Source organism: Vigna unguiculata, chromosome 4 (assembly GCF_037176805.1).
Source record: "Vigna unguiculata cultivar grain cowpea cultivar isolate G323 ecotype 2 chromosome 4, ASM3717680v1, whole genome shotgun sequence".
Lineage (NCBI taxonomy): Eukaryota > Viridiplantae > Streptophyta > Magnoliopsida > Fabales > Fabaceae > Vigna > Vigna unguiculata.
In genome coordinates, this window is record NC_140795.1 from 9,309,653 (window position 1) to 9,381,741 (window position 72,089).

The window sequence follows — 72,089 nt, forward strand, 5'->3', positions numbered from 1 at the left end:
CCCGAGCCTAACTTGCACTATTTCAAAAAGATTTAAACAATCCACAAGATTACACTTTCAAAATAAGCAAAAATACAAACCAAAAATCTTGAATCCCACAAGAATCCCAACAAGCATAACAAGATCACAGTTGCAGACCTGGAAAACCACTAAGTAACACCTAGAAACTTGAGAAAGATCAAATGATCCCTTGCCAACCAAACCTCTTTCTCCAAGTTTCTAAAACAAGCAAAATTGCTCCAAGAAATATCAAAGATCAAAGATCAATCACCAATGGTTGCACTTTTGTATGATTCAGATATATATATATATATATATATATATATATATATATATATATATATATATATATATATATATATATATATATATATATATATCGAGAGAGAGAGAGAGAGAGAGAGAGTTTTTCCCATAATTTAGAGTGATTTTGTGCTCAAAATGGCAAGTCTTTTGTCTCTCTCTAAAAAAATAGAACTTACAATCAATCTATTAGCATATTCAACAAGTTGATTTTTCCATTCAATCTATTGATTTCACTTAACTTAAGTTAAATCAGCTGATTAAAAAATAATTCAACTAATTGAATATGTAACACATAAAGCTACTACAGTAAACCATTTAACCTCTTAAAAACCAATTCAATAGGTTAAAAGACACCAACCAAACCCTAGACATCTATGCAATGCGAAATGGTCTACACTATGAGCATCAATCTTCAAGTTTTGTGTTCTTCATGTGAAACTCAAATTTAGCACACACTCCAAGTTTGATCAACACGTGAATCTTCAAGTCTTCAAATCTTCATCAATTTACCATAGCTTCATCACGTCCCAATGCAATGACTTCATGTATCTTCATCAAATCTTTAAGCATCAAATCATCAAACCATTTGTGCTAACAATTATGGCAATTAGATGATACAGATGTAGGCTAATTACCCAATTGAAGATAAAAAATGCACAAAGTGGGGTATTTTTTGTGTTGCAATAATGTATTTTGTGTGCATGTGTAAATTTTGAAGGATCATGTGACGTCCCTTCCCAAATAACTAATAATCTTATTTTTCTTTAATTATTATTTAAGAGATAACTATATTATACTAAAAATATAAACTTAAAGAGAAGTTCATGCGTATGTCCTTCATTGTCTAACATAATTAATGTAATCGTTATTATTTTATCATAAAACATAGGTGTAGCATTAAGAACATAATTAGATATATGCCTATATATTACAATGTTACACCAAACAATTTATAACAATCTTATATATTTTACAATATTTTCCACGTCCTATGTTTTACATCTTAGATTTTTCTAATACTAGGAGGAGAAGGTATTTTATTTATTTGCCATCCCTTCTTTATCTAACAACACTTTTACAAATCCTCAAGCATAGTTGGCGACATTTTACAAGAGACCATTATTGGTCATTCTAAAAAGAGTAGGGCATCTTAGATAGTCATAAGTGTTGAGAAACATGTCCCTTGAAAGGTTACAAAATTATTAACAACATTAGACTGCCAGCTCGTTCATGGAAAAGCAGCAATAATTCATGTTGTAAAAGAGTTTAGAACATTTGGTGCTTCCATCTTTATTGTGAGATTTTCAAATTTTATTTTTCATACACAAACAACAAAGCAAGGAAATGAGATGAATATCATGTAAAATTACAAGATATCTAAATAAAATAAAATAAAAATAAAAACTCTTTCAAATCCATGAACTTGATTTTTATCATACTTTATAAAGACTTGAATTAATTTTTTAGTGACTAGTTAGGATAAATGAGTTCCATCATGGCCAACAAGGTAATCCAAGAACATTTCATCTTGAGTAAAACTTACTCATTTAAATCCTCAAAGTCACACCTGCAACTACAATAATGAAATCTTTATTGATCATAAGTTTTATCGTTTTACAATAATTATTATTACATTTATTTGTTATAAATAATTAATGTTTAACACAAAATCATATAATTGTTAAATAAATAAATAGGACAAGTAACAGGAGATAAATATAAATAAATAAGCAAGATCAATACGTAACTAGGCGTAAATATAAATTAAATAAATAAGAACTGAAAATAAATTGTAAATTAAATAAATGGACCAATACATAACTAGAGGTAAATATAAATTAGAATGAGATTAGGGACACCTCACTTAATATAAATATATAAATAAAAATAATTATGAACTAATAATAAATAATAAAATAAAAAGATAAAATAATAGATGTCTCATTCTCTTAACTTCGTTACTCTGGAAGATATATCGAAATTATATTGAAAGCTTCAACATACTCTACTTTTTTTTCTCTATTTCACATTCGTTACACTTACCGCCTATCTTTATTTACTTTTTGCTTCACCTCCCCCACCTTTATTTATAATAGCCATTGTAATCATTAAATTTAGTTTAATTTTAACTAGATTCCTTTACCTTGTGTTTGAATAAAGCATTTCAACAATTCTAAGAAATTGAAATACATTGCATTTGAAATTCTTGCAATTGAATTCCCTTCATTTTATAAATAATTTGTTTGGATAAAATAATTGAAATACCTTACATTTCAATCTCTTGTTTGGATAAAATAATTGAATTTCTCATATAAGATAAAATTTCATTTTAATAATATTTATTTAATATATAATTTTTGAAATTAAATTTAACAAATATAATTGTAACCTTAAAATATTTAAATTCGGCCAAATTTTGATCGAGCTGACTTGACCAAATTCAGCCAAATTTTAGTTGATGTAAACTCAGTCCAATTCGGCCAAATTTAGGTCGGAGCCAACTCAGTCACATTTTGCCAAATTTTGGCCAGTGCAGACTACACCAAATTTTTACAAATTTCAATCGAAGTCAACTCGGCCAAATTTGGATGAATTTCAAAATTTGGACGGCTCGTTTGGGTTGTCGGGATCGTCTGGTTCATCAGGCCCCCAACCCATTTGGGTCATCGGGCCTTCCCAACTTGCCTTGGTTGTCGGGCCCGCCCGACCTGTTTGCGTTGTCGGGCCTATCCAGCCCGTGTGGGTCATCAAGCTTGCCGACCTGTTTGGGTCGTCAGGCCTGCCTGGCTCGTTTTGGTAGTTGGGCCCGCCCAGCCTGTCTGTGTCGTCAGGTCTGCTTAGTCTATCTGGATTGTATGGTCGGCCTAGTCCCTATGGATCGTCAAACCGGCCTGGTCTGTCTAGGTCATTTGGGTCGTCTAGGAATTCCATAAATTAAACAATGAGGAATTCCACAAATTGCGGAATTTCAATTTCCTTCCTTTTTGAGTTGATTTTAAATTCTACTATTTTAGTGATTTGAAATATCTTCTTAAAATTCATCAATTTTAATTTTCTTTTAATTTCCTCATCCAAACAAGTTATTTTACTCCAAAGAAATTCAAATTCTCCAAATAAATGAATTACTCTCTTAAATTGCTTCATCCAAACACACCATTAAACATTGTTCTAATTACATTGATTATAGACTTCTCATTCTAAATATTTTTTATGATTGTCCAAGGGGATAAGGTATGTAATTTAACATGTATAACCATACGTAGCCATTACTTATTATATTATAATAACATTTTAATGGATTGTTTCGTAAGTTCTTCCTTTTTTTATATATTTATATAAGGTAATATATAAGGTTTTCCCTCATGGCCCTATTCTTATTTACCTATGATCCAAAATATTCTGGTTTGTTGTTTTGGTTGTTTTAAAAGTCTTCCAAAAATCTACACTTGTGAATAAACGTAGGAAAATTAGAAATTTCTAGTATTCTTTTTGTTTTCCTCATTCAGGCCTAAGTTCATTTTCAAACTTTATACACTTCATCCTCTCCTTTGGGTAATAAAATAAAATAGATTATTTCCTAATTCTTAAATCTTGGAAGCATATTCTCCTACTGCCATACTTCCTTGTTTCAATTGCATACACTTTATTTCTTTTGCTCTCCTCACACATATCATTAGGAAAATATTTTTCTAAAAAAATTATTTTAAATATTTCCCAAGTACTAATTATTATCCCTCCTTCAAGTAATCTCCCGGTACTATTCCACCAACATTTATCTTCTCCAACCAACATAAACAAAACAAAATTTACCTTTTGGTTGTCAACACAATTCATAACTTGAAATATTTTTTTTCCATTTCCTTAATCCATAATTCAATTTTTTTTGGGTCATATCCTCTGAAAGATTGTGGAGGTTTGTTTCTCCTAAATTCAGCCAAACCTTGTGACCTAGGGGTTCCTTCGAGCCTTTGATTCCTTAATAGAGACATAGTTATGTCTCGATAGCTTGTACTACTTCAATTCATTATTCCTCTTATTGTTTGCCATCGGCAATTGTATGATTTAGTACTTGTAAAAATAAAATCTTTTGATGAACATATTCCATAGGTCTATCATGAAATGTTGCTTTGATAGATGATACATCTGCAATAAACACAAATCTCGCACTATGGAGGGACACTCCAGTCAATATCATCATAAGGCTTGGGCCAAACTATAAAATGTCAAAATTGTCTAAAGGGAGGAAAGGGTGACAAGATTAGTACTAAAGATAGCATCTCTGAAAAGATCAATACAAAAAGCATTATATGAGCAACCTTTGCATCCAAGGACACAATGTCAAGATTTTGGGATAAAAATGTTAGCACAAGTGACCTTAGTGCATGGATTTGATGAAGCTAGTACATGAGATCATGTGTGATTAATGAAGTCTTAATGAAGAGTTGAAGATTGGACTTAATTCATAGACTAGATGACATCATATAAGTGTTATTTTGTCTTGTGTTTGTCCTTTTCAATATGTTAAAAAGGGTTTTAACATGTTAAAAGGTTTGTTGCATATAGTTTTGGTATGAATGTACTCAATCAGTTGAAATGTTATACAATCGACTAATTTCACTTAAGTCAAGTAAAATCAACAAATTATATTGACAAATCATCTTGTTGAATTCACTTATGATCAAGCTATATTAGCTGGTTTTTCAGAGAATGGAGAAACTACTATGATTTTTTAGCATGAAAACAGTGAAACCAATTTGGAAAACCCTCTCTGGATTACACAGTGCGCAGATCGTGGGTGAAGATCTTTGAATCTTGGAGCAAGTTTTACATGGCTTTGAAGCTTGAATGACACATTTAGGTTGGCTAGGGAGAGCCACTACCAAGGTTTGGTTGTTCCTTTGCTTCTGACTATTTCCTAGTGTGATTTCAGGTCTGCAAGTGAGATGTTGTTATGCAGGGGTTGAGATTCTTGTAAGATTCAAGAATCTTGGTGTTTTTATTATATTTAAAAGTGTAATCTTTGAGGGATTGTGTAATTATTTTGATATAATGTATTATCAAGCTCAGGTTGTTCTGATAAAGTGGATGTAGCTCATAATTGAGAAAACCATTATAAAAAAGCAATGTATGATTATATCCTTCTTATCTTGTTCTTCATTTAAATCTCAAGAAAATCTATTTAATCGATCTTTATAAGGATTTCATGTGTTTCAATGTAATCTGGTGGTGCAACAAAGTTTGATATATTAATTGGAATCAATCTTATATGATAGAGCATGTTATTTGAGTGAGTTTGGTGATTTGCGCTTTTCTATAGAATTTTCCATAATATCAATTAGTTGATTTTATTTTTTAATCTATTGAATCATATTGTATGAACAAATTAATCTATTATTTTGTTTTTCAATTGACTAAAATGTGTGCTCTTGACGGTTGTCTCGACCATGGGTGCTACAACGACGACCTTGGCCCAGAGGAGAGAATATGACAATGAACATTGGTGCTTCACTTGGGTAGCTCTCACATGGGTGAAAGATGGAGAAAAAGAAACCCTAAACTAGATTGAACGCTTTAACAACCCTATGTTTGTGTTGTGTGTTTACATATAAAAATAAATAAAAAAACACTTTCTATATCGATTATAACTAGTACCGATATAGAAACTTTTTTCTTTATAATAAAAACATCATCATGTCCACTTTCTATATCGATTATAATTGGTTATAACTAGAACTATTATAAAAAAATTGTTTTTCTTTTACAAAAATATTACCGTACTCACTTTCTATTCCGATTATAATAACAACCGTTATAAAAAGTGTTAACTTGTTTATAATTTTGTCACCAAATCACTTATTGTATAGGTTAGATTTCAACCAATATAAAAACCCGCTATAAAAATCAATTTTTGCAATAGAGTTGTAAAACCATCTTTGTTGCATATTTCTATACATTTTGTATTAATACATGTTTATTTTTATGATAAAAATTCATAATTTAAATCACAAACTTATGACTTTTTATTTAAAAAAGCTACAAAATCGTGGATGAGATTTATTAAACAACTAACAAACTTATACAGTTATGATGTTTTTTCATAAATTTAATCAAAAGATAAAAGAAGTGTTATTATGAATACTTGAGAAAGAGACGTAAAATAAAATCAAATTATCTTAAAAACAACATTAAAAGAAAATATTACCAATTTTAATTATTCCATCTTTTAAGAAATAAATAATTTCTTAAAGTCACTTTTTCTTAAACAATTTGATATCTAAATATGTAAATACAAAAGATACAAGTATAACGTATAACATTTATGATGTTCCATAAATACTAATTAACCGCAATGAATAGTCTTATTAAATGATTATATAAACTATTTACTAATACCACATCCATGCATTTAATGTTCCACAGTTCACGAATATAAAAACAGAGAATCACAGATCATACACACAACTTTAAAGCACTTTACACACATTATATATATACAGAAGAAGAAAACCCTTGAAGGACCCTATCCTATTTCCCTCTTCTTCTGTCCCTTTCTCTTTCTCTTTCTCTTCTTTCTCTCATTCTTCATCATGAAGTTCCAAGACACTGAGAACACCACCATCACCCCAAAGCACATGATCCCAAAACTCACCTTGCTAGCAATCATGGTGATCCTAACACTTGCCATAACCCCTTTATGGTACCCTTTTTGCAGTTACCATTCATCATCACTCTTGAAGATGAAACAGAACAACAAAAACCACATTGACGATGATGATGATGATGATCAGAAGCTTCCCTCAACCTATCTGGAGAAGTGTGACATTTTCACAGGGGAGTGGGTGCCAAACCCTAGGGCACCCTACTACACAAACAAGACTTGTTGGGCCATTCATGAACACCAGAACTGCATGAAGTATGGAAGACCAGATTCTGAGTTCATGAAGTGGAGATGGAAGCCAAATGAGTGTGAACTTCCCATTTTCAACCCTTTTCAGTTTCTTGAAATTGTTAAGGGCAAATCCATGGCCTTTGTTGGTGACTCTGTGGGAAGGAATCAGATGCAGTCCATGATTTGTCTCCTTTCTAGGGTAAGTACAAATACTACCATCACCCTCTTCTTCTATCATTATCTACCTGCAAATTTTTTTAAATTCTGCTTCCACGATTATTTTTATATATATAAATATTACAAAAATACAATTATAACATGCACACAAATTATCACCAGGTTTCATGTTATCCTGTTAAAAGATAATTTATTCATAATTTATGGTATATTTTAGCATTTCAATGTTTTGAATGTTGAATTATTTGCAAGGATTAAAATCATTAATATATTGTTATATTAGTTGAGATTATATTTCCATTGATGTGATGTGATGGTTCAGCATTATTATATGCTAACTATTTGTATTTGTTTGTATAGGTAATAGCTTATTAAAACCATAAAAATCTTGTAAATTATAAAAAGGAAATTGTGTTTTGTTTTGTTTTTTTATTTTATGTAGTGAGTATAATATATATAAACTTTATCTGATAAAAAATATCTTGTGTAAGAGTGAGTGTGTCACATTTCTTCACGTCCCATTATTATTTATCATAAGTGTTGTTGTTTTCCCATTTGCTTTTTGTCTATTTAATTTTTTATTTATTTATTTATTTATTTTGAGGGTATTGCTTTGGAGTTACGTAATTAGGTATAGGATTACGTTACAAGCTTAAACCTTTTTCTTTAACCAAAGTTTAAAGCCAAAAATGCCTTCATTCAATTAAACTCTTCTTCTCCTTTTTGTGCCTATTGGATTTTCATTCTAGTGAAAAGCACTCATTATTCTTCTATGTGAAGTATCAAAAAGGTTCATGTCCCAATAATTTTATTTTTATCTTTTTAGTATTAATTAAATATGTTGACTCCTAGAACATTATTCTAATACCTATTTAATAATGAAAAGGTTATGTTAATTTTGAATATTATTGTTTATAAAGGGTAATTAATTAAGAGACAGAAAATGATGATGCATGCCAAAAGGAATCGAATCTTTTGGTCTGAAAACTCTGCTCACATGAAACAGAGTGTAGTGTAGTCAGTGTTTCTTCATTATATGAGTTCTTGCTTTTGTCTACTTTTCAGTTCCCACAGATTTTATTTTTTATTTCTTTACCATTTTTTATTTTTTATTTTTATATTTTGATGCACACTTTACAATAAGATGTACACTTTCCCAAAACACTCGTGAACTGACAGAATTATTTATTACTTTCTTCGTTTCAAAATAACAATTTTTTATTTTAAAATAATAGGCTTTTAGTTTTTTTAAACCTTTAACATTACTCTTCAATTAAAAATATTGGATACAGTGCTAGTAGTATATTAAAAGACTCAAGAACAGTGTATTTAACTGATAAAATATTCGTTTTTAATTTCTTACTAAATTATTCTTCTTTTATGGAAATGCATCACATGTATAATTCTTTTCCTAAAATAAATAATCTCTTTTCAACCTTCCATTTATAAAGAAAGGAACTATATCATACATTTTCAAAATAAGAGATCACTAACAAAAGATTGTTAATTGTTTAGAAGAAAAGACTAAATATTTTCTTATTGAAAAAATAAAATAAGACACATGCAAAAATATTTTAAAAATACACATTGTATTTGCTTATAAACTTACTTTTTTCATTTTATTCGATTTCAATTTTTTTTTGTGTTATTTTAATATATTTTTTATATACATTGTATTTTAAAGACAAACATAATAAAATAAACAGCAACAAAAACTCAGTAAAAAAATTCAGATAAGTCAAATTTTATTTTATTGACCTCCAATATGAGATGACATTATTAATCAATATAATCAAGATTTAATTAATTCACCTAATCCATCCCATAAGTCTACAACAAATAATAATAATAATTGAATTTTAGCAAAGCTAATTGAGTTAGTATAAATGGTTGAAACGTCACAATTAGAAGATGTAACATAAAGAAAGAAAAAACAAAATTCCACTGCATTAGTGCAGATTAATGTAGCTTTCATAATCCTCTGCTACCTATTTTTTCTCTTTTGGTATGTTCCACAAGTTTTGTCTAAAACATTGATTTTATAATTGTGAAAGTTCAACAAGTTACATAACTCTCATAAACATAAAATTTCTCAATTGAGAAGAGATTTTTCTATAAACAATGTTTTTTCTATTTTAAACAAGTATATATTAAAATAATACTCTACTAATGCTGCTATATAATTTCTTAACAAAAGTCTTGTTAATTTTACTAAGAATACTTATAATTAAGGACTTTGGATTCTTAATTAGAGATTTTGATTAAATATTCTTAGAAATATTATTGTCATAAATATCACTATACCTGCCAGCAAGCTGTGTCATAAATTGTCTTTGACCTGTTAACCAATTTTGAATGGGACATATATATTATATTAAGGTTTGGATTAGACAATAGTCGGTGAGATTGTAAAAATTTAAAATCATGATTTTCTATAATAAAAATGATTGTTACATTGTTATTATTATTAGTGTGTTTTGAAATATTAACTAAAATATCATGAAAAAGAAAAATTATAATTATATATTGTTTAATAATCACTAAAAACGATCAACATTTAAAGTTAATTTTCTATGTATTCCATTTTAAATGACATATATTTGCAAAAAGAAAATTATTTATTCATTTCTCATTTTTAAAATTCAAAATAAAACAGCAACATTAATTCACACATGTAATAGTGATTTATTCTCTATGATAAAGTGGTTTGGAGTTTGGGGTTTGATTTGATAATATCAGTTTTTACATGAAAATTAGAAGAGGGATATTTATTAGTATTATGGTTAAGAAATAAAAAAATTAACTTAAAAATAATGTTATTAATTATATCCTTACGGTTGACTTGAGAAAAATAGAAATCTTTATAATTATTTTATTAAAATTAAAACAAATTATTGCCTTTTTTTTATACACACAAGAAAAAATATTAAAAGAGTAGGTGTTCTGTATGCTTTACCAATAAAAAGGGTTATAATTTGGGTCCAATATTATCTATTAGTATTATTTATTCTTCTTATTTCTCACTTTAGAAAATTTAAATAAAATTTTTGTTAAATTTATAATATTATTAATCATAAAAAAGAAAACACAAGGCAACCTAAAAGTGAAGTAGTTGTTGACTAATCTACCAAAGGAAGATGCATATTGTTGTTTGAAAAATCCAACTAACAAACTCCTTTGGGCTTAAGTTGTTGTTTGTTTGTGAAAATTGAATAATTGCTTTTGGAATCCAAGATGACAAACATATACTATGGGCCCTTTAATTATTTAAGTGGATAACTATGCTAAGAAATTTAGAGTCATAATTCACAAAAAAATAAAAAACATAATATTATTATTATTTGTGATTATTACCTAATTGTCTGTTGCAATAAATTGGTATATTTATATTATATAGACAATAAAAAGGAATTATTCCGTTATTGTTTTAGTTCTATTTCCTCCTAAATTATTTTAAGTTAAAATACTTTTTTTTTTAATTTTCGTCAAATTTTGTTAAATAAGTTCTAATTTTATTTTTATATTCAAATAAATTCAAATTTTCATCAATTTTATTCAGTTGAATTTTTTTTGTTAATACTGTTTAAATCATTAACGACCATGAACAGTGATTGTCACATGTCATTTCGTGATTTTATTTTTTATTTTTAAATGTCCACGTGTTAACCCAGTAGCGTACCACGTATCAAAATCAATGTTTTATATTCAATTTGGTCTCAATATTTGTTATTTTTGTTCAATTTAGTCCCAACTTTTATAAACATTAACCAATTTTGTCCGCCTCCAAATTGAAAGCAAATTTAATTTTTATATTAAAATTTACATTTTTTATTAAATATTTTTATATGTAATATATTAAAATTCATATCATTATAACTTTGATATAAAAATTAAATTTTGTCACATCTTCGATAGGGACAAAATTGGTCCATTTAAAACAAAATTGGGATTAAATTGAAAAAAAAAATAACAAATATAAAGATCAAATTGAATAAAGAATATTGAATTTGACACGTAGCACGTTGCTTATTGACATGTGGACATTTTAAAAAAATTGAAAAAATTAAAAAAATCACCGACACGTGACACGTGATCGTCACTGTTCATGGTCATTAATGATTTAAACAGTGTTAGCAAAAAAGACTTAATCGAACAAAACTGATGAAAATTGAGATTTATTTGAACACAAAAACAAAATTAGAACTTATTTGACAAAACTTGACGAAACAAATGGAGAGAAAAAAAGTATTTTAACGTTATTTTATTTTAGAATGTTGAGGAAACATATATTACTCTTTCTTTTTCTTTTTCAATTTTATGCTTTTTCATTCTACCCTTCTCGATAGTTTGTTTGTAAGAAAGGGCGTTTTAGGAACTAGTTACTAAAGTGTATAACAGAAAGATTAATTAGATCTTATCATTAATTTCTTAAATTTTACGAAAATATTAACTTTAATTTTTGTGCCTGCAATAGAAAACGTCAATTAATTTAAAATAGGAGTAAATAAAGGGATATTATGATATAGATTAAGTTCTCCTTTATTTATTTATTTAATCTCATTATTTATTATAATTATTACTACTTTATTTTCTTCTTTTCAATCAAACAAAAATGTGGTAGGCCTTCAGCATTTTTCCTATATATTAATTATTATTATTATTATTAGCTGTCAAATTGTCTTTTCATTATGAAATGAATATATATAATTATCTATGGGCTGGATTATTCGATTATGTTATACGCATGCACCTTACTGGGACATAATATTTTGGCTCCAATTGCAATGATTATGAATGTGATGTTACTTTCTAATTTTTGGGCTAAGTTTAGAAAATCAAGTTTCAGTACATAGTACATTCTACATACATTACATATAAATAGACATGGTCATTCCATTTTTAGAAATTTCCGGTAAAAATTATTCATATCTTTGTTATACTCAAATGGAATATTATCACATGATTAACCAATTCATGAAAAATAGTTAAAGTAAAATATATATATATATATATATATATATATATATATATATAAAAGGGTTTACATTTTCCTAGTAGATAATCTAGTTGAAAGATTAATGAAATAAATTCTTGGAGGAGCTCAACTAATATAGTAACTAAAAACTAATAAATATATAAATTCATCCCTGTATGAAACACACCTAACATATTACATGTGTTGTTTAAATTAGTTTGGGTTGAACCTTTTCAAACGCAGAGAAATATAAGGGTTGTAAAAAGATAACTAAATTAATACTTGATTGGAGACATGAATATTATATGGCAACATCTTTTCTGTGAGATCAAACAATAATAATTACATTGTCTAAATTATATGATGATAAACCCATTTAAATTTACGAGTAGACTTTATGTCTAACTCAATCTTATAAAATCAATTTACAAGGTAAAATTTGCACCGCATTTATATATTATGAAATTGTCTTATCTCTAGTCGATGTGAGACTTTTAATAAAATCTATTGTATTATATTTATTTTCGGTTCACAACAAACTTTGTTTTTTAATTATTTTCTAATATTTAAATTATAATATTTACGATCGTTAAATTTAAGTTTTCTGGACGCTTACTCAGGTAGAATGGCCAATAGATGTATCATACACAAGTGATGAGTACTTCAAGAGATGGAAGTACCCTAGTTACAACTTCACCATGGCCACATTTTGGACACCCCATCTAGTAAGATCCAGTGTGGGTGACCCAAATGGTCCAAGCAACACTGGTCTTTTCAACCTCTACCTTGATGAGCATGATGAGAAGTGGACCACAGAGGTTGAGGGATTTGACTACATCATTCTTGATGGAGGGCACTGGTTCTACAGACCAATGGTGTTCTATGAGAGAAAAAAGGTTGTTGGGTGCCATTTTTGTCTGTTGGAAAACGTCCCTGACTTGACCATGTTCTATGGGTACAGAAGGGCTTTCAGGACTGCCTTTAAGGCCATCAATAGTTTGGAAGAGTTTAAGGGCACAGTTTTTCTTAGGACATTTGCACCATCTCATTTTGAGAATGGGATATGGAATCAAGGTGGGAACTGTGTGAGGACCAAGCCATTTAGGAGTAATGAGAGTGTTTTAGAGGGCACAAATTTGGAGCTTTATATGATCCAATTGGAGGAGTTTAAGAAAGCTGAAAAAGAAGGGAGAAAGAAGGGTTTGAGATTGAAGTTAATTGACACAACACAGGTAATGTTACTGAGACCAGATGGACATCCTAGTAGATATGGACATTGGCCTAATGAGAATGTAACATTGTACAATGATTGTGTTCATTGGTGCTTGCCAGGACCCATAGACACATGGAGTGATTTCTTGCTACAAATGTTGAAGATGGAGGGAATGAGATCAGCAATAAGCTAGATCTATAACCATATTTACCTCTCTTCTTTTCTCTTTTTCTTGTAACCTATCATTGCCAATATCTTCTTTATTTTGTAATTTTTTGAAGATAAAATTTGTTATGCCAAATACAATACACTTTTTCAAATCTACATAAAGATATACATTATCAAGGGTTATCATTGTTTTTTTTTTTCATAAATATTATAAATGTTAATTAGTGGATTTTTTCTCTCCACATTTAAAAGGTTTATTCAATGATTTTTTTTCTTCCATTCAATTTCTATTTTATCAAAATGAATTGATAACTTTTATTAAATTGGTGTAAACATCCTTCGGAAGGTGACTGCATATTAAGGATTTAGGGTTTATGATTTTGGATTTTGACTCTTATCCTTTACTCTTTGACATGTTTTAGTGTAAGTCATTCATTAATGTATCACTATCTTTTTCTTTCAAACAATCAATAGTTCACACTAAGTCATGTTAAAGAGTAAAAGATCGGAATCAAAAACTGAGAGTCAAAGTATAATTTTCCTATAAACTATTATATACTTTTTTTTTATTTTTTAATTTAGTGTTTGGGGCCTACACCTCACAAACAAATTAGACAATACATAATTATTATGCTTTGTACTGAAAGGTGGTTATTTTAGATAATTAATGTGGTTGTGAATCCCATACAAATCTCTTAGGGTGGTCCCAAATTGTTATGCTTGGCTTTCACTAACAACCTCTTGTGGTTTTTGGAAGTTTGTGAAGGTTATTAAAAATTGTTTAGAATCATTTGTGTGTAGTCCAAAATATAGTTGTGGGCTGGGTCTGATTTGTTGGACATGTGAACCAAACATTATTGATGAATATGCTCAAACCTTTTGTAAACACTATATAGGATATTAACACAACTTGGTTTTCAAAAATATTAACAAATATTCTCTTTTTCCATTATAATTATTAACAAATATCCTCTCACCTTTATTTTTGTGCATTATTTGCTAGTTTTAATGTTCTTGTGACCTCGAATGCACATGTATAAACATGTTGAAGTATAAACTTTGAGAAAACAAAATATCAGCTTTAGTTTGTCGTCTATAAATGTTAAAAATAAATACATTATTGAATTCAATATAAGAAAATAAAAGGCATACACAATTATAATATGTTCAAAAGAAATATTTCTTAAATGTTAATTAATGTGATTAATATTTAAGTTTTATTTTTTCACAAACGATCCAGATTTGACGTGTTCTGCGTGATATCAAATTGAAATTGGAATGATATTTATGGTTCTTAGTGATAATTATGTGATTCTAATTTGTAAGTCTTCGATGTTCACTTAAATAATTCAATGTATTACTATTCACTATTTACTTATCCCTATTTTCAACGTCACAAAGTAAAAGTCTTAAGTAGTAATTACTAAATAACTTAATTTTGAGTGAGTATTTAGTTGTTTATGTGAATAAAAAGAGAGATTGAAAAATTAATATATGAAAAAAGGACATCTATTGTACGTACAAGGCCAAGATCATCCCTACAACTTAAGGGTAGAGCACATCTCGATATAAATGAAAGGACAAATATGTTATGCTATTACTGCGGTACGAATCTACTTATATAAAAGGACGAGTCACATAGCATATTAAGCAAAACCTAAAACGACTTAGTCTTGCATAATTCAAGACTAACATGTTGAGCCCATCCATATAGTACAAATAGTATTGTTCACAAAATAAGAAACATATCTCATTTATTACAATAACCTATATTTGTTGCACTAACTAACTTGAAGGTCGAAGTATCTTTGTAGATACTCTCACTGCTGAGGACTCTACACTCCTATCGGAAGAGAACATATTGATAAGAACAACTAAAGAAGTTTGAAGCTGCAAGGAAAGATTGAAAAGTGGAACCAAATGTGGATCTAGGACATCTCAATCTCAATAAAAGATTCGTGCATGATGATACATTTAGTCCTTAACGGAACTCTTATAATGAAATGATGGGAATTAATGAGATAGAATCATAATTTTTTTTTTAATTAAGATAATTCTAGGTCTCAGTCTGGCATCTTGTTCACATTGAACAAGATGGACATAATACTTTTATTTATTTTCCTATTAAGCATAACAAAGAAAAAATTAATGCAAAGAAAACAATCAAATAAAAACAAAAAATGGAATTTTTCTTGGGATCATTTGCACTTTATGATGTGGAGTTTTAGGGCTTTTGTACAGTTATGCTGCATACATGCCCAAGGGCCGAAAAGCAGTTCAAAAGGTCCAAAAACTTTTCCATTTGTGTTTTCACATCTTTTGTTTTCAATCCCTTTAATTTTGTAATAAAATCAAGAAAATTATTAAATTAAGTGTAAACTAATTAACACAATATACATAATAGGGATACAAAATTCAACAAATTTCTCCTTGGTAAAGACAACGGACCAAGCTTTAATTAAAGTATCAATTAATCATTATTTATTGTGGATATGAACATGTCACCAATACTTATAGCAACCATATATTTAAAGTAGCTAAAATTTCTCAAAGTGTCTGCATCACAGTTATTTACATGAATCACTTAAAAAATAAGATGCATTACGTAATACAAAATTCTCTTGGAGGTAATTTGCATTGTTTAACTATTTTTAATCAATAAAAAGTAATTTTTAGGTTAAAATCACAAAAAAAGAGAGAATAAAGTTAAATACCCACTTTAAAAATCTTACTATTGATTTTTGATTTTTTATGAAGAGCTTTAAAATTTATGGAATTTGTGAATTTAAGATAAGCAACTTATTTTAACAAATCAAGTATATAGTCTTTCTTTTAGTTGGTTTTTATTTTTAAAATTATAATTTTAGTTTATTAAGTGACATGCGATTAGGTTTTAGTTCTTACATGTTTGATTTATTATTCTTATATAGTATATTGACTTCTCCTACTTGATTTATGAAGGAAGTTTTCATTCATGTTGATGACATAATTGGACCTTAAACCATGACCCCTAATCTTAAACTATGATATTTTATTACACCCCCACAAAGAATGAGGGTGAAATGGGAAAAATAATATTGAAAGAGCATAAAGCAAATAAGTTCAAATGAGTAATGACTACACCAAACTTTTTGATGAAGCATGAATTGCATATTATTATAGGTCTCAACTAACAACATCCTCAAAATGAAGTCCACGTGGAAACCCTAATGCCAAGAAACTATTGTATCTATGAAGATGATGATGGATAAGGGTTGAACACTAAATTTACACCTCACAATTGCATTTATGGAGTTTAGCCATTTCATCTTTGTTGCCTTGTCCATTTCTCAAACTCCCAAACATGACAACTAGCACTTTATTGTGTCAATTATGCCATTATCAATGAATCAATCATAGCCTCTCTTTTTTCCTATTCTTTTTCCTTTCCCACACTTAGGTACAAGTTTACCCTTCATTAGTTGCTATAATTAGTTTGAATTCAAATATAAACCTACCTTGTTAGAAAAAAAATTATGAACAAAAATTAAGTTATACTATAAGTCTATAAATGAGTTTTAAGCCTAATTCAATCCTGTAAAATCAGCTTATAAGGTGAGGATTGTACTTACTTATATATTGTGAATTGGTCTTATCTTTAGTCGATATAGAACTTCTGACCTGAATTGAGAATAAACTTTTTTATTAGAAAATAATTTCTGTAAATTAGTTAACATATAAATTAATTTTATTTCATAGTAAATTTATTTATTTTATTTAATTTTTCTAGAAGTGATTTCTTAAAAGTTAATAACGACTTTAAAGAGTCTTTTTATTGACAGGATTTTTGTGCTCATTTGACTAAAAGAAGTTAATCTAAATTAAATTTTGTAAATGGGAATAAAACAAGATAACAGTGTTAGTTTAAGCTTATTTGGCTAATAAATGACATGACATCGCATAGAGAATGTGCGTTACAAATTGATTCTTTGGGGACACCGAGGTTGATTTATGATTACCTCTACCACTGTTAGTTTATGCTTATTCAGCTTCACTTTTTTTTTTTTTTTAAGTTAACTTAATTTGATCCCTCTTATATATTTTATTGCAGTTCTTATGATTGATATCATTTTGAAAAGTAGTTATTATAAAATGTAATAAAACTATTATACAATGAGAATATAAATGGGTTAAATATGTTTATTGTCCATCAAGTTTCAGTAAATTTTGTAATTAATCTTTTTTCGAAATTTTATACCAATTTAGTTATTCATCTTTTAGAAATATGTAGATTTGGTTCTTCTTACCAAATTTTGTTAGATTTATTTGATATTTTAAACGCATTTTATGATAATATTTGAGTTAATATTGAAGCGAAAATGTGTCAAACGGTATAAACAATTCAAATACTATCATGAAATGTACTTGAAATAATATATAAACTTAACAAAATTTGGTTAAAATGACTAAATTCACGCATTTTAAAAAATAAAAGACTAAATTGGTCAAATTTTTTAGAAAGGAACTAATTCTAAATTTCACTAAAACTTGAGGGACAAAAATATATTTAATTAAATATAAATTAACTATTTTTTTAATTATATTAATACATAGTCTATTTTAAAAATATATATCATACCTTTACATCTTCGGTTAACAAAGGGTATGACCTAATTTGCAAACATTATCAAGGATTAAAATATGCTCTTCTTTTCATGTAGAGATTAAATAAAAAAAAAGTTAGAATTTAACTTTGACATGTATGACAATATAAGTAACGAGAATAAGACAAAAACAATACTACTAAATTTATACCGTTATTTTTTCACATGAAAAATATCAACTCATTAGAATATATAAGTTTAAATAGAATTTTTAGTATTTTTTTTTATATATTTAACTATAAATTTAACATGTGTATATATGTTATTATTTTTAACACATCATTAATAAAGTTAAGAAAATAAATGAAATTGCTAAATTTTTATAACGTTAATTCTACAATTCCCTATTATTTTGTAAAGTTGGTAAAAAGAAGTAAATAAAACATCAAATACAGTATATACAAATCATGATTGATGTATAATGTGGGTCCCTCCATGTCCTTATTGATGGTCTTTTGATTTGTTAGTTTAGTGAAATGACCACCCAAGTTCATTTTACCAAAGAAAAAAATAGTAAGAGAATGATGCTACTTTTGCATCTTCTTTTTTCATTTTACGGATTAAACTAGCTAATTAGGACACTTTAACCCATGATTTTGTGCTCTTGGCTCAACAATTTTTATTTTATTTTATGTATTTTTTGAGTCAAAGAGAGGTAATGCATCTTCATCAACGAAAGATGATTGTACTCTTAGCTAATTGTTTATAAGAATGTATTAAGGGAAAAATGTAGTTCATTATCGATTAAATATTTTCAAAATATTGAAATTTTTAAAACTTTCTCAAAATTTATAACTTGCTAGCTATTTCGGTCTCGTTATTGAAAAAAGAAAATGTGACGTGTCTTTGTTGTTAATAACCTACTATAATTATTTGTATTCTAAACTTAAAAATTTGTGATTTTAGTCCTTAAAAGTATTTTCAAAATTTTAATTAAAACCCTCACTAAAATAAAGTGAGTAACCATGTTTAAGCGTTGAAATCCACTGAGTGGGTAAACTTAGGTATTGCAATGATCATAAAGAGATAAGTTTAGAGATTAAAGTGACATTAGAAAATTAAATTTAGGCATTAAAATAATCATATGGTTATGTCTAAATATCAAGATGACACTAAGACATTATATTTATCTATAACAATATATAAAGATATTCTCTCTCTTGTGTCTGCACTTAAAAATTCTAATTTTACCCTTTAAAATATAATTATTAATTAAATTTTTGAAAATTGACCGTTATTTTTACAATATTTTTATAAAATCGTCTATTTCTGCTTTTTCTCTTTTTTTCTATTTATCAACAGTTATTCTCTCATCTTTTCTAATATATTTCACTTTATTTTTAATATATATAATTTTATTTTATATATTTACTTAATAACATTACAATATCATAACTTACTAATATAATATCATACATATTTAAAAAATACTATACAAGTGCGATAACGTCTGTGTTTTAACGTCTGTGTTTATACTAGCTATTTATTAAGAAAGTTAGAATTCATGAATGTGACAACTTATATTTCAAACGTTTTTTTTTTTTAATTTAAAACTTTATAAGTATTTGAGTGAAGTTCATTACATTTTAGAAAATATTAAAAGTGACTAATTAACCAATGAATTAACGGATTCAAGATGCAATGAATATATTCAAACTATGATCATATTGGTCTTGTATTGAAGTATTTAGGTTAATCTTTTAGCAACTTGTGGAAAAAAAAGTGGCGATAACATATAAGGTGGCGTGTTATGAAAACTGAATCAAATAAGATGTGAGATGTGTCAAAGAAACATAACGTGAAGTGTGAAAATGGGAAAAAATGAATCTACAACTACAATCAATAACTTCACTGCCAAGTGAAGCCAAGGGGGAGAAATTCAGAGATGAACAACAATCATTTCAAGAGAAATCACCACCACATTATGATTCAAATCAAAAGTGTTCAAGTAACCTATGATTGCTATGACAAGTTCAAAAAGTCATGAGAAATTTTTCCAAAACGTTTATCGTAAGTTTCTGATGGGTCTATCACAAGAGAGATTTATTAAGGAGATTCAATAAGATCCAAACCAATTTAGATAAGAAATTAATATTATTTTTAATTGAAACCTTTAAAAGAATAAGTTTATGAGGTGTTTTTTTTTTCTAAAATATTCGTGAAACACGGATTCATTCTTAACCTGAAACATTAACGTAATATATTGATGAGTTTTTTTCTCGATAAAGTATTTAACTTTTTCATAATTTACTTAATGTAAGATTTAGATGTTAGTATTATGGTGCTTGATTTAGTCTCACATCGCTTAGAATAGTAAGATGTGGTTATCTATTTTACTATATAAGAGACTCTATGTAAAGCTTTAAGATACACCAGAAATACAAATACTTCCTAGTGTAGTCGTGAACGTAGGCATACACATTGTACGCCGAACCACGTTAAATTCTCTGTATTTTTCTCTCCTTTATTCTTTCCTTCATTGCCTTGTTAAGTTTGATGCAGATAGAGGGCTACTTGTATCAAAAGAAGTTGTATCTACCCTTAACAGGGCAGAAGCCAACCGACATGGAGCAGGCAGAATGAGATTTGTTAGATCGGCAGACACTCGGTGTGATCCGATTGACATTAGTCAAGAATGTTGCGTTCAACATCATGAACGAGAACACAACCGTAGATTTGATGAAGGCATTGTCAAATATGTATGAGAAACCATCTGCAGCTAATAAAGTGTATTTGATTTGCAGGCTAGTCAACCTAAAAATGGGTGAAGGTAACTCAATTACTAATCATATTAGTGAATTCAATACAATTATTACGCAATTGACATCAGTGCAGATAACATTTGATGATGAGGTGAAAACATTAATTTTATTATCATCTCTTCCGGAAAGTTGGAGTGCAACTGTTACTGCAGTTAGTAATTCTGCAAGTAATAGTAAGTTGAAGCTTGATAACATCCGTGACTTGATCTTAAGCGAAGATGTTCGTAGAAAAAGTTCAGGGGAATCTTCCAGTTCTGGTTCAGCATTGAGTACTGAAACTAGAGGAAGAAGTAGCCAGAAAGGTCGTCAGAAAAGGGGTCATTTTACAAATCAATGTAAGGCTCCAAGGAAGAACAACAACAACTAAGTTGAGGCTTTGCATTGCCTCAACTGACCTTCGAGAAAATTGATGATGAAGGCACTACACTAGGTGATAATGTAAATCAAACCCCAAGTGGGAGAATTGTTAGTATTATGGTGCTTGATTTAGTCTCACATAACTTAGAATAGTGAGATGTAGTTCTCTATTTTACTATATAAGAGACTCTATGTAAAGCTTTAAGATACACCAGAAATGCAAATACTTCCTAGTGTAGTTATGGACGTAGGCATACACATTATACGCCGAACCACGTTAAATTCTCTGTATTTTTCTCTCCTTTATTCTTTCCTTTATTGCCTTGTTCCTAACATTAGACTAATATTTATTTACAATTGTTTTGAATATATAAGTTTAAAAATTGATTAGCAATGTCTCTAGGAAGATTTTTGCTTTTATCTTGTCATTAAAATGTTTTAATTCCTATAGTCCGTAAAACAATGTTTTAGTCACTATATTTAAACATTTCTTATCAAAATGTTGTCAAATTACTACATAAGAAAAAGCAAATAAGGGTTGAGTGTTTTAATAATATGAATACAAACTTAAAATATGCTATAATCTAATCAACTTATAATTTTTAGTTACATGTAGAAAAAAAACTATATGTAAGAAAAAATTTTAGTCATGTTTAAAAGAGACTTAAACATATATTTTTTAAATACAGGGTATCAAAATTGAAAGATCGAAAAAGAAACTAAAATAATATTGAAAAATAAAGGTATTGATGATAAAATTAAGAAAGAGATTATTACACATAATCAAGAAGAGAAAATCGAAGTAGAAGAAAAATAAAAATAAGATCATCATAGGAAGAAAAAGTAAAAAATATCAACAATTCAAGAAGTACATCGAGAAAATGTATTCACTATATAGAATCGAGAATATGAACTACACAAGATGGAAAAGAAAGTTCACATATGATAACTACTTCAAAACATGGATTTAGTAGGCATAAGTGATCCAACATGGGCAATTTTAAAATAATATCACAATTTATGTAATTTTCTTTTATTTTGTTTTGGTTTAACCGTTAGAGAAAATGTATAAATAGACTATTAATGTAGAAAAAAATGGTGACAAACTGTGGTTACAATATAAACTCCTAAGAACGCCACATACAGAAAAAATGACAATTCAATGATGATTGTTGTAATTTTAGTCATCACTTTCCTATATTTTCTTTACTAGTTTATGTTTTGTTGTTTATAATTTAGTTTTTCACAATTTACATTCTTGTACTTTACTTTTGAGTTTGACCACTTCAATCCATCTTTATCTTTTTCATTCTTTTTCGATGATTTCCATCCACTATTCCATCTTTATATTAAAACACAAAAAATATGATTATTTGAAATAAATACATAAATTCTTGATTGAAATTCATATTAAAAGAGAAATCAGCGAATTAAATATATTTGTGAACTTCATCCATAACATAAGCTGTTTAAATATAACTTTTGTATTAATTGTAAAATCTTATATCAAGACACTTAAAGTTAAATCGGAAAACTTTACTAACTTGATTGATAGAAAGCGCATGTCGAATTTATTTGGTTCATTCAAAATAAATTGAACAATTATCAAACCAAAATCTTCAAGAAACAGGATAAAAATATCAATTTTAATTTTTAGAAAAAAGACATTAAGTTAAAAGAATAAAATCATATTTAAATTAAGATATTAAAATAATAATGTTTTAGTCATTTTATTGTAAAAATAAATTTCCACCACCTTCTTTTCGATTTAAAAGGAAATAAAAAAAATTTGGTAGCACTTAATTTCTTAAGATTCCTTCCTCTTAAAACAATAACAAAGAATACGTTTTTAATCTTTGATATTTTAGAGTGAGTTTCCAACTATATTTTATAAGTAGAGCCTTTAAAAAAATTGAACTCTAATTTTTTTTATCTGCATAATTGTTAAGTTCATACTGGTTATTTGTTTGAAACGTTAAACACATTGACTTTTTTTTTATTGTATATGAGTTGACCTATGTAGTCACATGGTTTATCTTATTATTTACATCAAAATGGCTTATAAGTATAGAAAAAATAGTAATAAAGTTGATGCAGGTCTTAATATATAAATACTACATTGAAAAGTAAGTGATTTCTATTATTATTTTCGTATCGACAATATGTAAAATATAAAATCTATTTAATTAATACCAATAATACAATGTGGGTTTACTTTTTTTCACTATATTCTTTCTCGTTTACTTTTTATGCTGAGTTTGCAAGATAACTTATTATAAATAACTAAAAGTACAACTTGAATAACTTAAAAAAATAAAACAAATAGTAATCTCCTTTACCCTCTTTTCTATATATAATAACGCTTTCTTCAAGTGATTAGTTGCTTATGGGTGTATCAAAGTTAACTTTTTTTCCTCTCAAATCAATAATCTATTCTCTTTATTTATCTCTTTTCCTTTTTTTTATTCACCATTCAAAGCACGAGATTCTTTTCTAATTTAGACGAAAACTATAGAAAGCCAAATCCAAGAGAGAAGAAAAGAATAAGATAAAAGTTTATTACAACTATTAATCTAACTATGACCATTGGTTTAATATAACTCAAATTAATTAAAATGCTAAATCATTAACTATTATGCTTCGTATTAGCGAAACAATTGGTAATTTGTATAAAGTAATTTCTAAATTTTCAAATAAAAATATTTGATACTATTTAAAATTTGATTGCGAAAATGTTTTACTTTAATTAGTTTGTCATATCAAGTATTTGTTGACATAACTAAATGATGATTTCTCAAAAAGCTAAAAAGATGAATTAAAGTGTTAATAGAAAAGTATAAAAAAAATTAAAGTTAAGCCCTATTATTTGTCGGTAATGCATATTTTACTAGTGATATAGTAATCAAATGTTAAAAACTGATTTTATTTTTTCTCAAGTGTTAATTATTATTATTATTATATATTATTATTGAATTCAATTATTTGGAGGCTATAATTCAAGTTTCCCTCTGATTTGTTATGATAAAATAATTATATAGAAACTGATATCTTAACCACTTAATTAGCTTTGGACAATGTTTAGGGTTATCATGAATGTCGAACCCTAGAAGAACCCCACCAAGACAAAAAGTTAGTTCAAATGGTATTCCCACAAATGATTGTCATATAGAATAGAGAGATTTTTCAATAAGTAACTTTCATTTAAACACTCGTGAAATTAATTTTAATAAAAGAGTTTATTTTTGACCAATATAATAAGTTACTAAGCATAATTAAGCATATAGGAATTTGTTGATGCCCAAAACCATCACAAGAAACATAAAAAAAAAGTGTTTTTTTTTAATTGATGACAAGAAACAAAACAAACAAACAAAAATATGTTTCAAAAAACAAAAGCATATTTAATTTCTCACATCAATTATATTAAACATCATTATTGGTAGAAGTTTTGAAATGTTGGTGCAACTTTCTAAATTGAATATAAATCCAACTCTTTGATGTATATCCTTGTCATCACCATAGTTAAATGTCTGATGTATAGGGCTTAAAGATAGTTCAATAATTAATGATGGTAATTTAAAATATGAAGAAAAATGGGTACAAATAATATATTATGAATTGAAAAATGATCTAACATATTGGGCATTTTGGATGTTATAGTGCCAACAATCACTTGTAAAAGATGAGGATTTGCTAAAAGTCATTGCTTTGTTGGCTTTTATATGTTTCACTCTCACACACTTCTATTTTATTCCTTACCAACCACTTTCTTCCAAAATATGCCAACTTCAGGTATACATTCTGCAAAACCCACCGTTTCTCTAATTTTTTTTTTCTTATATCAATTCAAAAACATTGGACCACACACCTCATCATGATATTATCTTTTTGGGTAGTTTTATATTCCACTTCCTAAATGGTAATTTTACTTTTTTATATTTATATTTATTTTAAAAAATCTATAATTTTGGATCTGATATCAGATTATTGGTTAAATGAGATCTGAGTATGTATATATATATATAAGAAATTGACATCACTTCTGATCCAAAATATTAAGGTAATAGATAAAATAAATATGTAAAATTGATACGATGACATAGATTAAAATGAGAGCAAGTTAGAATTTAGTATTATGTTTGTTTTTATGGCGAAAAAATAGGACAGAAACAGCTGTTGGAAAATCAATAATCTGTCGGCAATATTCCTGTCTCTTGAGCCACACCACTTTGTTCCAAACTCTACACATAAAGCTCTCATGAGCCTTTGGTGCGTCAACAATGTGTTGTAAGTGTCATCGATGATGAACACTAAGTGGAATAAAAATAACAATTGAATCATCATATTTTGAATTCCTCTTGTAGTTTTTGAAACAATAAAAGGGTTCAAAATAGAATAATATACTTAACAAAATGAAAATACAAAAAAAGAACACAAATCACAAATTATTCCTTCATGCCACTGTTTTTTTATAGAAATTACACTCCAGCACTATCTCTTCCTAGCTAGAGGACATACTCAAAGTGATTATTAGGACATAGTTTTTTAGAATTTAATATTTAGATGATACAATTATATTATTTCAAGTATAATTAGTGTATGATTTTGGTGAAATTTCTAATTTCGTTAAGGATTTAAATCTAAGTATTAATCTCACACGGAAGAGGAAAAAGTTGCACAATAAATTAGAGAAAAATATCTACAAATTTGTTGTTTTAAAGTTTTGGGTTGAATATAAATTCACTAATGCACTTCTGTCAAATGTTTCTCTAATCAATTCTTCAAAAAATCTCAACAGAGTTCATGATTTTTCTCGATGATTACTCATATAAACATGATTTAAAATATAGAGTTTTCTTGACAATGATTTAAGGTAAGATAGTTGTAATATTTATAAATTAAAATACTTTCACTAGCCAGGAATCTATCAATACTGAAGAAAGTCACATATAAAAGAAAAATTATTAAAAATTCCAGTGAATTCAGGTTTTAAATTTAATATAAATAAATAAAAAACATCTTTTACCTTGACTGTTCAAAAGTTATTGGTACCATACCTCCATTGCAGTTTGACTTTGTTATTTTACTTTATTATATGAAATAATTAGAAAAACCGTTAACAGATATATATGAATAAAAAAAAAATTGGTAAACTTGTTATACATGTTACTTCTTGGTTGAACAACATTGTAAATATTGTCTGGAGTGGGAATAGCGTGTGTACTGTTTAAGTCATTTTTTTATATCTGGTCTCAATATTACACAATAATTCGTTGTGGATGAAGCATTAATGATTGGATGAATAATTTGTGATACAGGGTACCAGAACCAATGGTATAAAAATATTCTATAACATAAATCATGAAAATTAGATAAAAAATGTGGTGGGATTAAAAAATAATTAAAAGGAATAAAGGAGACACAACTGAATTTTGCTTCTGTCATTCAATCATGAACCCTTCTCAGCTTTCTTTTCTTTCTTTTTTTCTTCTGTTGGGATAAAAACAGATTGCTTTTTCTTTTGATCAAATTTATGCAGAGTAAACTTTACAATTTCATGCTTTGGAAGGAGTCTGGTTCACCAACCACCATCAAAATATATCAGAGGATCTACCTGCTTTACTCAATCCCTACAAGCTTTACTTACATAAAAGAGAATAACTAAAACCATGGAGAAATAACCAATTTGAAAAAAAAAATTGATTTAATCTTTTAGACGTGTAAAATATATATATATATATATATATATATATATATATATATATATATATATATATATTGATATCTCAATATTCTAACTTATTGTCTAATTTAAATTAGCACTTAAATGTTGGAATCCTTACTCATAAATTTACATTATAATACTACAAACATTATTTTACAAGTCAATTTGTATGATTAAATTAAGTTTAATGTTCAATTTTAAAGTGGTATCAGAAGTATCCAAAGTTTATTCTAGTGAAATTTGTTGTTTGTTGGATTCAATGTGTTATCCATTATCAGATTAATTAATCAGGACAATGATATTTTGACTACTAAATTTTGACAACTTTCTCTTACAACATGAGGTGTCATCTCTTAAGTGGTTTTGAAATATTGAAAATGAAAAAAAATGAAAAAATGAAAACCATTTTCAAAATTTAGTAGTCAAAAAATTATTTTCCAATCATAAATATCTAGTCTCACGCTCAATATATATATACCTTATCATGAAGAGGTGTTGGAGATCTTACATCGACTATTAATAGAACAAATTTACGGTATATAAGTGATTGCAAACTTCATTTTATTTGGTTTTGGTTTTGGAAGGTTGAATTATATTTGAAATCCATTTTATAAGATTAAGAAAACATAATTTAGTAAGCTTGACTTGAGATAGACTTTAAATTCCACAATTTTTTCTTAAGAATAGAAAAACACAATTTGGTGTAAATTTGTTCTTAAGGCTTAATCATCAAATGGTTTAATAAAACTTAGCAACATATTATGATGGTGATAGCCGTTAAGTATCGAAGAGCTAAATGAAAGTTTTATTTCTTTGAACGTCTAAATCATAAGGTAAGGTCCCATTGTTCATCTGTTTTTAAAACAATAGTTAATCTTTTCTTCTTACCAGTTTTAGCTTGGGTTTTGTAACTTCCACAGAGGAACTGACAAATGGTACTAAACAATGAGAGCACAAGAGGGGCCATTATATTCTTGGATTCCCTTTGATGGTTTCTAACACCACATTTATTTTATTTTTCATTTTTGTAGTTTTTGACATGTTTTATTAGTCAGACTTAGTTGTTTATGAATTGGCCAGCATCCTCAAAGGTTCTTTGTCCTTGTGTGTACATTTTAAAAGATGTGCATTCGCAAGAGAAAGGACTATTCTTTATGCAAATCTAGAAGCACAACACAAGCCAGAGTGTGAGTGTTCCATGCCCACTAGTTTAAGAAACAAGCAATTGCCCCTTTCTACAATAAAGCATTCAAACTCACCATACACAAAAACACTGCAACATCACTTTTTTTATTTTTCTTCTTCTTTTCTTGTTTCTTTCTGTTTTTCCTCCATCTGTCTATGTACACGTCAAAATATCATTAATGAATAATAACACTATAATGACACTATAACAAGACTTAAAGACAACTCACGAATGATGAAGTTAAATTAAACGGTGTTGGTACTACATTCAATAGTTTCATATAGTTTAGTTTAGAAGTAGAGATTTAATATGATTTAAATACATTTTATATTTTTCACCTACCGAAACGTCTTTTAAAACTGTGGCAAAATTGTATGCTTCAAAGCGGATAATTCTGATATTTATATAACAAGGAACTCCTTTGAGAGAGAGTTCGGTTTAAAACTGAATTAAAAGATGAAAGGTTTATCCTAACCGAACATTGGAAGAAAGTTCATATTTATATGAGGCATTCAGCAGGTTGAGAATAAAACTGAGCAATGACAATGAAGGTTCGGGGCAATGAGATATTCAATGGGAAGTACACAACAAGAAGCACAGCCAAAAGCTTTCTCCTGGTACCCTTCACTCTTCTTCTCATCATGCTCCCTCTTTCTCTCATGAGAAGCTCTCATGAACCAACTCCTCCTGAGGTATCATCTTCTGCAGCTGTCAGCAGCAGTTTGAACAACACAGAAATTAAGCAGTGTGACATCTTTTCTGGGAGATGGATGCACACTTCCAGACCACCTTACTACACCAATGATACATGCCACTGGATCATAGACCAGCAGAATTGCATCAAGTTTGGAAGACCTGATAGAGAGTACCTGCATTGGAGGTGGAGGCCTGATGAATGTGAGCTTCCACTTTTCAATGCTACTCAGTTCTTGAATCTTCTCAGAGGAAAGAAAATGGTGTTTGTTGGAGACTCAGTGGGGAGGAACCAGATGCAGTCTTTGTTGTGCCTCCTAAGTCATGTAAGTGGTAAAGTCACACCTTCTGTTTTCTAGCTTTTGCAAGAGAATAGAAGCTGAAAGTGTTTGTCATATAGCTCTCTACCCTTTTGTCTCAATTTTTGAGAAATCATATCCACTAGTTGTGTTTCTGATAGAAAACTCTGTCACTGAGTTTCTTGCATGATTATGTTTCAAGGTTTTGAGTTATGATGAGTTTAGCTTCACTGATACTAATTCTTCTGGAATTTGTTTGACTATGCTATTGTGATTAGGCTCTTGGTTAGGAATTTGTCATCAGATTACCAACTGTTTTTCAAAACTTTGATTATGTTAAAAATTCGTTCACAGTGATGTCTAACATGAACTTATTTGGGATTTATTTGGTGTTTCAGGTGTCTGAACCTGAGGATGCTTCTCATAGATATTCTTCAGATGTGATGTACTTCAAGAGGTATATCTATCATGAGTACAACTTCACCTTGGCAAATCTGTGGTCTCCATATTTTGTGAGATCCAGTGATGCAGACCCCAAAGGGCATTCCTTCAACAGCATCATGAGGCTGTATGTGGATGAGGCAGATGAGGCATGGAGAAGTAAGGTTGAGGAGTTTGACATTGTGATAATCTCATCAGGGCAATGGTTTTTCAGGCCTCTGTTGTTCTATGAAGAGGGGAAGCTTGTGGGATGCAACAAGTGTGGGATGGAGAATGTGACAGACCTCACACACCTCTTTGGGTACAGAAAGGCCTTCAGGACAGCATTTAGGACACTGAATGAGCTTGAAGGGTACAAGGGGGTCACATTTTTTAGGACATTCTCCCCAGCACACTTTGAGGATGGGGATTGGAACAAGGGAGGGAAGTGTGTGAGGACTAGGCCATTCACCAAGCAAGAAATGAAGCTTGATGGCTACATTCTTGACATGTATATGACTCAAGTGGAGGAGTTTGTTGAAGCACAAAGGGTAGCCACAAAGAGAGGGTTGAAGTTTGTGATGATGAACACTACTGAGATTATGCTTCTTAGACCTGATGGACACCCCAACAACTATGGACACTCTCAGGACAAAAATGTTACTCTGAATGACTGTGTTCACTGGTGTCTGCCAGGGCCAGTTGATACTTGGAATGAGTTTTTGGTGCATATGTTGTTGGATTTGGAAAGTGAGGCATGTTATAGTTCAAAGCTAGAGAGAGTTTTTTAAGATGTTTGGATTTTTACCATGTGGAGGATAGTGTTAAGCATGTGGAGATAGATACTTTTTTTTGGTGTTTTGTTTTTGGGTTCAGAGAGTATATTGTGTTTATGTTGTGTAGATGATATAGAATGTATATCCAAAGGTATTTGTGGACACAAATTGTCTTCATTAGCTGTCATGCATTATCATAAAAGTTGGGCAATATTCATTCATGCCCAAGAACAACTTCAAATGTATAACAATAATTGCAACTCAGAAAGTAACAGAGGTTATTTTGATTTCACTACAAATATTTGGGTTGTTCAGAGAATGAAGAACAATATACTTTCAACGATTGCTGGTTTGATTGCTTTAAACATTTGTTTAGATTCTTTACTTACTTTTTTGGGAATATGAATGATGAATGGTCTACCTTCTACATAAAAGTTTATAAATTTTAAATTTTTATAAACCATTAAACTCTTTCACTCCCAGTTGTATACTACCTTACAAACCCAAGTTCCTTATTAAAATATTATAAGAAAGCATGAAAATACTCTCACTACAAGTAACAATGCTTGATGTCTTTACTTACACTTGAATTAAAGTGTCTTGGATAAAAGAAATAGCAGAGAACGATGCATTTTAAGGATTGCAATTCTTAGAAATGCTAAAAGTTTTATTTGACTAAGCATAAATGTTGTGTTAAATATTAAAGTGAGAAATCTACCAAAACTTTAATTAAAGCGTACCTTTATCACAGTAATTTCTTTAACTAGAAAAGTTAGAGTTTTCACCTTTAGAAATGATCTTCTAGAAAAATGCTGAAAAAATAGTCTCAAAATGTATTTTTTTTAAATAAAATAAATATTAAAAATAAACAATTTAACATTAAATTTCTCATAAATAAGTTGCTTTTACACCAAACACTACTTAAATATAAGTATGCTTTCATTTATTTTATTAATATTATCCGTCTAAAATTATAAAAGTTATCTTTTCAGCAGTTATCTGATTTTTTTTGGTAGGTGGATATGACACGGATCAGGATAAGTGAGTTTTTTTATTTTATATATATATATATATATATATATATATATAATTTCATATTTTTACTTTTGGTGAATAATGCATAAATCCACATTAGTGATTATATCTATGAGAATATTTATTAAATAATTTATTTCATAAAATAAACATTTAAAACAAAGGAAAAATGATATTAACATAAATTTAATAAAAAGAACATACATATTCTTTGATGTTAAATAAAAATAAAAACATTATAGTTATATAAATTTAATAATCAACTAAACAAAAAGTATTTTAGTAACTAAAAATAGACAAAAATATAGAGATTCATTCTCATTAAATATTATTCATAGTTAAATTTATATTCAATCCATGTTAGTTGTTGTTAATATCATAACTACTTTAAAGCATGTTCATAAATACAAGTTAATAAACTTATGGTTTAGATGTTAATTCATATCTAATGTAACATAAGAATATATATGAACTATAAACAATGTGATTAATACACTTCTCTAACATTTGTATGAAAGTTGACAATGATATGTCGGTGGGTTGGTTCTGCATTTTGCAGAGTGTCTTTATTGTGTGGGGTATCACTATTCAAATTATGAACAAGTACTGCACCATAATACTGTATCAATTTATTGTCTCAATTTATTCACCTTTGAAATTTTCAATCTCTTTCATTCAAAGTTAAATGTGGACTTTTCAAAAGTGAAAAATAATAATTCTAGTGCCTTGCAATCCACAATACATTGTGTGTGTGAATTATTCAATGGTTTCATAATTTCAATTCTTTATGCATGTGCATTTTGTATAATTAATGTGGTGGATTAGAATGTACTATATATAACGTGTTTAATATTAAAGTCTTCATCACTTGTTCTTTCATTCATTAATCTCATCGATGTTAATTTGTTTGAAAATTTTCTAACTCTCCTTTTTATTTTAATATTAACGTGACTTATTAGTATTTTTCATGTTATTCAATTGCAAGTGTAATGTAAGACTCTAGGAAATGCGATAGTTGAAAAATAATTTTTATAATAGACATTTCATCATTTTATAATTAAAAAGTTTTTGTTTAAATATAAATAATTTAAATTGAGTTTATTTTATAAAAGATTAAATGTAATTTTAGTCCATGAATTTTGACACGTGAAAAATTATAATACATTTTGATTCTTAAATTATAAAAATAAATTAATATAGTTTTTTTAACCAATTCAGTTAATTTTTTTGTGTCAAATGTTAATATATGACTTATTTACATCGTTTGACACATTTTCTTTTCGAATTTTTTAAAGATACAAATTTCATTTTTTTTCCAAACTTGCCACCATGCTAGGTAGTCACGGCACGCCCACAAAGATGGTCAGGTACAAAACTCACGGAACTCAAAATTTATATGTATCAAGACTTTTACAGTACTTATTTGGAGACATTTGGAAGTCATTCTTTAACGTAATGAGATTAAAAAAATAATATCAATTTGTTTTTAAAATTTGAAGACCAAAATATATCAAAATTTTGAACATAAACAAATTCTAATTTTGTAAATGTTCAAAAACTTAAAACATGTTAAACTCTTTTATAAAGGTCGTATGTATCTAGAAAGTAAAATTTTCCTCCTCTTCTAACTTCTCTCAAAATCTTTGACTTTTTTACTTGTTTGTTTAAAGATCAAAGTACAACGAGATCTATTTTTTTTATTTGATCAATGTGTTGAACAAACTAAATTTGTCTTTTAAAATATTTTCACTGTTAATTTGGTGTAAGAGATATTAAAAACATAAAGGTCGAAAAGAATTGGTGTAAGAATTAGATGGGCTGAATAATAAATTATGAAAAATAAATTAAGTGGTTAGATAAAAATGAATTTATGTAAGAATTCGATTTAATTCACACTACAAACATTTGGAAGTTGCAGGAAATTTTCAAAACCTGACCAAAACAAGGTAGACGACTCGTGGGGTTGGTATATAAGCATTAATTCATGTCCATCACATTAAATTGTGAATGGAAGAGAAATAAAAAAATATTATTTCTAAAATCAAAATTTTACTTTTATTTTAACCTTAATTGCTTTTAGTCTCATTATTTATCTTAGATTCAGTTAGATTTTACCTTTACTAAAAATTTCAACACTTCCTTCAATTTTTTAAAATGAAACCATACATGACCTTTCATCCTATTAACACTAAAATATTTAACAAACAAAAAAAATTGGAGGTTGTAATTTATGCATAATATGATTTATATTAAACAATTCATAAAGCTAGTTATGTCAATTTTAACCTATAAAGGAGTCACATGATTATATAATTGAACTTTTCATTAACCGAGAAACTAAATAAAATAAAATAAATTACTAAAAAGATCAAACTAAACTGTATTTTAAAACAATTAAATACTATTTGGTGTTTTCATTTCTACACATGCCATTTTCAGTCTATTTTCATCCATAGACACCATGTTAATCTTCTAAAAAAACTCAACCTAGTAGTTCTAATTATTAGATACCGTTTCTCCTAATGTTAAAATAATTTTTGTCATATCCCATAAACATACTAATTCTTAGTTGTCAGATTGTCAAATATATCCCATAAAAACTGAATTACTTCAGTAATTGATTATAATGTATAATCAATTATAATAAAAAATCACTTTTTTTTTTATTTATATAGGTTTGCTGAAAAAAAAAATTAATCGTCTTTGAGTTCATAAAAACCTTAGCTTAATGAAATATATTTGAATAATGAGTAAATCTGAAAAGATTTTGGCCACTAGGTAACAATCACTTGAACTATCTCTTTTAGGAACGGTATCTTTTGTCAACAGTAAATCATATTAAATATAGTTTAACATAGCTATTACATCATAGGTTGCTTATATTCAAAACAGATTCTGCTGCAAAAATTGCATTTTCTGGTGATTTTCTCTGCTTCAACTAGTTACTGTACGCATAGATGCTACATTTTGATCAAACTTTAAAGCATGAATGAAAGAAAAAAGCCATTTATACAGACTTGTGTATATATGTGCAAGGGGTATCTAATGAGTACAAACATATTCAAACATGCAGGGTAAAACTTAACATGTAATTTTGATGGGTCAATCAATGGTGGTTAAAAGGATATCCTGATAAATACCAGTATATGTAAAGCTAGAATATAGAGCACAAATGCAGACCTGAATAGCATAAGCCTCTGCTGGGTTTCAGTTCTGGCAGCAGAGTGATAAGGAAGCCTTTGATGGCCTTCATAATCTGACAAACTCTGTAACTTATCTGAGGAGCTTTTACCGAATCGATTCCTAGCAGCAGTGTTTGCCTCCAAATTGCTGTTTTCTGTTTGCCGCCATAGCCCATTCAATCTTTCCAGTTCCATCTCTTTCAAATGAATGTCACCAAGTAAGCCCTCAGCTTGTGCCTGAAGGTACGGGAAGTAAGGGACTTAGTTAAACACTTTCACATCCAAATAATCAATCAAACACTTATCAACCAGCCATTGTCAATTAATTTTTCTCTATTAAAAACCAGAGATGGAAGGACCTGTTTAACAGCCAGTTGCTCAATTAGACCGTGAAGTTGTTTATCCAACGTCTTCTCTCTTTGTGCTGCAGAACAAGAACGTTTAAGAGCCAAAAAATCATGCAAGATGCTTCCCAAGTGTACAGAATCACTAGGAGAGTTAACACAACAAAAGCAATAAAAAGTATATTTATGTCCCGATATCGTTAGTGGATTTCTAAGAGCATGACATAGTATCTAATGTTATTAAGATATGAAACAAGATTGAAGTCTTCCCAACTAAAGTTATTTCTTTTCTCTTGATGATAAAAGAAGTCATTCAAAAAGAATACAAACAGGAGTACCAAGAATCTTCCTTAAAGCTACAATGGAAACAACAGAGGCAAGAAAATATAAAATACACCAAACCAAATGAAAAACCCGGTCTCTTGGCACCAGTACGGAAACACTCTTAAAAAATTCTTCAATCAGATTTTTGAATCAGCATTTTGAAAATTATTACTACGCAGCAATGCAGTGGCAGGATATAACCATATTAGTAGAAATTTATTATGAATATACAAAAAGTTCCCATAAACCCATTTTTAAACACGAATAAATGTTTGAAGAAAATCTAATATACAAGAAATCACCTAACCCAGTATTATGCTGAGTATTTTGTCATCATCATGATGGACTTAGTCATTCAAAGAAGTTTTTGGTCCTCAGCATTCACAATTATGGCTTGCAACATTTCTTACAGGAAATAAGTTTATGATATCTTTTCTCAGTGTGGTCAATTCAATGGTGGTGCATGACCTATTCACGCAGAAATTACAAAAGTATATACCACCTTCAGCAAAAAAGGAATACAAATAAACAAAATGCAAAGAATAGAAAGAAGAAAAAGACAACAAAGGGCATAGCTTATGCTTTTAGATTAAAAAAATTATCATATAGAAATCTGGAAAAAAAGAATAATATAAGATGGACATACTGACATAACTGGGCTTTAATAAATATCATGTTCCTTTTACAGTTCCAAGCATTGAAAGTAGCATAATTGATATTTTAGGCATCAGTCTAGGTGATATATTTCCCAATTCCACCTTCCAGGGGTCCCAAACCTTTGATCTTTCCCTCCCACATGGGGATCTTTTTGGAGCTATGGTTCATGTATTTGAGAAATCCAACCTTTCTCATGAAGAATTTGAAGATTGACAATGATCATGAAAATCTAGAAGTGTTTTAGGTTGTGTTGTGTCGAGTAGGAACTGTTGTAAGTTTTCTCTTTCATGATTTGACCCTAAAATTGCAGTTAGAAAGCTTTTCCAAATGAATTAGAACTTGTCTTGGTGATAAGTTGATTTTTAATTGATTAAAATAATGTTTTTAACCTCTTAAAATGTTCTTCGCTGATCTGGATTAACTGTAGGAAACATTTTAATTGATTAGATAGTCGTTTTAACCTATTAGAATCACTTAAAACCAGGAACAATTATTATCTCTCCGTTTTAATCTGCTCAAAACAAGCTTTTAATAGATTAAAAATTACTTAAGTTCAGTGAAGGTTTTGGACTTCTCTGTTTTAACATGTTAAAAGAGAGAGTACATACCGAGTTGCAAATTGTTCTTGTAGCTCTCTATGTAAACTTTGTGATTAATACCTGGTTTATTCTTTTTTGTTGTGTTGATCTTGTTCTAGGTCATATTGCTTTCATTTTATCAATTTGTTTTGTGTCTATAGTTTGTCTCTAGATAGAGTTTCGAGGTATAGAGTAGTATCTGGGTGTCACTAGGTGTGTAATCAAATGTTGTAAGGTTCGATATTTGGTTTCTTAAGTTGTTTACTTTCACAGTTTTGGTTGTGTGCCAGTAAAAACTCTAAAATTTTAGTGAGCTTAGCTGGTGTGGCGGAACAAATGGATGTAGGTCTTAGATAAGAGTGAACCGGTATAAAAGTTTATTGTGTACATCTCTCTCTCTCTCTCTCTATCATGCAGTTCTTGACTTTATTTGGTTTTGTTTCTGTGCATAAATTTAAAACCAACCAAATCCTGTAATCAATAATTTTAATAAGGATCTCATTCTAAGTTTTGTGAAAACTTGAGATAGTTCAATTGACCGTCTCTCTTGAACTCAGCCCCTTTAAACTAACAGATTTATGATAGGAAATTTGGGAAAACTACACAACAAAAGCTAGCTAGTAGTTGAAGAACTTAAGGCTAGATAAACCCCACCTAGACACTCATACTTCCAATTTGGACTTTGAGTTCGATATATGATAAGATATCATACCTGGGGAAGGTTGCTTAAGTGCATTTTCCTGCACTCTTGCCCATTTCTTCTCCAATTCTTTCACAGCATCCTCCATTGAATTCTGAAATGAAAGGAGGGTAATTTAATTTGGTGAATTTAATTATATATCCAATCATAGATTATCATACATGTTAAGGATGTTGATTTTTGTATTTATCATTAGTAAAAAGTCATCCAGTGTAATTTTTAACCTCTTTCTATTGACAACATGAAAAATAAAATTCTCCATTAGGTAAAGTATCAACATAAGTAGCTAAATTACACCTAAAACATATAGCATAGATCATATAGTCCTTGAAATTATGGGAATGGTAATTGGCATTATCACCATTGTTTATTTACTATTTATCCATCCACTATAAAAAAATAAAACGTTAAGTTGTGCACATAAGAGTCTGTGTGATTAACGAACCAACTGCTTCTTCTTCTCTTCCAATTCATCTAGTAAAGCTGATCTCGATGCTTCTGCATCAGCATCAAATCCAGCTTTAGAATTTGCCTTCATTTCATCCCAACCATCAGATACTTGCTGCTTCATATTGTCGAGCTCAGCTTTGAGTTTCTTCTCAGTTTCATCCATCTCCTGTAACACAATAAATAAAAAATTAATTGAATCAAACTCAACCTCACAAATTACAATCAATTCACAATCATAACCTGCAACTTTGTCCTCAGTATATCAGCCTCTTGCAATTTCTCTTTTATTTTATTCTCAAAATCCGATATTGCATTTTCATATGCCGCATTCTCTTCCTTCAATGTCACCTCTCTAAGTTGGGCCTGCAACAAAAATCATCATCAATAGTTGTAGCAGTATTTTAGGTTAACATCATTTTAGTCCCCAAGTATTGCAAATGTGTGCTTTTACTTTCACAAGTTTCAGCTGAGTCCATCAAGTTTTCTTCTGTTTATAATTTAGTCCCCTCACCTAGATTTCATCTTATTATTAGCTGAATTCACCAACATGGCATACATGCAAATGAATAAATAATACAGTGTTACAATCAGCAAGAAAACACAGAATATTTGATAGTTGTGTTTGTGATTCATGGGGTAAGTTATTGTTTTTAGAGTACTGCTAAGAACACACTCTTAAACATGTTCTTTCTAACACATTCGATTATATTTATTGTTAACTACAGAATAACGGTAAATATCTATTAACTTAGACCTGGAACCCAAAGAATTATATATTTTCCAATAAGAGACAGCATGTTAAAAAGAGTATATCAAAGAGTATTCCTAACATTTCTTCATGCTTTTACAAAGTAATGAACATCAAAAGGATAGTCTTATCATTCTAAGCAAGTCAACGACTTAAAATTAGACAGAATCAAGACGGAGGGACCCAATTGTTAATGGAATAAACTCAAGAGATTCAACAGGTGTAGTTGAAATACAACTCTTCCAAATTGTATAACTTTGGAAATCCAACAATTCTGTTCAATAAACACAAATAACCCAGACCTAAACCTATATTTTTTAATTCTAGTCAAAGATTGTGTTATAGGCTCAGCTGGGTTAATCCCTAACACAGAAGAATGCTAACAACACTCTTTACTATCAGGTGAAATATATTGAAAAATATTTTTTTTACTTGATTTCATCTCTCACTTAACGAGAGCATGCCTGACAAAGATTATTTTCGCCAATTTATGCTATTTTAAGGATAAAAGGAAGTCTTCAATTTCAATTGTATATTTAGGACAATAATCTAAATGTGTCATTTTTTTTTTCTGAAAAGACAAGTATTTTCTGTAATTATTTCTCTACAGTGTTTCCCTCTCAGCTTCATATACTCTTTTCCTATATAAAATCAGATTTACATTTTGTTTCCAAATGAAATAAATTAACACAACCACTTCTCAGCAAACTTACGGCAACAAAAAATGATTCTGATTACAAGCTATTACAACAACATAATCAATTGTACATGTAGTAAAAATAATAATAACAAAACAATCCGAATATTGAATTAATCTAATTTTTGCAGTTATCCCAAAGCAAACACACTCTGAGTTTCTTCATAACAAACCAAGAGAGAAACTGCTAGCATTCCTCTCTAACATAATAACACAATAGTACTTGCAACTCTGTTCGGGAATTTGGAAGAGAGGGTGAAAATGCAAATAAGATTTATTAGTTAAGGACCTGTTGGCGCGTGGCGGAGTGGGAATTCAATTGGAGGGCGAGGGCGGCGTTGGAGGCGAGGGAGTGGGCGTGGAGGTGAGGGAGGCTCTGGGAGATGTCTTGGGGAGGCAATCTCAACCGTAGATCATGGATCAAACGGCGGAGAGAAGCCGCCTTCTGATCCAGTTCGATCACATACCTTTGCTGATCTTCGGAAAAGAGGATTGGGATGATGGAATCGTCCTCCGCTTCCTTTCCGGCGCCACCTCCCACCGCCCATGCCAGTAACCCAGCCATGCCTTACAACTTAACTTTCTCTCTCTCTCGCTCTCGCTTCTCTCTCTTCCAATTTCTTCACTCACCATCCATTTTTTCCGATCTGCTGTGGTTGATTTGGGAGTTAGGAACTGTGGTGGTTTGGTTCCTTAGAGGCTCGCTAATTCCATTTTGTTGTTTTTGAAAATTTGATTTTCTTGTGAGCATTTCTATTCTATTACAGTAATTACAGTAATACAATTTAAAAGACTATACAAATTAATAAATAACTTTGTTAATTTTGAATTATATTATAGAATTACGTATATTGCTGAATGGCAACATTTATTTTAATTTGATATAAAGAAAAAAATAATATTCAAAAACTGTATCTTTTCATATAATAACACAGTAACAAATTATTAGTTTCTTTTATATATTTAATAGCAGAATTTTACTTGATATTTTTTAACTATGTAAGACATTATTCTATAAACTTAATAGTAGTGCTCCGAAGATAGAAAGAGAGAAAATTTAAATAAAATAAAGAAACAAGGTAAACGAAATGAAAATAAGTTAATTGCACCATTTCTTCTAAATAAGATTTATAATTGATTTTAAGGATATTGTTCGATTGATTTTTGTCTTAAATTTCATATTAATTAATCTAACTTCTTAATTAATTTGTTGGTTTAGTCACATTAATCAAAATAACTTTTTAAATATATTTTCAAATAGTTAAAGTTATTTCAAAAAATTTATTCTATATGTTGTAAGGATATAAGTTGTATGAGTTGTTACAAAAATTAATTTTGTTATATTTCTTGTTATACACGAAAACCAATATATAAAAACGAAAAATTTTGTAAATAATTTGCAAACATAAGTTTTCGTACCTACAAAAATTTTTCAAGATAAATTACATACAAAATGCTTTATAGATAATTCAAATATTTTTTTTAGGGTTAAATATGTTTTTGGTCCTTCAACCTTCAGTGAATTTTGGAATTAGTCCCTCATCAAAACTTTATATCAATTTAGTCATTCATCTTTCAAAATGCATGAATTTAGTTATTTTAACCAAATTTTGTTAAGTTTATCTGACGTTTCAAGCACAATTCATGATAGTATTTAAGTTAACATTGAAGCAAAAATGTGTCAAACAGTCTAAATAATTTAAATACTATCATGAAATGCGCTTGAAACGTCAGATAAACTTAACAAAATTTGGTTAAAAGGACTAAATTCACGTATTTTGAAAGATGAAGGACTAAATTGGTCAAAAATTTTGATGAGGGACTAATTCTAAATTTCGTTGAAACTTGAGGGACCAAAAACATATTTAACCACTTTTTTATGATTAATTTTCATAAATAATTTCCGATATCACGACTTCGAAGATAAAATTTATAAATAAATTATTTAAAAAACATATTTCGTAAATAAAGTTATTTACTACTAATAGTTTATTTACAAAATTTTCTTCTTAAATAATTCATAAATAATATCAAATATTTACAAAAATTATCTATTACATACGAATTTTTAATTTATTTTTAATTTAAATAATAACTATATTCCTTATAGTGTGTTATCGTTTCTGCTCAATAAATATGAATGTGAAATTCAGGTATCGATATAAGAATTTTTCATGTACTCTTTCAATGATAGTGTGAGCTTGATGGACTTTTTTTTTCATTTTTCTTGTAATGAACTCTTTTGATGGAAAAGCATCCTGAATGTAAATCCTTCTTTGGTTTTTCAACTAAATTTTTTTTTAAGGATGTAAATCAATTATATTTTCAGTTATTATCTTTTTCTTACATACAAAATGTCTATGTAAAGATATATTTCGCTTTTTTGACAGAAATAAATTTGCAGTATGTATCAACTTACTCAACTTATAAATATTAATAACTTTATAATATAAGTATTTAAAAATACGAAAACACACATGTACCACAAATAATAATAAATATTTTTGGATAAATATATTAAATAATAAAATAAAACGGTTTAAAGAACAAATATTGTATTCGGTCTTTTCTACTACATTATATATTATTAATGTGTCATACACATAGAGATGACAAATAAATCCATCCCCGTGGGTATTGCCGAACCCGTCTCCATTTTGACGAGGAATTCCCGTATTGATTAGGTATGGGTATGGGTATGGGAAATCCCCAACTTTTTTAATTGGGTATGGGAATGAGTATGAGGATGTACATATCCCGCTATACCGTCCCCGCCATATCTTCGTCCTTGTTTAAATTATTAAAATATTCATAATTAATTAAGTAACCTTATATATATATATATATATATATATATATATATATATATACTTTCTATTTTTTATTTTTTCTAATTATTTGGTTTATCACGAAACTCATTCGCATCTCCAATATATTTTTCAACTTATCATAACATTTATGTAATTATGTTAAAATGATGTATGTCAATTAAAATTTTTTTATGTCTCACATTTGAATATTTCTATTATTTTTTTAATATTGTTATTTATTGTATATTTTCCTTCCACCTGAGAATGTTTAATACTCTCAATTTAAGTGTTTAATAACATAAATCTTTCATTTACTATATAATATAAAAAAAATTCTTTACTTATTAGGCTTAATTAATTATCATTTTGATCCCCTAATTTGTTGGTTTGGTTCATTTTGGTCTCCTTATTATTTTTTGGTTCAATTTGGTCCTTTAATTTTTCAAAAGGTTTAATTTGGTCCCTGCCGTTAAGTTGATGTTAACACCGTCTCCGTACATGTCACATGTCATTTTGTGAAATTTTGTAATTTTTTGTAATTTTTTTTTATTAAAAAAATTTAAACTACCACGTGTCACTTTTTGGTTGTGACACATGTCAATTTGAGATTTTTTTATTTAAAAAAATATATTGTCACGTGACAAGTAGTGATTGTGCCACGTGTCAAGTTAACATTGGTTGTTTTCAATTTAGTCCCTCTATTTGAATTTTTGATTCAATTTAGTCCCTCAAGTTTTTTAAATGATTCAATTTTGTTCTCTCAAATTTGAGACCAAATTAATAATTAAGCTTAATTACAATTTATACATTTATGTTAAAATAATTTTTTATCATTTATACATCAAATCACTCCCTAAGGTTGTGTTCCTATGTATAGATGGATTTAAGGGAGAGTGTGAAGATGAATTTGTGTAAATTTGAGTAGATGAATATATGTGTTTTTTTGAATAGATTTAAAGGTTAGAGTGAGTAGATTTGGAGATAAATTTTATAAGAGTTAGTGATGATTTAAGTGATGTGATAGATTAAAAAAAAATTTTAATAGATAAAATTTTAAAATTACTAAATTACCCTAATGATAAAAATAAAATTAAATAATTATTAGAAGAGTTAAAAATATTAAAATTTAACAATATTATAATATATAACATATAAATATATATTATTTATTATTAATTATTATAATAAATTTAAATAATAATAATTATATATATATTATTATTTTTTAACAATAATTTAATTTATATTAGTTATTATACATATTCATATATTTTATTATTATTAATTATTATAAAAATATATTATTAATATTAATTATTATTTTATATATAATACTAATTATTAAATATAAATATATTATCATTTATTATTACAAATTATTAAATACATTAAAACATCAATAATAAAAATAAAAATATTATTATTGTATAAAATAAAAATATAAAATTTTAACAAAATTTATATTACTATAATTAATTATAATTAATTATAATTAATTATTACAGACATTTATATAAATTTTAATTCTATTAAATATTATATACATTATATACATATTATTTATTACATCTATTATTAATATATATATATATATATATATATATATACTTCAAAAAATATATTATAAATTAAAACATAAATTTTTAATGACTAAAAGTATATTATAATTATTATTAAATAATTTTTTTTATTAATTTATTATATAATGTATATATATATTAATATTAGTAACCGGTTATATAATAACATATATAATAATATATATGAGTTATGTAACCGGTTACTATAATTAATATATATATATATATATATATATATATATTTATATATATATTAATATTAATATTAATATTAATATTAATAACCAGTTATATAATAACATATATAATAATATATATGAGTTATGTAATTAGTTACTATAATATATATATATATATATATATATATATATATATATATATATATATATATAATAATATATGAGTTATGTAACTGGTTACTATAATATATATATATATATATAATAATATGTATGAGTTATATATATATATAATAAATTAATAATATATAATAAAATAATAGTAAATAAAAAATTAAGATTATTAATAATGAATAATATGTAATAAAATATTTATTATAAATAAATTAAATAATAGTATATTATGATTAATAATTATATTAGTAGATGTATATTTATATAAAATCTACAAAGGCTATAAATGAGAAGTGGTTCTTGATGTACTCAAATTCTTGTAAAATTGGTGAGATGGATTATTAATAGTTATTCGCAAATCCATCTATGCTTTTTTTTTTAATCACGTGATATGAACACAATTTTTTTTTTTTAATCCATCTTCTCAAATCGTTATACACAGTACAATCTATCAAAGCGAACAGATTCTAAATACTCATGTTATTTTATATTTTACATTTTTCACTTGTAATTTTTTACACTTAAAATTTTGTACACATGTAAAAAAATATTTTAATAGTTAGATGGAGTAATTTGATTTATAAATACAATAAAAATTATTTTAACATGCATATATAAGTTGTAATTAAGCTTAACTACTAATTTGGTCTCAAATTAGAGAGCACAAAATTGAATCATTTAAAAAAATTAGGGGACTAGATTGAATCAAAATTATAAATAGAGGGACTAAATTGAAAACAATCAATGTTAATTTGACACGTGGCACAATCATGACCTGCCACGTGACACTTTTTTTTTAATTAAAATAATTAAAATTAAAAAAATTATCAAGTTGACACGTGGCACAACCATGACATGATACGTGGCATTTTTTTTTAAATAATAAAATAATTTAAAAAATTTAAAAAAATTAAAAAAATTAAAAAAAAATAAAAAAATTTTAAAAAAAAATTAAAATTCCACAAAATGACACGTGATATGTACGAAAATGGTGTTAACGTCAACTTAACGGCAAAGACCAAATTGAAACTTTTTAAAGAATTAGATGACCAAATTGAACCAAGAAATAATAAGGGGACCAAAATGAACCAAACCAACAAATTAGGGGACCAAAATGATAATTAAGCCTACTTATTATTATTAATTTTTGTTTCATTTGAAGAACTCTTTTGTTTAAAACAATTTTTGTTATTTCTCAACCATTGAGTATATATGTTGATATTTGAAAAGTTTTATTAGATGTCTAATGTATTTTTCATCTTATCATGTCTTTAATTATACTTTTTTTTTTGCATTATGCGATTCTTTTCAATAGTCTCTCAAATTGTTTATAAGATACACATTTGTTAATTTTTTAATATTTTTATTTGTTGTTTATTTTCATCACATAGAATACTATTTTGATATATTTTATCTAGTTATTTTTTATTTTCTAACTCATTATCAATCATACTTTAATTTTCTCACTATAATTGTATAAATAAATTTTATTTGCTATAATATAAAAAATTAATATAATTGTCATGAATATTTTTTTATCAACATCCAACATATATTAGAGTTCAAAAGATACAAGATCTATGTTAAAATTTTATTATTATGTTTGTTATTTGTTCTTTGCATCATTTTGATCAAGTGATGTATTATAACTTTTATTAGTGTATAAAAAAGATATTCATTAGAGTTAAAAAAATTGAAGTAAACAAACATTTAAAATATATTTTAATTTGAATATTTGTTTTTCTTTTATATATTTTTTAAATATTTTTAAATTTTATCAACTAGGTTTCATTAATGTTTGTAAGTTCAATAAATGTTTTGGTTCTTATGAAATTTTATATGGTATTCTAATCTAAAATGTAAACAATTATAATTTATTTCAAAGTATTCGATATCGAATAAACAATCATCCTCCTAATATTGAATATTTGATAATATTATGTTTACTTTACCGTACTTTTTTATTATTTTATAAAAACTAATTAAAATTAATATTAAAGTAGTAAGCAAATGGGTATGGGTATGAGATTATACCCGTTACCCGGTGGGGATGGGGATGAGACAAAAGTTTGATACCCGTTGAGTTTGGGTATGGGGATGGGGATAATTTTTTTTACGGGGATGAATATGGGATAGCGAAACCCGTCTCTGCCCCGCCCCGTTGCCATCCCTAGTCATACATACATTTTATTACTTTTTATTTTCATTTTTTTTAAATTGTAAAAATTATGGATGATGTGTTCTATACAGAATTTAGAAAACTCATTGAAATGTATATTATGTTGTTTTAATGAAATTAATATATATATATATATATATATATATATATATATATATTTTTTTTTTCTTTCCAAAAATATATACAAATGAATATTATACTTTGTTAAAATTATATATAAATTTATATAATTATTATTATCAATAATTATAATATAATTGATATTTAAAAAATACAAATTACAATACACTAACACAAAAAAGACCTATAACATCGCTCATATAACGTTTGTCCCAAAAAAGTCCCACGTTAAAAATAAACCCGTGGCATTTTTGTAAATTATTTGACTTTTTTAACATCTGCCCATTCCAACATGGACGTAATTTAACATCTGACACACGATACCCTAACGTCATTTAAAAATTAACATTTGTACACTGTGCCCCCGACGTCAGGTAACATCGGACCCCATAAACCCCCGACATTAAGTAACGTCTGACCCCCTATGCCCGACGTTAAGTAACGTCTGCCCCATGTGCTCCGACGTCAATTTTTGGGTTATCTCTACGCGAAATGCAGAAACCCTAATTGTTTCGTCACGCCACCATTGTTTCGCGAACCTTTTCCACTGGCGACCACCATTCTGAGCTCCTCCAGGTAATTTTTGGACTTTTTCACCATCAAACTTGTTGGGATTTTGATTGTGGATTTTAGGCGTTTTGAACCAAATATTTTGCGTTTTCATTCCCATTTGTAGTGTTTCGCGATCCTTCCTGCCGACGACCATTATTCCAACCTCCTCCAGGTGAGTTTCGAACGCTTTTCACCACCAAACTTGTTGGAATTTGATTGTGGATTGATTTTAGGCGTTTTCAACCGAATATTATGTGTTTTCATCCCCATTTGCATCGTTTTAAGATTCATTTTGCTTGTTATCTCTTGTTCATTGTATGTGTATAATTGCTTGTATTTTTTTATTTGCAATTATAATTTTAATCTTAGACTATTTTTTTTAGTTTTTTTGGCCTATTTCTTTTTTTAATTGAATTTTTATAATAATATTTGTAAAATTAGGAAATAAAATTATATTTATTGTTATTTGTAAAATTGGACTAATTGTATTTGATTTTTTAATATTATTGTTGCATTAATTGTTATTTTATGTATGTAGATTTATTATACTTTTAGTATACATGGAGCGAAACTTAGTTCCCATTTGAGATTTAGTACAAATGATTAAAATTTTTAATCGTTTGTATTAAATCTTGAATTGTCTGATCAGACAGTTTGAAAAAATTATTTTTCATAATTTGCTACAACGTGTACATTGAGGTTTATGCATAAATTTCATAAAATTTTGATTGAGGCTAATTTGTGTTGTTCTCTAGATGCATACTTGATTGTGATCATGACTGATCACTTTCATTTCGTGTACTTCGGAGACCAATGCAAAATGCTATCGAAAATGTTTGACTTCTTTGTATACGTGTTAGCAAATTATTAAAAACAATTTTTTTTGAATGGGTAGGGCCTCACCTTGTGAGAGTTAAAAGTTTGAGATTGATGGAGTTTTTTACGAACATAGTATGGATCGAAGCTAGATGAATGAGCATCGCATCAGTGAAGAATATGAAAAGGGGGTTTATGAGTTTTTGCAATATGTTCAAGAACATACAATCTCAAGTAACAAGACATATTTTTGTCCTTGTGTTCAATGTCTTAATCAAATACGTCACGACTTGGGCACAATGCGTGATCATTTATTCATCTTTGGTATAATGATGCGTTATACACTTTGGACTTGTCATGGAGAAGTATTAGACAAGCCTACAACATCATGAAGAACAGATTATGTAGACAAATGGATGAATGATCATTTAGAAGAAATGGTACGTGATGTTGGGGAGGAGAATTTTGGAAAAACTCATTTATATGATTCTCTTAAGTCCGATTCAGAGGAAGAGTGTAAGACCCGAGAAAAATTAAATAGTTAATTAAATAATTATTTAATAAATGCGGGTAATGGGAACCTTTAAGACAATATATGCGGAATGTATGACGTGGCAAAGTACTAGCTCAAATGGTGTTGAGTACTTAGGTGTGTAAGAGAACTTGGGTTTAAGTCCTATGTATGCCATTTTTGTGTGTTATTAAATTAGTATTATTTTTAATATATATTAATTATGTTGTGGAATGTTATAATACGTGAATCATATTAGTTAGCAAGAAATATAAATTGGCATGATGGATTGGCATTGATCTGGCATTGGCATGGTTGTGGGTTCAAGTCTTGGAGAGCTCAAATTAAACTTTATTTTGGCTATTTATAGTTTTGATTTGAAGTTGAAGGGTTAAAGGAAACCCTAACAGACAGCCAAGGGTGGCTGGAAAACAACCTAATTAAGTGTGCTTGAATGACAATTACACCTCTCCTTAATGCTAATTTCGTTTTAGACTAATTAAGCTTAGTTAATACACCATTAAAGTGACTTTTGAGAGAGAAAGAGAGTGCCCTTGAGTCTGCCACTGTTTTTCCACAATTGGAGAGGGAATTCAGAGGGAAGGTGTGTGGGAGATTGACGTATAGGAGTGAGTTATGAGAAAGCCAAAGGGGGAGGCCATTGGTGATCATTGGAAGTTATCAAGTAGTCCAACTTTAAGCAAGGAAATCAGGTTAGGGGAGTTTAATTATGTGTGTGAATACCATTTACATGTTTTCGTGCTATATTGAATGATTAGAATGTGCATTTTAGAGTTTGTGTTGAATTCTGTTGCGTTTCTACCGCCTGGCGGCGTTGAAGGCCCACCAGGCGACTCATACCTCTAAAGCCATTTTCTAGGTTTCTTGCTATGCACCGCTTGGCGGCTATGTGCTGCCCGCCAGGCGACACCAACTGGTTTGCCAATTCTCTCGGATTTTGGTATTTTCGGGATGTGGGGATATTTTGGAAGTGATTCTTATGATATAAGAATCCTTGGTATGGTGAATTGTTATCTGAAAATGCATAATTGGTGAAATATTTCATGATCTTCACTTGAATTGGGGGTTTAGGGTTCATATGGGATTGAGATTGAGAAACCGGGATAACTTAAGTGATTGGTGCCATGTTGGTGCGTAATCAATGTTAACATGATTATGTTCTGAGCCTTGGGTGTGGTGTGTATAAAAAAATTACGTCAGCTTGAGGGGAACTTTTGAAACCATGGGGTTATGCGTCACACCGAATGCGGGAGGAATCTGGACAGAACCCAGTTTTTCACGTACTGCCTGGCGGTACTGAGGCTGCCGCCAGGCGACCTGTCAATAAAGCAGCAGGTTCGATTTGGTTGGTGTTCTTGCCATGGGGCGCATTGAATGGGGTCCTTATTGGAAGTGTTTTGAGATGGGATAGGTTGGGATTTCATTATCTACGATATTTAAATAATAAATGAAGGATTAAATATGTGCATAGGGTGTTTCCTACACGTTGGTAGCTGCAGTGTCAGCTAGGGTGTCCAAGTATAGGTACAACACTGATCAGATTGGGTCAGAACGAATAATATGAATAATAGACTGTAAGGATTTAGAACCCGAGGTATATTGAATATGGGAACCGGTTTAAGGTAATCAAAAAGGAAAAGGATGGGTGCAAGATATAATTGAATAGGAAATAATTGTGTATATTGCAATACTTTGGGTATGGTAATGTAAATTGAATAACTTGTATGATGGTAAATGGTAGGGATACTATTGTTGTTTTGTGGCTTGTTCCTTTAGAGAATCAATTGAGGTATGTTAAGACATGATAGTTGGACATGAATTAATTGTACTTGGTGTGTTTTAGTTATGGTGATATGTCTTAAATACTATGTTTGATGTGTGAAAGTGATATTGCAAGTTTGAGGCCCTTAAGACCTGTAAAAAGTGCCAAAAATCAGTAGCACTGTGCTATTGGTATGACGCCTGGTGGCGCGGGGCGAGCCGCCAGGCGGCAGAGTTCAAAACAGTGGAAGTGGCCACTGTCTGCGCTAGGCGCCTGGCGGCAGGGTTGGGTCTGCCAGGCGATGACGGAATTGTGTGGCTCCCGGCGGTAGGGGTCTGGCCGTCAAGCGGTTTGCTTCCAGGTTTCGCCTAGCGGCGCTAGGCGGTTTGGTTGTTGTGAAATTGGTTGTTGTTATGATTAGTGGACTTGAAGGACTAAGTTCACTTCCGTGGTGTTTGGACTTGATGGACTAAGTCCAATAGGGGTCTGGGATGTGCTTGGTGGTGGGACGCATGATGGGCATGGAACTGGCTAGTTCCCATCGGCTACTAAGTGGCGAGGAGTCCTTAGTATCGTGATTACATGCGTCGGATGCACGATGGGCAAGAAACTATTTTGTTCCTATTAGCTGCTATTGGACGAGGAGTCCATAGTATGATGATTGCGTGTGTGCCAGGGTCCGAGCGAGGAAGGCTTGGATGGTTTTTCTACAGACGAGGAGTCTGTAGGGCAGGACTACAAGCGAGATAGGCTCGTAGGATTGGACCACGAATGTGCTAGTTTCGTGGGAGCACAGTAAAGTCCTAATACCTAGTTTCATGCATATGACTCATGAAGGACTATGAGATCAGGGTTGGGTAAATAATGGAATAATTGTGTATGATTTAATTCTTGGGATGAGTGTCATATTTATTTCATATATATATATATATATATGTGTGTGTGTGTGTGTACATAGCTCACCCTATCTGTTTGTGTGTGGCGATGATCAGATAACTTACTATCCGGGAGTAGATGATTTGACAGGTGAGCCAGGAGATGCATGAGTACAGAGAGCGGGACTATATGGGGATTTGGAGACTTTATTAATCGAATATTTTATTGCTTTCAAACCGTTGTATTTAATCATTTATGGGTTATAATAATTGTTATCCTTGGATTTTTTAAGGTATACGATTTTATGGTTTTAATTTTCCTGCGTTTTGGGAATATGTGATTATAAATGAGGTTTTAGTAATATTATCGTGTTTTATTTTATTTTATTTATTCATTTATATTTATTTAAAAGTAATATTCCTTAGGGATGTTACAAAGAGTTGTACCCAGGATGCACAAACTTTACGCGACTGTTAGCGACTTTGAAATTATTCAGTTTAAAAGCAAGGAATGGATGGACGGATACAAGTTTCACAAAACTGTTGGAGTTGTTAAAGGAGACGCTTCCGGAAAATAACACATTATCTATCCGTAATTACGAGGTGAAGAAATTTTTATGTCCAATGGGTTTGAAATATCAAAAGATACATGCATGCCCAAATAATTGTGTTTTATACAGAGACGAGTTTGCTTCACTGAAGGCGTGTCCAACATGTGGTTTCTCGCGATTTAAAAAGAAAATTGATGGAAATAGTGGTGATGAAGACAAAGATGGTCCACCTGCTAAGGTGATGTGGTATCTTCCTATAATATCTAGATTCAAACGACTATTTTCCATTAAAGAAGATCCAAAGAACCTGAAATGGCACGTTGATGGAAGAAAGTGTGATAATCTTCTTCGACACCCAGCTAATTCTTCATAATGGAAGAAGATTGATGAAACATTTCTAGAATTTGGTGCAGAGCCAAGAAACTTAAGACTTGGACTTGCTACATATGGTATGAATCCTTACGGGAACTTAAGTAACAAACATACTTCATGGTCAATTTTACTGATGATTTATAATTTATCTCCTTTGTTGTGCATGAAGAGAAAATATATGATGTTATCTATGATGATATCGAGTCTTAGACAACCTGGAAATGAGATTGATGTGTACCTAAAACCATTGATCGATGATTTGAAACTGTTATGGGAAGAAGGCATCAATGTGTATGATTCATATTCTCAAGAATCTTTCTGTTTGCGTGCAATGTTGTTTTGCACCATAAATGATTTTCCAGCATATGGAAACTTGAGCGGTTACAATGTTAAAGGTCATTTTGCATGTCCCATTTGTGAAGAAAACACAAGTTATATTCAATTGAAGCGCATTCAAAAAACTGTGTATACAAGACATCGAAAGTTCCTTCCTCGAAATCATCCTTATCGTAGAATGAAAAAAAGCATTTAATGCAAGTCCTGAGGATGAACTTGTAGCGAGACCCTGCAATGGTGAAGAAGTATACAACCAAGTGAAAAATATTGACACTGTGTTTGGAAAACATCCAAAGAAAAAGACCATAGAGAAAAACATTTGGAAGAAACGATCAATCTTCTTTAATCTTCCATATTGGTGTAAACTTGAGGTACAACATTGAATAGACGTGATGCATGTTGAAAAAATGTATGTGATAGCGTCATCGGGACTTTACTAAATATAAAAGGAAAGACTAAAGATGGAGTAAAAGCACGACAAGATTTGGCTGAAATGGGCATCCGTTCTGAGTTACATCCACAATCAATTGGAAGACGCACCTACCTACCTCGAGCTTGTCACACTTTTTCTAGAAAAGAGAAACAAATTTGTTTTCAGTGTTTAAAAAGTGTGAAGGTTCCCCAAGGTTACTTTTTAAATATTAGTAGCATTGTTTCTATGCAAGATTTAAAGTTAGTCGGTTTAAAGTCCCACGATTGTCATGTGCTGATGCAACACCTTTTACCAGTAGCTTTTCGAGCAATCTTACCTACTTCTGTCAGAGGTATTCTAACACGTTTGTGTATGTTTTTAAATGCCATATGCAAGAAAGTTATTGACCCTCGAGTGTTAGACGATTTGGAAAATTAGGCCATTATACTATTGTGTCAATTGGAAATGTATTTTCCACCTTCATTTTCGATATCATAGTTCATTTGATAGTTCATCTTGTGAGGGAAATTCAATTATGTAGGCCAGTTTTCTTGTGATGGATGTACCCAGTGGAAAGATACTTGAAGATCTTAAAGGGATATGTCAAGAATTAGTAGCGATCAAAAGCTTCAATTATAGAGCGATACATTGCAGAAGAAGCCATTGAATTCTGGTCAAGTTATATGTTAAGTTGTGAACCAATTGGAGTTCCTAAGACTAGACATGAAGGTAAATGTGAAGGTAAGGGTGTGCGTGGAGTAAAGATTCAAAGTGTTAGTAGAAAATTAATTGATCAAGCCCATTTGTACATCTTAAACAACACTGTAGTCCATCTTAAACAACACTGTAGAAGTGATTGCTTACATTTCGCAACACATTGATGAAATGAAATCTGCTCATCCACGAATGAGTGAAAAATTGGCACTTAATGAACATAACAAAACTTTCTCATCATGGTTTAAGAAAAAGGTTTACGCGACTCCAAATGTTTTTGAAACTTTATTGAGGCTAGCTCGTGGACCGAACACTAATGTCATTACATATGGCGGGTACTACATAAACAATCATTGTTTCTATTCACAAAATGAAAGATGACAAAAGTAGAGTTGAAAATAGTGGGGTTACATTTCAAGCTGAAGCTGTACATTTTTCCAGTTCTAAGGACAAAAATCCAATTACAACATCCATGAGTTACTTTGGAATAATACACGAAATATGGGAAGTTGACTATGTAACTTTTAGAGTGCCAATTTTCAACTATAAATGGGTTGACAGTAATTCGGGTGTTGGGAAAGATGACCTCGACCCCACTTTGGTGGATTTTAACAAGATGACTGATACAAATGAACCATTTATTATGGCTAGTCAAGTAAGAAAATTTTTTTATGTCACTGATCCAGCCAATCAGAAATGCTCAATTGTATTAGAAGGAAGAAACATGAACGGAAATGATGATGAAGATTGTCTAGACATACTTGAGATAACATCTTTCTCATCAAGAACCATTCAAGACAAGGTTGATGATGTAACTGATGTCATCCATGCTATTCGAAGTGATCATAATGAAGACATATAGTAGAACACAATACCTTGATAGGTGTTTATTTAATAATATTGTGACAGGATATTGTGGTATGTTTAATTAAACCAACTATAATATTTTTTATGTTATTGTTAACATAACATATTTTATGTTTTAAACAACACAAATTTGAGATAACTCCGAACACTGAGCGAATTAGAAAGGTGTTATCTCACATAGCCACCAGATGGAGGGACTTCAAGGCAAGGCTCACACGTTTGTATGTATTCGGAGACAAACAACATGACACTCCTTGTGCTAAGTACAAAATCTCTGAGGAGGAGTGGATGTAATTTCGTGCATGTAGAGAGTTTGGAGACTGACATATTTGTTTGTTAAATTTGTTTATAATGACACTCACTAGTCATACATTTGTGTATTAAAGTTATTAAATAATGTTATGTGTGACAGGAAAAAAAGGATAGCAGCCCAACAAAGACAAAGGCTTGATGATACACCACATGTACTCTCTCGAGGTGACTATGCATTATTGGAGAAAAAATTGAAAAAGTCTCATGCATAGTCTTTGGGACTTGAGTGCCCTGACCTAGTGGAAGCAATTCCTAAATACTAGATGTGGAAAGCTGTAACATCCCGTCCGGATATTACAAATTTACTTAATAAAATAAGATAATAATATTAAATGCTCATTTATTAAGCTCCATTTTCCGAAACATGGGAAATATAAAACTTTTATTACATCCGAAGTTAACCCAAATCCATAAAATTTAAAACTCAATTACAATGTCTATGGGTAGTAATATGAAATATTACAAATTCTTTAAAAACTCATAAAATATAAAACTATGAGAAAGTCCTCTCCCAACTAGCCCTGCTCCGGCTCTATGCCTCACCAGATCCACTTGCAACATCGATTGCTCCCGTGTACCGCGTACACGATCATCGCCAAACACAAGCAAATAGGGTGAGCTAACAGAATAAAACATATGCATCAATTTATATAACAAAACACACAATCAAAGGAACTCCATCCTTTGGTCTCATCTCACATGGACGCCAACATGTAATCCATGTTTTACATCTTTGATTGATAGTCTCAAGATATCGTTGTTGCCAACCTAGAAGCCACCACTCGTAGAACACATGCAGAAACACTCGCTATTCCGAGCCACAACTCAAAGAATGCTCGTATTACCCTCCATCCTGAGCCACAACTCCAGGAATACTCCAGCATTTGACCCTTGAGATATCGGCCAAAGCCTCGTAGACCACACACATCCAAAGCAAGCAAAACACGATGTCTGCTTCATCAAAAATCGCCTGGCACTCCACACGAGCCGCCAGACACAAAAGGCTTCCAGACCGCCTGGCGGAGGACACATGCTATCAGGCGCCAAGTGCCTCTGATACTAGTATTTCCACAAGCATCGCCTGGCGGGACAACCCTTATCGCCGGGCGCAACACGCTTCAATTCTCTACTGGTTTTGTAGCCATCGCTTGGCGGTCAAACACCACCGCCAGGCGCTACACCAGTACTTGCGTAATACTGGTTTTTAAGCACCCAAAACAAAGTAAAATAAATTCATTCACATTTCATATATATTCTCCACCTTTAAAACCATGCTAGCATTCAATTCAAACAAGTATAAGTAACATCATTCTAACAATTTAAGCATATGATCCTAGGCACCAATGCAAATTAATATTGACACACAAGCCTTCATCAATAACCAATTCTCCACATGTGACTAATAAAAAGGAACATTCAAATTGATATAGACTTACCACGTAACCCAATAATGCTTCATTAGAAGTTACTTGAAATTATCAAGAGCTTAATCATGTATTTCAAAGACTCAAAAATCAGCAATATTGAGTAACGTATATCTCTAGCTACTGTTCTCCAAATCCAATCTCCACCGTTCAAAGTGAAGAAACACATGTTATGGACCACCTGCCAAAATTTCACCTAAATCGGACGGTTAATGAATCGGGAAATGATGTGATCCCAATAAGGCTTATAGCATTGGGCCAACGCCTAGGCCTATTCATTTTAATTTCTTTTGTTTTCTTTTATTTTTAATTAAATAAATGTGTTCTAATTAGGTTTATTTTTGCTAAATGCAGCCCATTTGTTAAAACTGCCATTTGCATTGGGCCTACGGCCCAATCTTCTCCATGCCTTCCGCACACACCAGATTCTTCAACGCTCTTTATTGGGCCTCGAGCAGTCCAATTTCGTTTGCACACCTCACGCATCTACAAAGTGGCATCCAGTGCATAATTCAAGAAGCGCCTAAATCAGTCTTCTATGGGTCTGCAATCAGAAGTTCTTCCACGCGTGATATTTTCTCTCCACTTGATTTCAGCATGGGCTGAAATATTCATTTCTACAACCAGAAGCCCAAAAGCATTTCGCAGATCAATCTATCACGCATAGACCGCTCGCTCTTCATTTCCGCTTCAAAACCCTTCACTGCTAGGGTTCTTCTCCTACTTCGAACCTTCACATGTTTCTCGTCGCTAGGGTTCAAGCCTTAACACAACTAGCTGTTAGATCCGTTTCCAACACGTTCCTTTTGTTGCTCTGCTAGGAACATTCTCAAGTCCACACCGTCCAGGCCACCTAGGGTTTGTTAGGGTTCCGTTTACCGTTAGGAACCATTGTTAGATGGCGTCCTTTGCTTTTCTTTTTCACCGGTTGCCTTCATCTATAAATGGCAAGCCAATCCCTTGTAATTTTTAGCTTTGATGAATGAGAATATTGGTTGAGAGTACTCCCACCTTTCATCTCTGCTCAAACCCTAAACCCTAGATTAGGTTTCACCTCGTCGGGTTTACCATTCCAGTGAGAAGCTTGAGAGAATCGAGCGTTAACCTTAAGAGTCTTCCGCTGCGTCTCTTAGTCGATTCCACCGAACAATCGACGTTTGGAGGCCGTTCTCCAGCGAACGGAGCACGTTTCCGCCAATCGATGGCACCGATGGCCTCATCAGGAAATGCAGTTTTACAAAAACTGCGCAAACTAGAAAAAATGGTGGCGCCTAGCGCCCAGAAATCACGAAGGTTGCGCCTGGCGGTGAAAAACAGGCGCCCGGCGGTTCCTGTACCGCATAAAGTACGAAAAACAACATTTTTCGTGAACAGAACAACATATACGTCTTTGGTATGGTGCCTGGCGGCCAATTGGGTGCCGCCAGGCGGTTCCTGCAGTTTCAAGAATCTAGCAACCCTTCCCTTGCGCCTATGAACCTCAACCAGCCTAACCATCCCGATTTCCTTCAGTTTTGACTCAATACTCACCACTCAAAGGTTTAGGATCACAATTTATCCAATAAGTTTGTAGTTCATTATGCAATTATTATACAATTTCTGAAAACCCCAATTCTTCCACCCTAACATTCATTCATAGCCAATCTCATTTGATTCCTTCGCACTACCATGACTTTTCACAATTAATCCCTTCCTTTTGGTCCAAATGTTGTTAAAATGCCTTTTCCACCGAACCAAAGCAACCCAGAACATGCAGAACCCGAAAATCGAACCAAAACGAAAAGCATCGCCTGGCGGTGTTCTTCACTGCCAGGCAGTTCATGATCAACCCAGAAAACTGGGTGGCAGGGCTTGCGTCGCCTGGCGGCACTAAGCTCACTGCTAGGCAGTTCCTATTAAGAACCCAGAAAAATAGGCAAAATGCATGTGTCGCCTGGCGGTAGTTCATCACCCGCCAGGCGGTTTCTGGAAAAATTTCCAAAAACGCGAAATTCAACAAAAATAGACATTGATCATGCAATAACATACGATACAACATACATTTAATTATTAACCAATCAAAACGACGTTAATCAACTCCCCTAACCTGGAATTTCCTTTGCTTAGAGTTTGAATTATGAGTCTTCCCTTAAGCACCAATGCCCTCCCTTTGATTCCTTCCAAAAAAAACTCTTCTTTTCACACCAAAATCATAATTTTCTCTTTGGAATTTCGCTCCTCACAAGGTCCTCTCCAATGGCAGCCTCAGAAAAGCTCTTTCTCCCCCTTAATTCACTTTTTAATTAGGTATTAAGGGTGATTAATGGCCAAAACGAAAATTATCTCATTGATGGTGGTAATTGCCATTCAAGCACAATTATGAGATGGTTTTTCAGCCCTTACTTGGCTGCCCATTCAGCTAGGATTTCCTCTGCCCTTTCACATTCAAGCCAAAACTAATTTTTGCAAAAAGAAAGTTTACTTTGGTTCTACCAAGGTTTGAACTCATAACCAAACCAATGTCATCCTAATGCACAACCACTCAACCAATTCATGTTTCATGATAATTCTTATAATTATAAGGTTTTATTATCACTCAACATGGTCATGCACATAATTAAAATAATAACAATTAAATAACACATAAATAGCATACATAGGACTTGAACCTAAGTCCTCTCACACATTTAAAGTACTCTCAACCACTTGAGCTAGTACTTTTCCAAATCATAACAATCTCCATTAAATGCCATAAAGGCTCCCCTACCCGTATTTATTAAATAATTATTTATTTAATTATTTAAATTTCATGGGTCTTACAAAAGCTGCTAGGACTAAGTTCGATGGGCAAATGACATCATAATCAGCTCAAATTATATCTCAAAAAATAGTAAGTACAACCCCTATTCAATTATCATAGTTTATGTGTTTCTCCTTTTGATTAAACTTGTTTATATGGTGCAGGATGAGTTAATTGAGCAAGAGACTCAGGGTTCATTTGTTGGCCATGGTCGGGACGATATACTCACAATGACAATTGGAAGGCCAGAGCACCTAGGATGTGTGCGTGGTGTTAGAAGTGCCATTAGTCTTCGAGATTACTTTGGTCCTCCACAAAGAAGTAATGAATCGCCGAGTCAAGAGGCCTTGAGGAAGATGAAACAGCAAATGGAGGAAAGATTCAACCAACGCATGTGAATTATGGAGCAACGTTTCATGGAACAACTTCAACAACAACAATAAATACAAAGAACACTTGAAGAAAAGCTTCAGTCCATAAAGCAGTAGAACATGCTTCAGTCCATCCTCGTGTTCATCCTCTATCCCGAGCCATAGCTCAAGAGATGTCATTCAGAGCCATAACTCAAGGAATGCCATGTGCTTAACTACTATCTCGAGCCACAACTCAAGGGATACGTTCCCAATCACAACTCAAGGAACACCAGCAAGCTGACCTTCGAGGTATCACCAAAGCTTTGTAGATCACGCACATCTAGAGTAAACAAAGCTTATGCCTTTGCATCATCGCCTGGTGCTGCCACCATGCGAAACTCACTTCCAGACCACCTGGCGGGGGGCACATGCCGCCAGGTGCCAAGTGCCTCTGATGCTACTGTTTCTGCAAGTATCGCCTAGCGGAACAACCCTTACTGCCAGGCACCACATGCTTCAATACCCCACTAGTTTTGTAGCTATGGCCTGGCGGTCAAACACCACCACTAGGCGCTACACCAATACTTGTGCAATATTGGTTTTTAAGCACCCAGAACAAAGTAACATCAATCCCACTCTTATAATTATGCATATCCACAATCAAGAATATTGGCTTACAGAAATCAACATGACTCCAATTCACAATCTCAATTTAGATGGCTTCATCATACGCGTACACAAGTATCACCATATATCAAATGCATCAATCCCCACATATTCATATATAGATTCCACCCTTTAAATCCATGCTAGCATTTAATTCCAACTTATGAATAATGTATGCTCAAACAAATATAAAGCAGCAACACTTTGACAACTTAAGCACATGATCCTATGCACAAATGCAAATTTATATTGACACACATGTTTTCACCAATAAACCAATTCTAAACATGTGACTAACCCAAAGGAACATTCAAATTCATAAAGACTTACAACATAACCCAATCATGCTTCATTAGAAGTTACTTAGAATTATCAAAAGGTTATTCATCCATTTTAAAGACTTTAAAACCAGCAATCGTGCATAACATATATCTCTGACTAATGACCTCCAAATAAAATCTCCACTGTGCAAAGTGAAGAACTACATGTTATGGACCACTTTGCAAAATTTCACCAAAATCGGACGGTTAACGAACCAGAAAAAGCAATTTTACTAAAATTGAGCAAACCAGAAAAACGGTGGTGCCTAGTGCCCAAAAATCAGGAACCTAGAAACCCATAAATTTGGATTGTTTTAACATGAGTCGCCTGACAACTTTGAAGGCCCGCCAAGATTCAAACCCATAACCATGCCAATGCCAACTCAATACAAACCATTCAACCAATTCATGTTTCGTGATAATTCCTATAAATATAGGATTATATTTTCACTCCTCATGATCCAACACATTATTAAAATAATAATAATTTAAATAACACACAATTGGCATACATAGAACTTGAACCCAAATCCTTTCACACAATAAATTACTCTCAACCAGTTGAGCTAGTACTTTTCCACATCATACATGTTAGAATTAAATGCCATAAAGGCTCCCACTACCTGCATTTATTATTTATTTATTTAATTAAATTTCATGGGTCTTACACTAGGCACCAAACAAAAACTAGAACCATTGCTCTAAGGATACCGCCTGATGGTTCACACCTCACCGCCAGGCGGCCCACGTTCCAATGACACCCCTAAGAGCCTTATCGCCTAGCGGCCTTCACTGTGCCGCCATGCGCTATACCAGTAGCGTGCCAATTACTTGTTTAGCACCTTGAAAAGAGATTTTTCTGACTTAAATGTTCATGCTTAATTCCAGTTTACCAATCTACATGTCCAATCATTATGCCACACCCAATTTTACATTACTACACCACATATGTCTCAATTACTCAAGGTTAACATAGATTCCATTAATTGCAACCATACCACTCCTTTATTCCAATCAAGAATAACGCACACCCATAATTCTATATAACAACACATCTCATAATGAAAAATTCACCTTATTGTAATGTAATGTTTACTCTCTGCCCAATAATACATTCACTTCTAATGCAACCAACACCAACTCTTAAAGTTCACGTTCATGATTATAATAAAATCACCAAAAATCAGAATCTAGAATTTCCACATTTCATGTAACATCTCAGCTGGATATTACTAATTTTAAATAAAATAAAACTTAAAGAAAATTAAGACTACATTTATTATAAAGTCTTTCCAAAAATGCGGGAAATTGAAATCATTTCTTACATAGCTAATAAGCCAAAATCCATAAATTATAAGGATCGCTTACAATTATAAGGATCGCTTACAATTTCAAAGTCTAGTACGATAAAGGTTTACAAACGTTTAAAAATCCATAGAACAGTAAAACTTCATAAAGGCTTTTCCCAAACTGACCCCTCTCTGGATCTATGCCTTACCAGCAACACCTGCAACATCATCTGCTTTTGTGTAACGAATTACAAGATCATCGCCAAACACAAACAGATAGGGTGAGCTAACAAAATAAAATTATATAGACAATTTAAAAAAATATATATGCATACACTCATCAAAGAAACTCTATCCTCTCATTCCATGCCACACAACCACCACCATGCAATCCATGTTCTATGTCTTTAGATGACAACCTCAAGATACCCTTTGTTGCCTCTACCTACAAGCACAACTTGTAGAACACATGCGAGAAACCTGTTACGGACCACACTTCGTAATGCTAGGTGGAGTTCCCAATATGAACAATAGTTCATAATTGTCCCAAGACTACCAAAATCGCTAGTTAACACTAAAGTTGGCAATCTTCTTGGATCCATCCGTATGAGCCACAACTCGCACACTCGCACCGGCAACACTCGCCAATCCGAGCCACAACTCAAGGAATGCTTGTGTCCATCCGTCATCTTGAGCCACAACTCAAGGGATGTCATTCCAAGCCACAACTCAAGGAATTCCACGTGTTTACCCTATATCCCGAGCCACAACTCAAGGGATACCAATCCAGGCCACAACTCAAGGAATGCTACAACAAAGTTCATCCTTAAGGTATCACTCAAAGCCTTGTAGACCATGCACATCCAAATCACACAAACAATTACTTGACCATGGACCTAGGATATACATGCTTCCACCAACATGCCCGCTCGTGGTCCTGCTTTTGCGAACCTCCCAGCTCGTAGTCCAACTCTACGGACCTCCCCGCCCGTAGTCCAACACACGTGATCCAAAAACTACAAACCTCCCCACTCGTAGCAGTCCTTGAGTGTGAGCACAGAACATATGAACCTCTCCGCTCATATCTTCACACGAGAGCATCATAATTTGAACCTCCCAGCTCATATTATCATGTGTTCACCATAAACCATGAATCTACCTGCTCATGACACAATCAAGCATCTCCTGGTCCAAGCCTAATATCACAAACACACAAAACACAAGCCAATAGAACCCACTGCTCTTTGCACTATCGCCTAGCGTTGCCTAAGCGCCGCCAGGCAACAAGCCAGCACACACTGCTTAGCGGAACCCTCTCGCCGCCAAGCACCAAACACATATAGAGCCATTGTCTTAATGGCTATCGCCTGGTGGTTCACTCCTCACCGTTAGGCGCCACACACTTCAGGGACATCCCTGGTACTCCTATCGCTCGACGGCCACCATTGTGTCGCTATACACTATACCAGTAACGACCTGTTGCTGGTTTAGCACCCCAAAATAGGTTATATTCAATCATCCTCTTCCAATTATGCATATCCATAATCAAGAATATATATATATATATATATATATATATATATACTTCCATAAATCACATGACTCAAATGCACAGTCTTAACTTAGATAGCTTTAACATACTTGTACACAAATATCACATATTAAACATGTATTTCACCAGCCATCATTCATATCATGGAACCACTTTAAATAGTAGACACACTCGTGCTCCTAAAAACATCATAGTTCAATCCAACACACACATTATTTTCCCCTTCTAATTTTCCCAACCCTTTGCATGCATACAATTCACAAACACTACATAAGCCATAATCAAAGCTATATACTTATTCTGCATGCCCCCGTAGTTCCATTACATTTAAAGCATGATTATCATGTTCCCATACTTGCCCAAAACCCATCATGATCATACCAGCACTTAAGCACACTTAAGCATTCATTACTAATCATACTTTTAGGGAATTAAAGAACCAATCATGTGACATATATCTCTAGCTACAGACATCCAATTCAAATCTCCATCGTTCAAAGTAAAGAACAATATGTTATAGATCACTTGTCAAAATTTCACCTAAATCAAACGGTTAACAAACCGGGAAACACAGTTTTACGAAAACTTAGCAAACTAGAAAAAGGTAGTCGCCCAACGATTAGATCTTGCCGCCCAATGAAAATACACCAGAGACCTAGCGCCTGGCGGTAGGAAACCACCGCCTGGTGGTCCTTGCTTCGCGAAAAACACGTGAAATAGTGTTTTTTCACGAAAAAACCCTATTCCACACATCCATGCATCACTTGGCGGCAGTTCATCACCGCCAGGCGGTTTCCATCAGGAACCCTAAAATGCACATCAAAAGATATGTGTCGCCTGGCGGCTTCGAAGGCCCGCCACGCGGTTTCTCAAAAATTTCCAAAAAACATGAGAATCAAGCAATCATACTTCACATTGTATACTTGTTTATGCAATTAAACTAGAAAAACAAGAGGTACAACTCCCCTAACATGGTTTCCTTACTCGAGCTTGATAATTTGGGGCGCCCTTTTTATCAACTATGACCTCCCTAATCACCTTCTAGCAATAGTCCTCAATCCTCTCTAAAATGCAACCTCCTATGCTTATTAAATTCTTCTCAAATGTTTAACTAAGCTGCCCTTTTGTTTTTTTCTCTACTTTCTCCCCTCTCCCACTCCTTAAGTCACTTAGTTAAACCTCATTAATCCAAAAATGAAAAATGGCATTAAGAGAGACATTAATGGCCATCAAATTCCATTAATAGCTGATTAACTCAGCCCTTCCAATTTCTCTCTATGATGGTTAGGGTTTATAATCCTTCCCTTTCCATGCCAAACTGATTTTAGCAAAAAGAAAGCTTAATTCATGTTTAGCAAGGTTAGAGCACGTAACCATCCAATCCCAAAGCAAGTGCCCAACCACTTCAACCAACTCATATTTCATGATGATTCTTTGACACCTAGGATTATATTATCACTCATCATGTTCAAGCGTTTATTATTAAAATAATAAACAATTAAAATAACACACAATTGGCATACATAGGACTTGAACCCAAGTCCTCTTAACCATTTGAGCTAGTACTTCTCCACATCATAAAAGCTAGCATTAATTGCCATAAAGGCTCTCACTGCCCGCATTTATTATATAATTATTTACTTAATTATTTAAATTTCTCGGGTCTTACATTTCACATTAACCCCCATACTGTTTCCTAACTACACCATTACAATTCCTTTGCAATTACCATTCAATATCAATTTCCACTTACACATTAGAATAAGCACACCATCATATTCTCTTCATTACTCATTCCAATCACCAAGTTTAAGTACACTCTTCTCGTCACCTAAATTTACAATAATAGCCCTGAAACTCAATACTTGCATCCAACCTAGCTAGAACCCTATAACTTGAAAAATACTCACTATCGCTTGGTGACAGATCATGCGCCGCCAGGCGACATATCAGTTTCTAGGTAAAATCCCAAATTTTCCTTTTTCTGTAAAAACCTTTAATCTTTCCCAATCTAATCAAATCAGACAATTCTCCATATTTACAAGTGAATCGTTGAACGCAATACACCTAATATTATATTGTACTGCACCCAAGCGACCTAACACGACTATATGGTGAAATCCACCTACATAGCCCTGCAAGCAGTTGTCAAATGAATAGACAAATAGGCATAAGCAGTCTAAGCCGCCTACTTCAAAGGACTAGCCGATATTCATTGACCAGACTTAGATTATTACAAACCAGGCCCCTAGTACCATCAATTATCAACTAAAGGCCTGGGTCAGGTTGGCCCAGGCCCAGGCCCAACTACGACCTATGCGATGGCCCGACCCATGACAAAATCATACATAATTAATAAACTATAAATATGCATGGACCCCAGTAATTAAAGGTACACATTCATTAATCTCTTAATCACAAGATTTGACTTTTTGAGCACCTGTTGGCTAATTTGATCGTCGGAGTCTTCTCCACAGATAACCCCTCACGGGTCCAAGCCGAAGTACTAGCAGATGGCATATGCAAGCTGGGAGGAAACCTACTAGAGGGATTGCAGATTGAGGTAAGGTGATGTTTGTGTTTGACATTTCTTATTTGTTCTCCGCAGGAACATATACTAACTCATATGACAACTGGACTCTAAAATTCAGATTCTTAATTACTTCCCGCCAACCCCTAAACATACACTCATAATTCATTTAGGTTTTAATTTGTTCAATATATTCATAGGAAATACAATTTCCTAAATTTTTCAACAATAATTTCACATCATAAACACATAGTACATATGCCAAACATCACTATGATTCCTGCACCAAAACAACACTCAAAACGACACAAAATAGTGTCGCGCCTCCTGGCAGACATGCATCACCGCCAGGCGTATTTTTTGGCATAAAGCTAGAAACTGCGAAAAAAATAGCATGACAAAGAGAATTTTATGGAATTAAATCATTGCAGTGCACAAACATCATACACGAATTCATAACACATAGGAGCAGCTCCACTTACCTGGAATTTTTTTCTCCAATCGAGTTCCTTAGCCCTTCTTTCAGACTACTTCGTTCACCTTTGCTTATACTAACCATAAGGAATCCCCTCCTCTTTGATTTCTCCACACACCAATTTCTCTGCACTTTTCTAGAACTATCTCCCTTTCCTCTCCTTTTCCACTTCTATTTTAATTAAATTAATTAAAAAAAACGAAATTAATTATTGTAAGGGTTAATGGCCATCAATTGTCATTAACCAATTCATGTTTCACGATAATTCTTACACCTCTAGGAATATAATATCACGGATAAAGGTAAAATATATCACTAATAAGTGATTAAATTAACGCACAATTTGGCATACACAAGACTCGAACCCAAGTCCTCTCAACACAATCACATACTCTCAACCATTTACGCTAGTACTATTCCACATCATAGAAGCAAATATTAAATGACATAAATACTCCAACTACCCGCATTTATTAAATAATTATTTATTTAATTAATTAAATTTCTCGGGTCTTACAGATTACATGTACATAAAAAAGGCAAGGACTCCAAATTATTGTTCAAAATGTTGTGAAATTTTGACCTTGATGAAAAAGTGAAAAACATATAACGTGGCTTAGCACTTATTTGGCCCCTGGGTCACACTTATGTTTCATATTGCACTTATATGTTATTCTAACCTAAAAAGAGGACAAATGCTTTAGCTATTCACGGTTACATATACATAAAAAAGGCAAGGACTCCAAAATTATTGTTCAAAATGTTGTGAATTTTTGACCATGATGAAAAAGTGAAAAACAGATAATGTGGGTTAGTATTTATTTGGCCCCTGGTTCACAATTTGTTTAATACCTCACTTATATGTTATTCTCACCTAAAAAGAGGACAAGTACTTCAGCTACTCACGCTAACATGTACATAAATAAGACAAGGACTCCAAAATTATTCTTCAAAATGTTGTGAATTTATGACCATGATGAAGTGAAAACCACATAACGTGCAATGTAATATTTAGTAAAAATAACTTGAAATACTTCCAGAATGAATACCAAAACTTTACTCATTCACCCAACTTGACAAAATGATATTTTGTGAAGTATTCTTTGCTTGGGAACATAGTTTCCAAATACTTATACCTGGGTTTGCACTTATTTACTCACATGTTATGACATACATATTGCAATGGAATCATGGAGTGCCTCATGTGAGCTTAATTCAACCAGTTCGTAAATGCAAGAAATATCATGTTTACTTGAAAACCTTAAAGTGAACACTTACTTAGTCAGGTATGCTAAGAGGTATTGCAAAAGTGCAAAAGAAATCACATGGGTTGACACTTATTTACATTTGACTTTGCAAGTACTTCTGATAGTAGGTACCTAAGTTAATTTGAAAAGTACTTCACCGATTAAGGGATTATGATTCACTCTTGTTCTTAATCGGTGAAGGAACGCAAAAGGGCCTGAATAAGAACACAAATAACCATTGCATAAAGAGAGAGTGCTTACCAATCAACCAATACCACTCTTCTACAACAAATGACTGAAACTGCACAAAGAAAATTATGATAAAAACCCCAATTGAAAGCAAATGAAAAAAATTAAAATTAGGTTTAGGGTTTTCAAAATTTACAAGGAATTGGAACTTGGACATGGTTTAACAAGCTTTCAACAAGAGAGGATCGAAGATGAAGACGTCTTTCAACGAGTAAGTCGGGTTTCAACAATGTAAGATCCAACAATAAGGGTTTGAAGAGAAAAAAAAAAGCTTTTAGCAACAACAATGTAGTCAACACCAACAACAAGGGTTCAAGAGCTTTACGCGAGATTGAAGAAAAAGAGGAGTTGAAGAAGAAGAGGAGTCGAAGAATAAGAGGACTTGAAGAAGGAGAGGAATTCAAGACGTCCAACCTTTCTGAAACCTACTTTGTTCAAACCCTTTTCCTTTCTCTTTCCTCTCTTCCTCCTACTAACGTTAACATGATTTTCAATTAAAAAAAATACACACTTACTTGCCACATATGGTTGTTGTCACAACCTAAGTCGTGACGGGAAGACGAACTAAAAAGAAATTGTTTTGAAAATAGATATTTGAAGTCACCACTATAGTTTATTATTGAAAACCATAAAAATAAAGTCTGCGCAAACCAAATCTAGAGTTCGAGAGTCGGTTACGCGTAGGGAAGGTATTAGCATCCTACAACGCCCGCCCAAAGGTGATACCTTTAATTAAATTTGCAAAAGAGATGTGTTTATTTTATAATATTTATTTTCCTAAAAATAAGAAAATAAATTGAACACATGCATTTTTTTGAGTGAAAAGGACCCGACAAAGGTTCATTAAAAATGAGAAATTAGGGTTACGTAGTTCTTTGTAAAAAAGTTTGATTAAATTATTTAATTTTTGAAAGTTGTCTTTTGACATTTTTGAAAATGAGTATCGTGCGACGCTTACGGTCGGGTTTACACCAAAATCATTTTTATAATTTTTGGTATTTTTTTTATTTTTGAAAAGGAGTGTCGTGTGATGCGAGCGGTCCATAAGACACCAAAATGTTTCTATGATTTTTATATTTTGAAAAAGAGTGTCATGCGACGCGAACAGTCGATTAGACACCAAAACTATTTTTATAATTTTTTGTATTTTAAAAAAGGAAGTGTCATGCGACGCGAGCGATCAATTACACACCAAATTTGTTTTTATAATTTTTGTATTTAAAAAAAAGAAGTGTCGTGCGACGCGGGCGATCGATTAGACACGAAAAATAAAAGAATAATTTTAAATTTTATTTATTCTTATTTTTATCATTTTTTAATATTATTTTAATTTTTATTTCAAATTTAAAATACTTTACTTATTTAGGAAGTAATGTGATTGAAATGTGAGATTTAATTAAAAAATGGTAAAATTGAAAATAAAAAACTAACACGTGGAAATGTGGTGCATAAAGAGAAACACATGGTGCATAAAGTAAACACATCATAGCCTAAAAAAAGAAATTAAAGGAGTAGGGTGTGTGCTTAATAAAAAAGCAGGTAAATGAGGTAAAATAAAACTAAATGTAAGGAATGTGAAATTATTAGGGAATTCATGAAGTAAATAAATAAACAGAACCCAAATCAAAAGCAAAGGTGAACAAATTAAATTAAGGAGGTGCGCGGAGAAATAATTAAATATGCCAACCTTATGTCAAATTACCTTCACCTCTCAACGCAGAACTTAGGGGTGGGCAAAAAATCCAATTTTCATGATCCAATCCACTTTTTCACTGATCTAATCCATTTAATATCCATTTTATTAAAAACCCAATCCATTTAAAATCCATTTTATTGGATCTGGATTTCAATTTGATCTACATTTTATATATTTTATGGATTGGATATTCATTCTCTAAATCTAGATTTTCAAAATGGATAATCCAAAATATCTAATCCAAATTTTCAATTTATATTTTAGGTTAGGTTAAGTTAAAGGTCGAGACAGACTTGTTCAAATTTAGTCGTATTTGACTGAGTTGATGTGACCCAATACGAAATTTGGCCGAATTCGGCCAAATTCAGTCAAGTCAGTCCCGATCGAAATTTAGCCCAGTGGGTCTTGGACAAAATTTGGAAGTATTCGGTCGAGTTGACCCTGACCCAAATTTGACTGCATTGGGCTGAGTCGACCCAAACAAAATTTTACCGTATTCGGCAGAGACAACCCTAACCAAAAATTGGCCATATTCAGCCAAGTCGGTCCCAACCGACGAATTTAATTAAGTCATCCCTGACTGAAATTTGAATGATCAGGCCCTGGCCCAAATGTGGTCGTATTTGGCCAAGTCAGCTCAGTCCAAAATTTGGTCATATTAGGCAAATTCGGCATTGGCCGAAATTTGGCCGAATCTAGTCAAGTCGATTTCGACTGAAATTTTGCCGAGTCAACCCCTGACCCAAATTTGGTCATGTCGTCGCCGATCGGAATTCGTTCGAATTTAGCCGAGTAGACCCCAAGCAAAATTCGGCCAAGTCGACCCAAGCCAAAATTCGGCCAAGTTGACCTTAGCCAAAATTTGGTCGAATTCTTTCGCACAAGAAGTTCACTTCTTCTCAAAAACTAAATCCCAAATTACTCCAGCACCAACTCAATCTTTCCAGTTCAATTTTATTTACGTCATTATTTGTGATTATTCATTATTATAACAAATAAAAGGAAGAAAATAGAGTGAATCTATATCTATATACAAATGTGAACTTACAAATGGCAAAGTTTTCAATATTTTAATATTTCTGAAACAGTTGAATTCAAATTTTTCTTTTTACAACAGGAAAATATGTTTATGTGTCATCTTCTCAGAATTTTGAAGATTAAAAAATAAATAAAAAACAAACATTTTCATCTCTCCTTATCCCACACACTATCATCTGTTTCAAACTTCTCTCTCTTTCTCAAACCCCTTCATCTTCTTCTCTCTCTTCCTCAAACCTTTTCATCGTCTTCTCTCTCTTTTTCAAACCTCTTCAGAGCTTCTTCTCTCTCTTTCTCAAACCTCTAAGCTTCTTTATCTGTCTCTGGATCACCCACACACCACACCATGGCGAACACCAATTATTCAGCTTCATCTCTCTCTTTCTCACTCACATAGAACACCAGATTTCTCATTTTACATACATCCTCACCTTTTTTAACGAGACTTCATCTCTGTCTTTTTGACTCAAAATTCAGATCTACTCAAAAAATAATCCTTTTGGTTCTTTTCTATTGGATCTCGAGTTTTGATCTCGATTTTGCTCTTAGATCTACTTTGTATTTGTTTTACGAGACTTCATCTCTGTCTTTCTGACTCAAACATTCAGATCTACTCAAAAAATAATCTTTTTGGTTCTTTTCTGCTGGATCTCGAGTTTTGATCTCGATTTTGCTCTTAGATCTACTTTGTATTTGTTTTATTTTTGTGTTGCATTGATGTTTTGTTGTCAGAATCACGAGCAACGTGAAGAACACAAAAAAGGTAACAACTTTTTTGCGATTTTTCGTTCTTCTACCATATTTAACTAATCTACTTTGTTGTATCGATGTTTTTGTCTCAGATCTACTGTTGGATGAATTTGTTCTTCTCAGATCTACTTTTCTTTTGGTTCAATTTTTCCTCTTATATTCTTGAGCACCTTCACGAGACCTAAAAAAAGGTAACCAGTTCTCATTTTTGTTGTTCTTCTACCTTCTTGTGTTTCTTTCTATTATTTTTTTGTTTGATGCGTATTTTTCTCTGATATCTACTTATTTTTGTTTTATTTTTTTGGTGGATCAATGTTTTTCTTTCAAATATACTTTACTTTTGTTACGAGATTTGTTGGATTTAGTTTTTTCTTTCAGATCTATTTCTCTTTTGAATGGTTTATTTGCTCTCAGATTTCTTTTTTCATGTATATTGTTCGATGGATTTTTTTCTTCTCAGATCTACCTTTCTTTTGGTTGATGTTTTGCTCTGAGAGCTTTGAGCAACTTGACGAATACAAGAAAGGTAACAAGATTTTTTTTTTCGTTATTCTACCATCTTCTTAGATCTACTTTGTTTTCTATTATTTTTGTTTTTCATGGATATTTTTCTGTAGGATCTACTTATTTTTGTTCGGTGAATTTTTTCAGATTTTCTTTTCTTTGTTGACAAAATGTGTTGGGTCGAGGTTTTTTTTCTCAGATCTACTGTTTGATGGATTTTTTCTTCTCGGATCTTTTTTGTTGATGTTTTCCTTTGAGATTTTTGAGGACCTTCACTGTACTAAAAATAAGGTAACAACTTCTAATTTTTGTTTTCTCATATCTACTACCATCTTCTCTAATCTACTTTGTTTTCTATTATTTTTGTTTTTCATGGATATTTTTCGGTAAGATTTACTTATTTTTGTTTGGTGGATTTTTTTAGATTTACTTTTATTTGTTGACAAAATGTGTTGGGTCTAGGTTTTTTTTTTCAGATCTACTGTTGGATGAATTTGTTCTTCTCAGATATACTTTTTTTTTGTTGGTGTTTTCCTCTGAGATTTTTGAGGACCTTCATCGTACTAAAAACAAGGTATCAACTTCTAATTTTTGTTGTTTTTCTACCATCTTCTCAGATCTTATTTTTTTCTATTATTTTTCTTTTTTATGGATATTTTTGTCTGAGATCTACTTATTTTTGTTCTATTTTTTTGTTGGATGAATGTTTTGTTTTCAAATCTACTTTACTTTGTTGCATTTATCTGTTTGATTGGTATTTTTTTCTCAGA

At 31.0% G+C, this 72,089-nt stretch overlaps 3 protein-coding genes across 3 annotated transcripts; 2 read left to right on the forward strand and 1 right to left on the reverse strand.

Moving 5' to 3' along the window:
* The first annotated feature begins 6,767 nt into the window (after window positions 1-6,767).
* LOC114180236 (protein trichome birefringence-like 19) lies at window positions 6,768-13,911 on the forward strand. The gene is made up of 2 exons (XM_028066522.2): window positions 6,768-7,394; window positions 12,968-13,911. The coding sequence occupies exons 1-2, from the start codon at window positions 6,894-6,896 to the stop codon at window positions 13,751-13,753; spliced, it is 1,287 nt and encodes a 428-aa protein (XP_027922323.1). The 5' UTR covers window positions 6,768-6,893; the 3' UTR covers window positions 13,754-13,911.
* Window positions 13,912-28,786: 14,875 nt separating this feature from the next.
* Window positions 28,787-30,954, forward strand: LOC114182681 (protein trichome birefringence-like 19). The gene is made up of 2 exons (XM_028069599.2): window positions 28,787-29,420; window positions 29,792-30,954. The coding sequence occupies exons 1-2, from the start codon at window positions 28,941-28,943 to the stop codon at window positions 30,602-30,604; spliced, it is 1,293 nt and encodes a 430-aa protein (XP_027925400.1). The 5' UTR covers window positions 28,787-28,940; the 3' UTR covers window positions 30,605-30,954.
* A 3,660-nt stretch (window positions 30,955-34,614) lies between these two features.
* On the reverse strand, window positions 34,615-40,033 carry LOC114180268 (golgin family A protein). Its single transcript, XM_028066557.2, has 6 exons — window positions 39,594-40,033; window positions 38,100-38,222; window positions 37,855-38,025; window positions 37,422-37,503; window positions 35,166-35,230; window positions 34,615-35,043 (listed from the first exon to the last, which is right to left on the reverse strand). Exons 1-6 carry the CDS (start codon window positions 39,867-39,869, stop codon window positions 34,741-34,743), a joined length of 1,020 nt encoding a protein of 339 aa, XP_027922358.1. The 5' UTR covers window positions 39,870-40,033; the 3' UTR covers window positions 34,615-34,740.
* Window positions 40,034-72,089: the final 32,056 nt, after the last annotated feature.

Excerpts from the sequence above, each read along its gene's own strand:
- LOC114180236 (XM_028066522.2), top strand. The coding sequence starts at position 6,894 with ATGAAGTTCCAAGACACTGAGAACACCACCATCACCCCAAAGCACATG. Across the intron at positions 7,395-12,967 it reads TGATTTGTCTCCTTTCTAGG|GTAGAATGGCCAATAGATGT; the intron begins GTAAGTACAAAT and ends ACGCTTACTCAG.
- LOC114182681 (XM_028069599.2), top strand. The coding sequence starts at position 28,941 with ATGACAATGAAGGTTCGGGGCAATGAGATATTCAATGGGAAGTACACA. Across the intron at positions 29,421-29,791 it reads TGTTGTGCCTCCTAAGTCAT|GTGTCTGAACCTGAGGATGC; the intron begins GTAAGTGGTAAA and ends TTGGTGTTTCAG.
- LOC114180268 (XM_028066557.2), bottom strand. The coding sequence starts at position 39,869 with ATGGCTGGGTTACTGGCATGGGCGGTGGGAGGTGGCGCCGGAAAGGAA. Across the intron at positions 38,223-39,593 it reads ACTCCGCCACGCGCCAACAG|GCCCAACTTAGAGAGGTGAC; the intron begins GTCCTTAACTAA and ends TTTTTGTTGCAG. Across the intron at positions 37,504-37,854 it reads AAGAGAAGAAGAAGCAGTTG|AATTCAATGGAGGATGCTGT; the intron begins GTTCGTTAATCA and ends CTTTCATTTCAG.